Below are 62,427 nucleotides of genomic sequence, written 5' to 3'. Positions count from 1 at the left end.
AAACCCAATGCTATAGTTATAGTTGTATAACTGGTAGGTGTCTGCCTAACCCCAGCTCGCCTTTCAAAAAAAAATTGAGAAGATCTTATTAAACACATATAACGCATGACTTTGGTTACTTCTATGAGAAAATATGAACTCGTCTTGTTAACAGAAATATTGGCTCAAGAGTACTGCATTAGTACATGTTTTATTTCAGAAAGAGTATTTGTGCTAGAAAAAGGTAAAGAAGATTTAGTTGCTTGAACGTTAAAGAAGATTTAGTTGCTTGAGTATTAAGACTTTTTTTACCTTTTGCATGTATGAAACTTACGAAGTTTGTGCGATATATCGCTATGCTCAATGAGTATTGCAAACTCTCACCTAAAAGGAGGTCCACACATTTTTTTTTTGCGGACATCACAAAGTTCGCATAATAATATTTGTGAACATCTATTTGAACTCAAACATCAAAACTTCGCAAATATCTAATTAAGTGGGCATATATATCCTCTTAATACGCGAAGTTTCTCTAAATATGTGAAGTTGCTCCAAATATGTGAAGTTCTTTCCAAATATGCGAAAATTCTTCCCAAATATGTGAATTTTCTCTCAAATATGTAACTTTTTTTTAAGAGATTCGTAAATATATATCTATCTGTACAAATTTTTGGCATGTAAACCTATGTAATTTTGCATGCTTTTCTGAATTATATATAGTCATTTTTTTGTTTCTCTTTTTTGTTTGTTTCGGGAAAGAACTGTAACCATTTTTTCTTTAGAACCCTAAGCATTTTCCCTCTCCTCCTGCAGCGAGTTTCATGAATTTTTTTTGTTGCATTTTGACGAGGTTACAGTATTATTATTCTCATCGACTTTCTTGCTTAGGTCGAAAGCTGAGTTTCATACGAACAATATATATATATATATATATATATATATATATATATATATATATATATATATATATATATATATATATATATATATATATATATATGCACATTGTTATATTTCATTTTGATTTTTTTTATAGATATGATCATTTAATAGCCCCATGCATATTTGTGTTTGGTTGTTGATGTGGATATTTTTTTGTATATTTCTTGTGTTTGATTTAATATTTGGCATCAGATTTACTATGTTTAAGGTTATATATATATATATATATATATATATATATATATATATATATATATATATATATATATATATATATATGCACATTGTTATATTTCATTTTGATTTTTTTTATAGATATGATCATTTAATAGCCCCATGCATATTTGTGTTTGGTTGTTGATGTGGATATTTTTTTGTATATTTCTTGTGTTTGATTTAATATTTGGCATCAGATTTACTATGTTTAAGGTTATATATATATATATATATATATATATATATATATATATATATATATATATATATATATATATATATATATTTGTTTGTGTTGTAGCAGATTTATGTTTTGTTTGATTTATGTTTGTTTGCCTGTAATTTATTTAATATTGTACGTTTAGGGTTGACTATGTTTAGGATTGTTTTTTATAAATATATATATTTGTTGGTCTTATAGTATTTATGTTTGATTGTTGATGATTTATGTTTAGTTTTTTTGTTTTTCCTTTAATATTTAATTGTTTTGTTTTGGGGTAATGGGGTTAGGGTTGACCGTGTACAAGCATTCAATTAGTTTATTGGGGTTGGGGTTAATTGTACACCAACATTCAATATACGTGACTGGTTTTTAGAATGGTTGTTGTAGCCGGTTGTGTTAATTGAGAACGTGAGTGTTATCTCCTTCAAAAATTGCAAACTCATAGCAAAGGTAATTTATCTTTATCAGAATATATCGCCACCTTCAAGAATACTTGTGATGAGCTTGCAGCCATCGGCAGGCCCGTCGATGATAGATCTAAGGTATTCTCTCTTTTGAATGGCCTCGAACAAGGCTATGAGGCTTTTGTTATCTCTATGATGAAGCCACCAGTCCCCCACTTACCGGAAACTTGTCTCCTTGCTGCAATCTCATGAGACTTTTAAGTCTCTTCAGACCTAATCAAGAGAATCTGATCAAGAGAATCGACCTAATCAAAACGTGGCTTTCACAAGCCAACACCAGGACCAAAATCAAAATAATATAAGAGGGGGTTTTCAAGGTTGATTCTCTTCCCGAGGCTGAAGGTTCTCACATATGGGAAACCAATCATCATGTTAGATGTATCAAAATTCAAACCAACAACCTCAAAATAACCAAAATCATCAAAGTAAACAAAGCAACCAACAAAAAGACAAGAACATGGTATGCCAAATTTGTTTGAAACCAAATCACACTGCCATCAATTGTTATCACAGGTTCAACTAGATGTTACAAGCTGAAGATTTTCCTCAAGCCTTAGCCGCCATGACAATTTATGATAACTAGGATCATGCTTGGTTTCCCGATATGGGTGCAAGCTCTCATATCACGGCCGATCAAGGTATGCTTCGTAATCTTAGCCAATATTTTGTCAATAAAAGAATCATGGTGGGTAATGGAGAAAGGCTCCCAATTACTCACATTGGTACGGCCGATCTAAAGATTAGCCCAGAAAAGCCTAGCTTAAAAAATGCTTTGGTCATTCCAAATATGAAGAAAAATCTCTTATCATTTAGTCAATTGACATTAGACCAAGATTTATTCTTTGAGTTTTATTATGATCAGTTTTTGATAAAGGACAAGATGACCAAGAAAATAATAGCTTCGGGGCGTAGGAGCGGTGACCTTTACGTCCTGGAGCCAACACAGAAGGTTGTGCTTTTCTCAAATAGACAACGTATTGTGAGCAGAGATGACTGACATCATCGTCTGGGCCATCCTAGCATGGATATAGTTGATTTTCTGCACAATAAAAACTTCATTTCATTTTATGGTAGCAAAAATAAAAACATTTGTGATAGTTGCCTCATGGCAAAATCCTGTCGCCAACCTTTTCAAAGTTTTGAGAAATCTTGTAGTGAGTTATTTGAGAAAGTTCATTGTGACATTTGGGGACCAGCCCCCAAAACCTCTTTTCACGGATTTAAGTACTATGTCATTATGATCGATGATTTGTCCAGATACATTTGGATATACCCCTTAAAACTTAAGTCCGATTTCTTTAATCGGTTTTATGAATTTCATAAATTGGTGTCCAATAGATTCAAAGGCTCCATTAGAACTTTTCAATCTGATGGTGGAGGCGAGTTTATGAGTAATGATTTTCAAACATATTTAAGAAACCATGGAATCCATCACACTATATCTTGCCTGCACACACCCGAGCAAAATGGGCGAGCTGAGAGGAAATATCACAGTATTGTTGAGCTCGATCTTGTCATGCTTTTTTATGTCGGCTTACCCACACAATTTTGCGTTGAGGCATTTCTTATGGCAGTTTGGCTTTTAAATCGTCTTCCCAGCTCAGCTTTGTATATGATTTCTCCATATAAAAGACTTTTCCATAAGAAACCATCCTATGATTATTTATGAGTCTTTGGCTCAAGGTGTTTTCCTCACTTGCATGACTATGCCAAAAATAAGCTATCTCCCAAGTCTTTGCCATGCATATTTTTGGGTTACAGTGATAACTACAAGGGCTATCGTTGTCTTCATGTTGAAACTGAATGTGTATATATTAGTCGCCATATTTTTTATGAAAGTTGTCTTCCATTCAAAGATCACCAGTTGCATTACGAAGATTCATCTAAATGGCGACACACGATGAGCAAATCTCAAGGTCTCATGATCATCGGAATCTCACAGGCATCCTCAAGGCTCTACCTACTCTTGTGGAACCAACCTCACACCAAGTTGATGTTGACCATGTTGACCGCACACTTGAATCCACCAGCCCCACTTCCTACTTCCTCCCCTCTAACTTCCTCTAATACCTATGTCATGGTCATCCACGCAGGCATCGTTAAACCCAACCCTAAATACTTCCTTGCCACGTTGGACATTCCAAATAAGCCAAAAACTGTCAAGACCGTTCTCGCTCATCCATGTTGGTTTCAAGCCATATAGGATGAGATGCAAGCTCTTTCCCAAACACAAACGTGTACCCTTGTCCCTCGTCTTCCTCATATGAACATTGTTGGTTGTAAGTGGGTTTTCAAAACCAAACTTCATGCCGATGGAACTTTAGACAGACTTAAAGCTCGTCTTGTTGCCAAAGGGTTTACCCATTTACTTGGTATCAATTTTCTTGAAACCTTTTCCTCCATTATTAATCCTACCACTATTTGTATCGTCTTATCTATTGTTCTTGCCTATTCTTGGCCGATCCGCCAACTTGACATAAAAAACGCTTTCCTTCATGGCTTCCTTGACGAACCTATCTACATGGACCAGCCCCCTAGTTTTCGTGACCCATCTAAACCTTATCATGTTTGTAAACTTCAATGGGCTTTATATGGCCTCCAGCAATCTTCTCGATGATGGTTTGATCATCTCAGCAGCTTCCTTTTAGACATGAGATTTTTTTGCAGGGTTGCGGATTCCTTGTTTTTTATTTGTCGGCACTCTTGTGGATGCATCTATTTGTTATTATACGTTAATGACATTATCATCACCGGGAGCAATCCACTCTTCTTGGCTGACATCATTCAACAATTAAGTAACGAGTTCGCCATGATAGATCTTGGTGATCACCATTTCTTGGGTATTCAGGTCAAACGGTTTGAGGGTGGCATTCTATTAGATCAAACTCGTTATGCAATTGATATTCTCGACAAAGCTCAAATGAAAGACTGCACGCCAATCTCCACCCCCATGGTCGGTCGACCACATGTGTCCTCTGATTCTCTTTCATTTAATGACATCCGGTTTTACCAAAGCCTCGTTGGTAGTCTGTAGTATCTCACTGTTACAAGACCAGATTTATCGTACAATGTAAACTTTATTTGCCAGTACATACACACCCCCACAATGTTTCATTTTCAGCAGGTCAAGCACATCTTGATATATCAAAGGTACTCTACACTTTGGCATCCGGTTAGTTGCTCACAACCCTATGGTTCTTTAGGGCTTCTCTAATACGGACTGGGCCGGTTGCCCTATAACATGTCATTGTACATCTATATATTGTCTTTATCTTGGTGAAAATTGCATTTCTTGGAGCACAAAAAAGCAACCAACGGTTGCTTGTTCTAGCACTGAGGCTGAATACCGTTCCTTAGCTTCCACAATACCTGAGTTAACATGGGTTACTTTTATTCTTTGGGTTCTCAGGATCTTCATCTCTCAGCCTTCCACACTCTTTTGTGACAATCTTTTGGCATTATATATGAATGTGAATCCCATTTTTCATAATAGGTCGAAACACATAGAGATCGATTATCATTTCATTCGAGAAAAGGTGGCTCACCAACAACTTGTTACAGCTTTTGTTTCATCTCAGCTCCAAGTCGCTAATATCTTCACCAAACAGTCCTGTGCATTAAGACCCAAACTAGGCTTGTGGACAACCCCATCGCTTAGTTTGCGGGAGGGTATTAACCGATCATCATCAGCAGCCATTGGGCAAGATCAATCTTCAGCAGATGTAGTTAGCAAAGATCACGGCGATCGATCCTTATCAGTAGCCGTGGGGCAAGATCGATACAGCATCTGTTACCAAAAGTAGCTCCACTTTCATAGCTGCGGCTGTTAATAAAGATCACATTGAGGATCAACGTGATCTTCAAGAACTGTTGGATTCTCTTTTCCATCCTCAAATGAAGGAACCATTTGATAAACAAAAATGTCCAACGGGACTCAATTCTTATCGTCACTCCAGCAGCCGTATAAAACCTATAGTAAGGCCAGATTGGCCTAACAAGGAATAAGAGGTTCATTTCCCATGGATCGTAGGCGCATTAGCCGAACCACGTATATATGTGTTATGCCCTTCTTTATTTCTTCTTTTGCCTTTCTTCTAACGAGTTGTGATTTGGTTTAAACTCTTGGGCCTTTTTAGTTAACCATTATATTTTTAAGTGTATTTAAAAAAAAAAAAAACTTAAGTGCCTTTTCTATTAATGCCCAAACTTTATGTGCCTTTTTGAAAAAAAAATCTTTTTTTTTTGGCCAATGAGTGAAAGAGACAGAAAGAGATGGCGAGTCATGGCTAATAGGTGTTACGCACGCGCGCGCACACACACACAGAGAGAGAGAGAGAGAGCCGAACTATAACCATCAACATTACGAAACGAAAACAGGTTCAACCAACATTGAACCTACCGGGAAACCAAACACGGGCCCAAGACATGCCAAGGAGCCCCAAAAAAGGGAAAAAAAGAAAAGGAGAGATGCAAGGAGAAAAGGAAGAAAGAAACAAGAAGCAAATACAGTTAGGCGACGAGCATCACCCAGGATCATGAATGGTCCCTGGAGGCAGATGGTGTTGCAGATCAGGGATGTTGATGCGGAGAATGGCGTATACGTCCGCCAAAATAAGGTTCACCATTTTGTTGAACACTGCCGGAATATGCCGAAAAATAGCGTTGTTGCGAGTCATCCATACGGCCCACCATGACGAGAGAAGCCAAGTTCGCCAAATAATACGCCATTTGTTGCAATGACGAACTGGTTGAGGACCCCACAACAAATCATTGGTGAACGATTCCTGACGCACGCTGACCCCCGGCTTATTCCAAGTCACCTTAAAGATGTTTTGAAAAACAGAACACTCCCAAAAAAGGTGAAAGGCAGATTCTTCAGCCGCCTCACACAACACACATTTACTCGGCAGATGAAAACCGATGGATTTGAGGAAGTTGTCAGTCTGCACCCGATTGTGTAAGATTAGCCACGCCAGGAAACATGATCTCGGAGTGGGACCCTTGCCCCAGATCAGGTTCGTCGGAAACCGGTCCACCCCCGACGGAAGGAGAGCGAGGTAGCCTTCTTTAGAGCAGAAAGATCCGTTCGGAGCAAGGTTACAACCAAAGAACAGAGACTGCGATTCAACATTGCCATTATGAGATAGAACTGCAGACCATGCTTGGATCCATGATCGTCGAAGCTTTGACATAGATCGCTGACGCACGCTTGTGACCCCCACCAATGATTCCACACCACCGTATTTAGCTAGAAGCACGCTTGCACACAGAGACCCAGGTTGGTGTGCAAGCCAGCTCTGCTTCACGACAAGAATCATACTCCTCAGCCGGGGGTCCTTGATTCCCAAACCCCCCCTATTTTGGGGTAGTCGAAGAGTGTCCCACCCTATTAGGTGGCGCTTGTTTTTGTGACCACGCCCAGACCACAGGAAGTGCGTCACTACCTGAGCTATCTTCTTACTAACCCCCATGGGCATCAGGAACATAGACATAAAAAATTCTGGCATAGCAGAAAGAACGTGCTTGATGAGAGTTAGTCTACCTGCGATAGAAAGGTAGGACGCTTGCCAGCCCAAAATTTTTTTCTGAACCCTTTGGATAGTGGTGCTCCAGACTGCCGTTGATACACGAGAGAGAGAGAGAGAGTCCTCATCTTGTACCTATTAAGAAGGGAGAGACGTTTTGGAGAGAAAGAAAACAAGTTTGTTCGTATTATGGTAATTAAAGAAAGGAAGAGAAAGAGGTGGGGAGAGAGAGAGAGAAAACAGTTACAAATGGTAATTGATTTTTTTTTAAATTATAATGTTCCATGTAAATAACACTTCCTTTTTACGAAAACTTTATGCAAATGCCCCTACAAAATTTAAATTACATTCTCAATTCACATAACAAGAATGTCAATTAAAACAAAGGTATAAAGCATCCAATTTTTTTAACCTGATACCCTTGCCTCTGTTTTTATAATACTTAGGATTAAAGATATGATAAGATTTAGGAAAATATCAAAAGGCATTTCCTAATCAATTAAAAAATGAAAAAAAGCTTCATGTCATCGTGTGTCTTATTTTTCCAAAAAATTTGAGAACCTGCATCTTGAACTTGTATGGAGTCACAGTTCATGCCCGTGTCTTTGTGACATCAAATATGTATAGATTGCGAACTTTATTTTTCATGAGACCTGATCCAATGAGTGCCCATTTTTAATAGCTAATTCCATGATGTGCTACCACGTGTTGTAGGAACGTAAATAACCAATCTTTTTGTGGTTATTATCAATTAAATAAACTTGTGGGCATTGTATATTCATGGTCTAGAAATCCTCCCAAATGCCTAACCTCAACTGCAGTCTCATACATCCAAAAAAAGAGGTTACTTTTCCTTCTTGACACATGTTCTAATATCTACCACATTGTTGCCCTTGACAATGCACCATAAGATTCCATGTAATTTTTCCAAAATTGACAACTTTCATGTCCATTTCAAAAGCTGTACAATCTGGTTGTGAACTTTTGTGAAGTGATTATTAGAGTTACAGAATGGCTTCTCCAAAAGGAACACATGAGAATTCTGCTGAAGAACTGAGATTCCCAGCAGTAAATGATGTTGAAAGGGAATTGGATTCCACTAAGGTTGATAATTTTCCCATAGATGCTGTCTCTTTTCATGTATCCACAGTCAAGGATACCAAGGTATGTCAACACTCACTGCTCATTATTATTTTCATTTTTGGTTTTGAAAGCAATGAAAGGGAAACTAAAAGTATTATATATCGTCATTTTCCCAACGAATGTAGAAAACTGTCAAATATTGCATATCGCACCTCTCGTTCTAGGAAAAATGTCTACCAGGAAAATCGCGTGATATTTTTAAAAGCCTAGTTTTTTTGGAAAAATCTGGATATGAAGAATATTACAAGGCTGAAAATGTGTTTTTATTTCATGAAAATCAAGACACAAATATGATCTTTTGAGAATGACATTTGAAAAATTATCGTGTTCTTTTGGCATAATGCCGGCTTTTGAAAATATCGCAGCATGTTTGAAATATCGGTGATATTTTGTGACTATGATATATCGCCCTATAATGAAAATCAAAGATGTGGCCTACCATCTTGAGCTTCATCTTTACTTCATTTTTTTTGGATTTATAACCCGAAAAAACTGCACCCGGCAAGAAGACCTGATTGGGCTGGCTCAGCCTGCCATACCTTACTACTTTTTAAAGATGAAAGAGGAGCATTGGTGCGTCAAAATAGTTTGCTTTAGAACTTTTTAGAAATTACACAATAAATTTATTGGGTTGTATGACATTTTGAAATTGTCAAAAAAATTTATCTTGGTGCCCCCGTCACTAACGAGAGAGAGAGAGAGATTAGAAAAAAAAAAATCTACGATCTTATAAGATCGTTACATACCAAAAAAGGAGAGAGAATAAAGAAAATCCTAACAAAGTTACTGAAGTTAAATTCATCAACTATATTAAAAGTTATTTAAAACTACATTATACATAAATACATAATCTTTAAAGTTACCACGTATGGTGAGAGTAGAAAATTCAAACTATATTAGATAGATTATGGATAGTTTTTAAGTTACCAGATTACAATTTCCAAAAAAATATGGAATACATTCGGCTCCTTCTAAATCCTGATTTACTATTCATGTCTTGAGACATTAAGAGGTTTTTTTAGGTCAGCCATTAAAGAGGAAGGCGATTGTGCTCTTATTGTAGTTAAGTAATCTTCTTCCGGTCTATTAGGATGCTCTCAGCCTTGAATAGGGTGAGAGGTGGCAGATTTGGTTATGATGATTGAATAGTGATTCTTAATTTTTGAAGCAAGAAGGAGCACACAAGTATTATTCTTTTTTTTCTTAAGCTCTATATGTAGCAAATTTGGTTTTGGATTCTATAATTATCTGTCTCGTTTTGAAGTGAAAGTCGTTGATTTAGTTATTTTTTAAGCTCTTAAACTATTGTGTAATGTAAATATGGTAACACCATGTAGGGCTGTCTCTGGGTCCAATCCATTTCAGGTATCTGATCCAACATTAATCCAAATTAATTTCCAGATATGTGTAGAGAAATTAAGATAACAAAAAATATGCGAAAGCAATATAGGATCTAACAAAGGCACAATCAAATCACAACACAAGGGTTTACGTGGTTCGGTCAACACGACCTACATCCACGGGGCACGAAGAGAATAATCCACTATAATGAAAGTAAAGAGTACAACGTCCAATAGCTTGCTCAAAGCTAAAGATAATAACAACAAAGAAATCACAGGAAGAAATGAATACAAGATTACCTCTCGGGTGCACAACCCGAGTCAAAGCCCACACCACAACCAACACCTCTCTCTGAGGATCAATGCGTGATGACAAACCTTCTTCCTTCCTTTTCTTCTTTCTACTCTCTCTCTCTTACTTCTTCTCTCTCTGCGCACTGCACACAGCCACTCTACCCTTCTCCTTCCAGCACACAGCCTCTACACCCCTATTTATAGATGGCATAGAGTCTTCCAGATATGAACCTTCTAGAAGTGAGCCTTCTAGCACTACAAGAAAATACGTTGTTAGCGACGAACGTTAGCGACGGAAAGATTCCGTCGCTAGTTAGCGACGGATTGGCGAGCGACAAATATTCGTCGCTATTATCACTGAATCTTATGAAAGTAGCGACGGAAGATAGTCCGTCGCCTAGTCCGTCGCTAATTAGCGACGGATGTTGCGACGGATTGTTTTGTCGGTACGATCGCACCATTTACCGACGACGTTAGCGACGGAAACTAGTCTGTCGCTAACTAGCGACGGATGTGGCGACAGAATATAATCCGTCGCTATTTTCGCGAATTTGATTTTACGTTGGTTTAGCGACGGAATTAATCCGTCGCTAAGCCGTCGCTAACTTTCGAATAACCCTAATCCCAACCAGGTTTTCCTTTTCTTCTTTCGTTGCTCCTGCGCCGGTCCCGCTCCCGCCGTTCGCCGGTCCCGCTCCCGCCATTCGCCGGTCCCGCTCCCGCCGTTCGCCGGTCTCGCCGTTCGTCGGTCCCGCCGTTCGCCGATCCCGCCGTTCGCCGGTCCCGCCATTCGTCGGTCCCACCGTCCGCCGGTCCCACCGTCCGCCGGTCCCACCGTTCGCCGCCTGGAGAAAGGTAACGCCCTCCCCCTCCCGGTTCACGCAGGGGGTTAACCCCCTGCCGTTTCTGGCAGGGGGTTAACCCCCTCCCGTTTCCGGCAGGGGGTTAACCCCTTGCCGTTTCCGGCAGGGGGTTAACCCCCGTTTTCACTCAGGGGGTTAACCCCCTGCCGTTTCTGGCAGGGGGTTAACCCCCTCCCGGTTCACACAGGGGGTTAACCCCCGTTTCCGACTGGGGGTTAACCCCCGTTTTCACTCAGGGGGTTAACCCCCTGCCGTTTCTGGCAGGGGGTTAACCCCCTCCCGGTTCACACAGGGGGTTAACCCCCGTTTCCGACTGGGGGTTAACCCCCGGTTCACACAGGGGGTTAACCCCCGTTTCTGGCAGGGGGTTAACCCCCTCCCGGTTCACACAGGGGGTTAACCCCCTGCCGTTTCCGGCAGGGGGTTAACCCCCATTTTCACGCAGGGGGTTAACCCCCTCCCGGTTCACACAGGGGGTTAACCCCCTGTCGTTTCCGGCAGAGGGTTAACCCCCGTTTTGACGTAAGGGGTTAACCCCTTGCCGTTTCCGGCAGGGGGTTAACCCCCTTCCGGTTCACGCAGGGGGTTAACCCCCTGCCATTTCCGGCAGGGGGTTAACCCCCGCATTTTCCGGCAGAGGGTTAACCCCCGCATTTTCCGGAAGGGGGTTAACCCCCTGCGTTTCTTGCAGAGGGCTAACCCCCTGCATTTTTCGGCAGAGGACCCTTGCCCCTTGCCTTTCCGGTAGGGGGTCGACCCGGGCAGGGGGTCGACCCCGGGCATGGGGTCGACCCCCTGTCGGAACAGCAGGGGAGTCGACCCCTTGTCAGAACAGTTTTTTTTCCGTGGTGACTTCATTTTAAAAAATTGTTTTTTTGTGCAGATTTCTCAACGGAACTCGCTTGTGCCCCGCCACCCGTGGTAAGTAAGTGACAAAAACAATGCAAATCGGGTAAATACCCGTGGTGAGTAAGTGAGGCAAGCGCATCACATGTTATTTAATTTATTGAATGTAACACTTTATTGTTCACACACTCACTTAGTTGTTGATATCTAGGACTGCTTTGTTGGAGTTCGGAGATCATGCTGAGCATGATTTTAATGTATGAATATGGAAGTGTTCTTATTTTTGGAGTACGGAGTCCATGCTATGCATGGTAGTAGTTAGTGGGATATTGAAGTGTGTTTGCTGCAGGTACATGTTTGACATTTGTTTGATATGAATTATTTCGATGTATTACAATGTTTGATGTGATTGTATCCATGCTTACATGTAGTTACTTTCAATTTGATTATGTCTTCCATGTGAAATTGTATACTGAAAGCATGCTTCAAATGAATGTATCGTGTCATGAATAGTTTGCACATGAAAATATTAAGTTATCAATGCATGCATCATAATTCTTGTGATTGTATGACATCATATATTGCATGATAAATTTGATATTTTCTTCATCATAGCATTCTGATGGTTCTCTTTTAACTGGTTAGGATACTATTCGTAACATCATACGACAGAATGACTGCAAACCGTGAATGGATGTACCGTAGGATAGTGGACAATGAGTTATCGCATGAATATATAGATGGTGTCGATAGTTTTATTGAATTTGCAACGGCGAGTGTCAGTACGGTAGATCCCACAGGTCGGATTAGGTGTCCCTGCAAGATTTGTAAGAATTATCTGAATGTATTATAATTTATGCAATTAACGAATGATTTGAATTAGTGCAATACTTGATGTCAATGATTTGAATTATTTGAATGCATTGCAATGCTTGATGTGAATGACTTGAATGCATTGTAATACTTGATGTGAATTATTTGAATGTATTGTATGACATATGTTATTTGTTAGAATATGGTTCGTGGAGGTTATAGTGGTCGCTCATCCAGTAGTAGCCAGGCTCAACCTTCATCTTCACGGGCTCCTGTGATAGGTATATCATATAACTAATTAGATGCTTGATTAGTTCAAATGCACATTCTGAGAACTTGGTGTGTATTTTTTTACAGATGATGTTGCGCCTGTACACGACCCACCTACACCAGTTGATCGCACAAGTCAACAGCCAACACAGGAAACAGGGTCTTCTCAGGCTGGCACAAGAAGACTCATTCGAATAGTGTATATCGATAATCGACCGTAAGTATTTTGTTTTCAATTATTGCATATCTTTTAAATATTTTATATTGATATTTACTGTGTAACAATTCATGTGCAGCACGAGGTTTGAGCCACAAGAAGTAGTATGGGAGATTAGGAATTCACTTCTTCAACATCTACCAGGACCAGTTGCTCAATGGAAAGAGTACCCAAAGGAGGTATTAGACAGATTGTGGTCCTCATTCATGGTATACAGTTGTTCCTCATAGTTAATGTGTTTCATATTTAATTTATTTAAGCAATGTCTACTAACTTTCTGAAAATATTTGTAGGCTTCGAATCGCTTTGCAACTACGGTGGAAGAAAATGATGCAAGGAAGGTGTGGCAGAAGGTGGCTGCCAATCGATTTGCAGACATGCTGCACACTATGAAGACTGCAGCAAAAAAAGCATCTGGCGTAGTAGATGATCCATTACTGTGGAAGGGCCATGGTCCTATTACTATCAGGAGAGATTACTGGGATGAAATATGCGATATGTGGGCGGGAGATGCATTTAAAAATCGCTCTGCGAAGGCTTCACAAAATCAATCGAAGATGCCCGAAGCCCATCTACACACAGGTGGATCTAAGACATTTGGGAGCCACCTAAAGAAAATGGTAACTCATCAATATATAATATTAATTTTATAAGTATTGTTGCAAATTTGTGTACTAAATCTTTTGTCATTTAACTTCGCAGGAAGCAGAAAAAGGAGGCAGTGTACCATATAAGGATGTGTTTGTAGAAACACATAAACGGAAGACCACGGGAGTCTTCGTATCAGAGAAGGCGAGAACGACAACGGTATGTATTAATTCTATTAATAATCATTGCAATATATATGCAAGTCATCATAATGTTATCATTAATTATTAATGAATACTTTAAACATTATTTTGTAGGAGGCATATGAGCAACAAATGGTAGAGCGATATGGCGAAGACGCTACTCAGCATCCATCATTTGATCCTACAGCATGGGTGACTGCAGCAGGTGAACCCAAAAAAGGTCGCGTGTTCGGGTTTGGGAGTAATATGAACATTTCACCAGTTATTGGTTCTTCCAGTTACGGCTCACCAACTTCTTGCGCCGACATAAGCTCAAAGCAGCCGACTATTCTTTCTGGTGATGATGTACGCGAGATCATTAATGAATCACTGAATAACTACTTCCAATACACCGTCGCCCCCTTTCTCCGAAATGAGATCAAGGCCGCTGTTCAGGATAGGGGATCTTCGATTCCAGGTCCCTCTCAGGTATAATCACATATATAGTTTTTTTGACTGTCTTAAAGCACATCTGAGCATGGTAGAATCACATATAGAGTTTTTCTAGATGCCTTAGAACACATATGAACATGCTATAATCACATATTCAATTTTTTTACTGCCTTAGCACACATATGAGCATGATAGAATCACATATATATATATTTAACTTTTTGTCTGTCTTAGAGCACATATGAGCATGATAGAATCACATATAAAGTTTTTTTGATTGCATTAGAACACATAAGCATGCTATAATCACATATTCAGTTTTTTTACTGCCTAAGAACACATATGAGCATATTATAATCACATATTCTGTTTTTTTACTGCCTTAGCACACATATGAACATGCTATAATAACATATAGAGTTTTTTAACTGCCTTAGAACACATATGAACATGTTATATATCATTTATGATAGAATCACATATAAAATTTTTGGCTTTGCCTGCCTTAGAGCACATATGAGCATGCTATATTCACATATTCAATTTTTTTACTGCCTTAGCACACATACGAGCATGATCGAATCACATATATAGTTTTTTGCCTGCCTTAAAGCACATCTGAGCATGGTAGAATCACATATAGAGTTTTTTTATATGCCTTAGAACACATATGAACATGCTATAATCACATATTCAATTTTTTGACTGCCTTAGCACACATATGAGCATGATAGAATCACATATAGAGTTTTTTTATTGCCTTAGATCACACATGAGCACATGATAGAATCACATATAGTGTGTAATTTATTTCATTATATTTTGTTTATCAATACTGACTGTTCTTTTCTTGTGTAGGCTGCTAGCGATAATCAGGGTAGTGGAGCTGAAGGGACAGATAAAGACAATGAACAAGAAGACGCACAAAATCTTGGCGATGATTAGAGGACTGTGTTGAAGAAGTTCTATTTTTTTTATTTTTCCTAATTGTAATTGTTGAATTGTAAATAATTAAACTTCTTAGTTTTAAGGTGGAACGATTAATTATTATAGATACTTGTTATATGAATTTTTTTGTGTGGTTTGTTTTTTATTTACAGGAAATATAAATTATACAGGAAATATAAATTGTACAGTTCTCGGTAATTAATTTTTAAATAAATTTTTTTTGATTTTTTTTCGTTTTTGCGACGGATTAGCGACGGATGATTCCGTCGCTATTCATATTAATCTAGCGACGGCTTAGCGACAGAATTAAATCCGTCGCCACGCCGTGGTCGCCGTTTAGTACCGGCGGATTGGCGACGGAATATAGCGCTCGTTATTCCGTCGCAATTAGCGACGGACTTGGCGACGGAATTATTCTGTCACCAGTTAGCGTCGAAATATTCGCGACGTAAGCATACTGTCGCCGCGTTGTCGCTAACATGGTTAGCGACGGATTAGCGACGGAATGTGGTCGTCGTTAATCTACTGCTTTGTTGTAGTGTAGACTCATTCCAGAAACCGAAGGGGTTTTAACCCTTCAACTTCCTGCATTAATGGGAGTTAGGTGGCTATTCCACTTCTCCACATCATTAATGAGGGGATAGGGCTGACCCTTCAACTTCTCTTGCATTAATGAGAAGTGGGTGGCTATTCCACTTCCCCACACCATTACTTAGGGATAGGGCTGGACCCAACAATCTCCCCCCTCCAACCCAAGGGGATACTCCAATTCAACTAATCAACTGAAGTTTATGTCGGCCAATTACCGACATGTATTTTGTTTCTCCATCGGTAAGGCATTTGTCAGCATATCTGCACCATTATCATTTGTGAAGATCTTTGCAAGATGAAGCAAATTTTTCTCAAACACATCTCGGATCCAATGGTATCTGATATCTATATGCTTTGACTTTGAGTGAAAACTCGGATTCTTGGCGAGATGAATGGCACTCTGACTGTCGCAGTACATCAAGTACTTGTCTTGCTCAAAACCCAACTCCATCAAGAATCTTTTCATCCACAACATCTCTTTGCAAGCTTCTGTAAGAGCAATGTACTCTGCCTCAATAGTAGACAAAGCAATACACCTTTACAATTTTGACTGCCATGACACAGCTCCCCCTGCAAAAGTGAGTACAAAACCAGATGTGGACTTTCTCGTATCAATATCTCCAGCCATATCTGCATCTGTGTAACCTGTCAAGACAGATGATCTACCACCAAAGCTTAAACAAACTTTGGGGCTCCCTTTGAGATATCTAAAGATCCACTTTACTGTTGCCCAATGCTCTTTTCCTGGATTTGCAAGGAATCTACTAGCAACACCTACTTCATATGCGATGTCTGGTCTCGTACATACCATCGCGTACATCACGCTTCCGACTGCTGAAGCATAAGGAACTTTCTTCATTTTCTTCTTCTCCTCGTCACTTGATGGACTCTGCTCCGAGTTCAGCTTAAAGTGACCTGCAAAAGGAGAACCAACTGGCTTTGCATTGTTCATACTGAACTTGTCCAACACCTTTTCGATGTATTTCTCCTGTGATAACCATATCTTCTTGGTTTTTCTATCACGAGAGATCTGCATGCCCAATACTTCCTTTGTTGGCCCCATGTCCTTCATTGCAAAGGTCTTACTCAGTTCCTTCTTAAGCCTGTCAATTCTAGACATATCTTTTCTAAGGATAAACATATCATCAACATATAACAAGAGAATAATAAAATTCTCACCGAACCATTTTATGTAGACACAATGATCTGCAGCCGATCTATTGTATCCATTTTCAGCCATAAATGAATCAAATTTCTTGTACCACTGTCTTGGAGCTTGCTTCAGCCCATACAAGCTTTTTTTCAACCTGCATACAAGATTTTCTTTACCTTTGACTTTAAAGCCTTCTGGTTGCTCCATGTATATCTCTTCCTCCAAATCACCATGATGGAAAGCCGTCTTCACATCTAGCTGCTCAATCTCCAAGTCCAGGCTAGCAGCAATACCTAGAGCAACACAAATAGAAGACATTTTAACAACATGAGAGAAAATCTCTTCAAAGTCAATACCTTGCTTTTGACCAAAGCCTTTCACTACCAATCTAGCTTTGTACTTTGGTTGAGAACATTGTTCTTGAGTCTTCAACCTGAAAACCCACTTGTTCTTCAAGGCCTTTCTGCCTTCTGGTAGTTCCACCAAATCATAAGTATGGTTCTTCTGCAATGCATCCATCTCATCGTGCATAGCTATTAGCCATTGCTCTTTCTGCTCACACTCTTATGCTTCCTGGTAACTCTTTGGTTCACCTGCATCAGTAAGCATCACATACTCATGTGGAGAATACCTTCTGGAAGGTTGTGACTCTCTGGAAGATCTTCTCAGTTGGGGTTCTGGAAAATGTTGTTCTCTAACTTCTTCCCGCTCAACATGGCCTGCAGGTAAATCAACATTCGCCTCTGCATCATCTTCTTGCATTGTTCTTCCTTCAACTTGTGCCACTGGAGGAGTAACTGGATCTAAGTGGATAGATCCACCTGCAGAAGTCTGAATTGACACCTCTTTCTTGATATCTTCAAGTGTCTGGTCTTCAAAGAATACCATGTCTTTGGATCTGAATACCTTCTGCTTCTCTGGATCTCATAGCCTATAGCCGAATTCGGCATTACCATATCTCAGAAAAATGCATTGCCTCGTCTTATCATCAAACTTGGACCTCTCCTCCTTGAGGATATGTGCAAATGCCCTGCATCCAAATACCCTCAGGTGCTTGTAAGACACATCCTTTCCTGACCATACCCTATCTGCAACATCATTTGCTAAGGCATGAGCAAGAGACAAGTTGAGCACATCAACTGTTGTCCTTAAGGCCTCGCCCTAGAATTTCTTTGGCAGCTTGGACTGTGTAATCATACACCTGATTCTTTCTGCAATTGTACGATTAATCCTTTCTGCAATTGCATTGTGTTGTGGGGTACCTGGAACTGTCAACTCATGGCGAATTCCATGAATTTTACAATATTCATGGAATGTACCTGTGTACTCGCCACCATTATCTGACCTGATGCATTTCAGTTATTTTTCTGTTTCTCTCTCAACCATAGCATGGAATTGCTTGAATACATCAAGAACCTGATCCTTGGTTTTCATAGGGTATGCCCAAATCTTCCTAGAGAAGTCATCTATAAAAGTAACAAAATAAAGTGCACCACTGAAAGTTTTCACATCAGTAAAACCATTAACAGTTTTTTTTCTCAGAGGACCACAAACATCAGTATAAACTCGCTCTAGAATGTGAGATTTTCTATGAAAGGCATTTCTAACAAAGGATACTCTATGTTGCTTACCAGCTAAGCAATGAACACACGAGTTTAGACATGTACCTTTTAACTCTGGGAGTTGCTCCCTCTTAGCAAGAATCTGCAAGCCCTTCTCACTCATGTGGCCTAATCGACTGTGCCACAAATCAATAGAAGAGTCCTTAGTTGTATTCAATTGTCCCTTGCATACCTTGCCTTGCATCTTGTAAATAGTACAACATCTCTTTCCTCTGGCCTGAACCAATGACCCGCTGCTGAGTTTTCACTGTCCTTGGCTAAAAACACTGCTTCTGCCCTCTTCATCAAACTTTCCTATTGAACGCAAATTCAACCTCAAGTCTGGAACATGTCTGACATCCTTGAGCACCAATATGTACCCAAGACTGGTCTGGAGATGAATATCTCCAATACCTACAATTTCTGACGTTCCTGTGTTTCCTATTCGGATAACACCAAAATTACCGGTCCTGTATGTACTGAAATATTCTCTCCGTGGTGTGGCATGGTACGAGGCTTCTGTGTCTATGACTCAATCTGTATCCTGACATACACAGATACATGGATCATTAGTAGTAGACAAAATCACAAGCTCACCTTCAACTGTGGCTGTGGTATCTTCTTTGGTTTCTGATGATTCTGTCTCTTTCCCTTTTTCCTGATTTTTTTTTGGCTCTTTGCACTGATTCTGGAAGTGTCCTTTCTTTCCACAATTATAGCAAGTGATGTTCTTCCTTGACCTGGATTTGCTCCTATATCTGTGGTCATTTTTCCTGTCCTTTGACCGACCCCTGCCTTTGGATGAACTCACCATCAATCCTTCACCAGAATCCTCATTCGGTGATGGTCTTCTCCTAATTTCATTGGAAATTAGTATACCTGTGACATCTTCTATATCCAATGTTTCTTTTCCATAAATTATGGTTGTCACAAGACGCTTATAAGATGGTGACAATGAGGTTAGTAACAACAAAGCTTTATCCTCATCTTCAAGTTTAACATCCAGACTAAATAGACCAGCAATAATCTTATTAAACACACTAAGATGGTCAAGAATGGGAGTACCTTCCTTCATACGAAGACTATAAAGTTGTTTCTTGAGGTGTAACTTGTTGGACAAGTTCTTGGTCATGTAGAGGCTCTCTAGCCGCAACCACAATCCCGTTGTTGTCCTCTCTTCCATCACGTTACACATGACTTCATCTGATAGACACAACTCAATCACACCAGCAGCCCTCAAGTCAAGATCATCTCATTCATCATCGGTCATGCTTTCTGGCTTATTCGCCTTCCCGACAGGAGCCTTGTGCAACCCTTGCTATGCAAGTAGAGCTTTCACCCTTTTTTGCCATAAGAAAAAGTTTCATTTGCCATCAAACCTCTCTACCTCAAACTTAGAGCTAACTGACTTAAAAGACATGATTTTCCACGAACCTGCTCTGATACCACTTGTAGAGAAATTAAGATAACAAAAAATATGCGAAAGCAATATAGGATCTAACAAAAGCACAATCAAATCACAACACAAGGGTTTACGTGGTTCGGTCAACACGACCTACATCTACGGGGCACGAAGAGAATAATCCACTATAATGAAAGTAGAGAGTACAATGTAGAGAGTACAATGTCCAATAGCTTGACCAAAGTTAAAGATAATAACAAAAAAGAAATCACAGGAAGAAATGAATACAAGATTACCTCTCGGGTGCACAACCCGAGTCAAAGCCCACACCACAACCAACACCTCTCTCTGAGGATCAATGCGTGGTGACAAACCTTCTTCCTTCCTTTTCTTCTTTCTACTCTCTCTCTCTCTTACTTCTTCTCTCTCTGCACACTGCACACAACCACTCTACCCTTCTCCTTCCAGCACACAGCCTCTGCACCCCTATTTATAGATGGCATAGAGTCTTCTAGATATGAACCTTCTAGAAGTGAGCCTTCTAGACTCATTCCAGAAACTGAATGGGTTTTAACCCTTCAACTTCCTGCATTAATGGGAGTTAGGCGACTATTCCACTTCCCCACATCATTAATGAGGGGATAGGGCTGACCCTTCAACTTCTCCTGCATTAATGAGAAGTGGGTGGCTATTCTACTTTCCCACACCATTAATTAGGGATAGGGCTGGACCCAACAATATGGGCATAAAACAGCAACCTTTAAATTATTTGGATCAACCTGAACCCAACCGAAATAATATTCAGTTTGGATTGAGCTGTGATGTTTGCCGGATATCCAAACCATATCACCCTAGCCAAGTGTTTTATATGTGTTGGGGTTTGACTTAGTGGGATGGGCCTAGGCCGCTAGGCAGGCGGTCTAGGTTCAAATCTCATGGGCGTCACTCCTTGCGCAAGCTGAAGCGTGACGACTCCCAGGGGGCAAGGGGTAAGCCCATGGAGTTTTACGCTGCCAGGACAGTGATCGTAAGTACGGCAGGCAGTGCCAATGCGGCTAGGTCTCTGATCATGGGGGCAGTTTCTCCGTGTAAATATAAAAAAAAAAGTAAAATTCATATTTTAAATATTATTTGAATCATACAGTTGCATTTGAGTCTCCCATTTTCTGCACTCAGCATAGCCTAAACACAACTACATAATGTGTTTAATATCCTACCCGTTGATGAACCTAACTGCACGATACTTGGTATCTTTATATGTTGGCTCGCAGAAAATTTTCTTTAACAGATTTTATTTTCGAGCATATAAATATGTGTGTATGTGAGTGAACGTTTACGTCCAAAGCCTTTTGTATACCTCAACAAATTGTAATTTATGCCCCTAACAAATAAAACAAAATAACAATATTTTTTATATTTTAACTATCACTGCCAATATTTTTGACAAAGAATGAACACACATAATGTCTATTAAAAAAGTGCATTTTCTTTAGAAATTCACATGAGACTCTCATGGCGGTACGGTTAATGCATGAAAATCACCATTTTAAGTTTTTTATTTATTTTAAGCATAAACTTGCCCTGAGCTCTTTAACATCCACATGCTTCAAACCACCATATTATTTTTCTCATTTATTTTGAGCATAATTTTCCTTGAGCCTATTAACATCCATAAAAGATGGGCATCCAACTCTTTGAATGCTACTTAGCTTGCATAATGTTGCTTGGGTCTGTACCAACAGGAGGCAGAGGAAGCTAAGAAGAAAGATGCAGGTCACAAGAAAATGTCAGCACTCATACTTTCTGGTGTTGCTGTGGCCTTGATTGGAGTGGCTGCTTTTGCTATAACAAGGAAGTTGAGGGAGAAATAAGCCCATACTCATCTAAGTGTCATCTGCCAAGCCCTTTTCCATTGATCTTCTTTTCTTGGATTTTTTTAATGTAGAAAGAAATGTTTTCAGTTTTGTTTAGTATTATTATTTGTTTTTACATGCGTCAATCTCATAATGAATCAGAAAAGGGAACCATAGTAAGGTTCTTTATTTATTAGAAGCAAACAAAAAGTATACATAGCACAAATGAATAGATTCATGTCCGTAGCTTTAAGAGCTGGGCCACATAAGGCATGGTGGTCGTGGGGCCCCACCCAGGGTTTTCCTCGCTTCAGTGAGGGTTTCTCTGTCATAAAAAAAAAAAAAAAGATACCAACGGGGCCTCCGTTTGTCTGGTAGGAGCAGCTAGTGCACGCCACCTTGTGTTGGGACTTTACAGGTTCAAAACTCAATGGTATAGTTGTATAACTGGTAGAGATCTGACTAACCCCAGCTTGGTTTAAAAAAAAAAAAGAGACAATGAAGAGATTCAATGTGCATGGAAAGAACAAAATCTGTTCATTCTTTATGGGCAGTTTGGACGAAGATTAGAATAGGAATCACCAGCAGGGTTTACCAGAAATAGAGGTTAAGAAACCCCAACAGAACCTGAAGGATGTGTTTGGGCTAATCGAATTGGGTGGAACTGGGTTCATCAAAATGCTTTTCCCAAAAACAGGGGAAAAGAGGATTCTGGTGGGATTGGGTGCCAACTTCACCCAATTGCACAAATTCAAAGACACCCAAAAGGTACAAAACATCTCATGAAATTCTTTTCAAGAATTGCTAAGCAAACCAATCAGGATGTGTCTGAATGCAATTAGTCATCTAGAGAATCGGGACATGCTGGGGATGTTGCATTAAAATTCAACAGCAATACCATAGGGGCTCTCCGCGTGGTTGGTAGGAGCTGTCAGTGAACGTCGCCTTGTGGTGGGACATTGCAGGTTCAAAACCCAGTGGTACTTCGAACAATAACTGGTGGAAAAAAATCAATAACAATAGCCATCTCCTCCCTGCGTGCATTCAGACGCCCCTCGAAGGAATTAGAAGGTAACCCAACAACTTTTACAGCCTCTAATATCTCCATATGATGCATACAGAGAAAACATTCATCTTCTTATCATTTTCACCTTTTAGGCAAGTTGGGGGATAACTCCTTGGGGGAATTGAACTAGAGACCCCTCGGTTATAATAGCGTGACCTAACCGTCCAGCTCTCTCACTCAAAAAGATTCCGACTCTACTAATCCATTTTAATACCATATTCCAGTATTCCACTTAATTGATCTAGAGACAAGGCCAGCAGGAAAAAGAGTCACTAAATGCCCTTCATGATTTGCTTTCACAAAGCCATGTGGATGTTTCTTCTCCTGCATTACCCACAACAGAGTTGGAACCCTGAGTTAAAAAAATCTCTTCATGTGCTCCATGCCAACTCAATGCCTGGCTACAATTGGCCTGCTTATCAAATTTTATTAACTCAAATTACAAAGCAAATGTCGCACGTCTTTTGAAAAAAATGACTCAAAAATAAACATAAAAACGTGACTTTTTTATAATTTGGTGCAACATAGATTGTTGGCTTTCAAGTCCCCCCCTAAAAGACCATCTAAACATAAAAAATACCTAATTCAACACATATTTTGTGCTAAATAAGCTATTGAACATACATTTGCAAGTTCAGATTAAGTAAAAAAAAAAACCTACAACTACATTTCTCTAATGCTATTAAGACAGCTACGAGAAAATGATGCTATATATATATATATATATATATATATATATATATATATATATATATATATATATATATATGGCTGTCCCAATTATCAGGTAGAAGCCAACATCAAGTTTTCATCACTTCATGCTACTTTGTACCTGGGAATCATTTAAAAAGAAAAACAGTTGCTGGCAGCCATTTGAAGAATAACTTTATTATATTTTGTGCGGCAGCCATCAGCCGTCAAGCAATATTTTTCAAACCTACATCTGGGACAAGAAACACACACACACTACAAAAGAAATCATATGTAAACAGAAATTTGCGAGGCACGTTCAAGCACCTTATCATAATTAAAAAGAAATTTTGAATTTGTGAGACTAGCTCAAGCACCTTATGCCCGTAAACACAGTTCATTCTGGAAAAAAAGTGAAAAACAAATGAAAGTGTGCAGTTTGCATGCACAGAGAGACCATGGTGATCAATGTTCAGGTGAAGCTCAGTCTTGAACATCTTCTGGCTTTTTGGCAGTAGACTTTAGGTACCATCCTACAGAAGCTGTTAATGCTATCACACCTGAGAGCACAGCGTAGTTCCTATATTTGTCAGTTGATGTGCCAGAACCTGAGGAAGCCGAGGAACTACTTGATTTGGCATCAGTGGCTGTTGTCTTGACTTCTGTGGAGTGTTCTTCTGGCTTATATCCCTGACAAAATCAAAAGAGGAAACATGTGCAATTTGTATCTTCAGTAGAAAAGAAGAAAACAAAGGTCATGTCACTACATCCATCTCAAATACAAAGAGCTGATAGCATATCAAAGCAAAATGAGAAATAAAAAGACAAAAACAGAGTTGAAATTGGCCAGTATCAAAGTTACCCTTGAGGATTGGGATTAGACGCAAAACCTTAAATGGAAAAAGAAGATAAAACAAAGTTCTTGAGACCTAGTTTATTTAAAGAAATCTTGTTAAAACATTCAAAGGCATAGATAAGGGAACCATAACAAAGCACGAGTCCAACATATATACCATAACAAAGCACGAGTCCAGCATATATAAACAAAAGATACCATAATCTCCAACTTTTTCGGTAACAGGTTTAAAGAATGCCAGTTTGCTTCCAGTGTTTGAAATAAGACTGATACGATACCTTTGAACCTTTGCAGAAGTTTAATTTCTAAAACGGGGCCTGCTGAGATGGTAAAGCAGGTTAAAATCAGGTTAACTTTGTGTTTCAAACAAAATTGTGTTGGCACGAAGTTTGGGAGACAAACCAACCCATTTTTTCGAAGATCCAACTCTATTCAAATCCAAAATGAAAAATTTTAAGGGGATATTTTTTCAACAAGTTAACCTCATTTCTTGAGGCCTTCCTTCTGCCCTTTTCTCCCTCTATTGCCCTCCCTCATGAACCAACAGTTCTCTTTCTATATCCTACCATGATCCAGCCATGGACAAGCCAGAAATAGTTGGAATGATGTCACTATAGTTGGATGGCAACATCGTGAACAGCCAACAGCATGCTAGAAATGGCCAAAAATATAGCCAGAAATCACACTGTAATAAGCACGTGGCATTCTAAAGCAACACTTCTAGCTGCTGCTTCTCGTTTGTGCCTATTATTAATCAGAGGCAAACATACCTTGTGAGCCAGCTTCTCCAACTTCTCTTGTTCAATTTTCTGCAAAATAATAGCAATATTTAGTTTCACAACCATACAAGCAATTAGGATGAACAAAAACTAACAAAATTCAGATCCTGGTTGAAAAATGAAGAACATTCACTTATAAGAACTTAAAAGGGATTTGGGAAATGGCTTCCCTACAACTCTGGCTTTGGTATTAAAAGGTGTTAATAAAAGGAAGCATCCAATTAATCAGAACATAAGAATAGCTACTTGAAGGCCTACAAAATGCTGTGTAGGATTTCAGGCCAGCTTTTGTGTACACGTCTCGGTTCTTTCCTCTGTTGAATGCATCTATGCCATTGACAAATAGTACTTGAATTATGCCTTTATTCATTTATTCACAAATAAAACCATGGGTTTTAAAAGGCTATATTGAGGCTTTAGAAGTCCATGCCTTTAATCCCTCCTAGGTATGCCTGCCTTAGAGGCTTAAGCCTCTTTGGTAGGCAAAGAAGCATATTCTTCTTACTTAAAGAGGTTTAAGCCCCTATGGAAAGGCTTGAGTGTCCCAAATTTGAACACCCATATCTACAAATTGGGATACAGGTAAGGCCAAATCTCTCACACAGATCCAGCCCATTGACAGCCCCATCTCCACAACACATCACCGATTCCATGTATAGTGCATAGCTTTGGTACATGTATTATTCTAAGAAGCTATTAGCACTGGTCATTTAATAAAAGGATGCCACCACAATCTGTAATGCACGACCATAGAGGTCAAGTTTGCTAATCATAACCAATATACCAATATTTTTTGTAGTAATAACTGGTCAATAGTCTTAGAAAACAACAATTTTTCCCTTTGAGGTCATGAGCCCAATTATAAGAATATCATAAGATATAAAAGTGGATTCTTGAGCCAATCATGCTATACAGAGCAACTTAAGCTCTGATGAGCGTGTTGTCAAAGCTAGCAGAGTGTGTTCTTGACTTGCATCCTAACTGGCAATAAAGCACTTTGGTGTTTGGATGATCACATCATGTAAAAGCACCTTAACGTGTGGCAAACATGGACTCATGCACACTTATATGTATATACACACAAATTCATCACGAGGCACCTCATTCACACAAGCGATCTCATTAGGTTTCGCAATTGCAGGAAATTTTCTTATAGACATTCACATTATCCATTACAAAGCATAGTAACAAATGTTGCTGAGATTTTGAAAATCTTGTGATATTTTTGCCATATTAAAAGCACAAAATATTCACGAGAATATTGGAGATTTTGAAAATCTTGCATGGATTCAATATATCGCGAGATTATCACAATAATATCGCAGGATTACCGCAGTTACAACAGCCCTTGGCCCCACCTTTTAAAAGAGTATTTACTATTTCATAAAGTGATGCCCAGGTAGCTTAGAAAATTCCTGTTATCCATGTGAATGGGCAGGCCAGTAAGCACGTGAATGGGCTTTGAAATTCAGAGTGCCTAAACCGAAGAGGCACAGACTCTTAAATAGAGGTGGAAGGGGGGCTCCTCCCTCAACCTCATTGATATGGGACTATTTTAAAGAGTTTGTGCAATATCCTATTATACAAGACCATTAGCTTTAGGGTATGCCTGTATTTATATTAAAGTAAAGCCTTTATTCATCCATATCATGCACCCATATTAACATGTTCAAGTAATTTGTTTTCATCCATATCATGCACCCATATTAACATGTTCAAGTAATTTGTTTTCACCCATATCATTTGCTGTATATTTATGATAACTTTTTACTAGTATTTTTGCTCTTATAATAATTTTTACATGCCGATAGAGAGCTGCCTGGCATAGGTACATGATACAGTAAACTTGCAACCTCCAGCAAATGAAGAAGGCTTTACCACTAACCAAGTACAACCACAGTCCTAGATTGAAACTAGTCATAAAATGCCTCCCAAATTTGAGTCTTAGACAAATAGCTGACAGGCCCAAACAAATCATGCGGCAACAAGATATAATCTCAACAGCTCAAGTTCTATTCAGAACGCCTTCAGATATTAATCAAAAGATGGTGGTACCATTGTTTCCACACAACAGAGAGTATTTTTCCTTAATGAAACCCTGAAAAACATGGACACATATCTCCTCGCGAAATCCAAACAACAAATCTTTGGAATCCACACAACATACATCCCCAGCGTCCAACACATGAGTGAAGCTCTAACGGAAAAGCATCAAGGTTAGAAGCAAATATCCCGAGGCAGACCATGACGGAAAATCATCTTAATCAATGCAATGAAAATACAAGCAACTCTCAAGAACCCGAGAATAATCATCCTCCTTCAAGAAAAGAAGAAACACCACTCCCGATCTCAGATTACGGGTTATACAGGCAAAACCCACGATCGGTGTCTTACAAAGAGGATTCCAAGGCAAACTATACAAATGTAGAAAGATGGTGTCGTCGAAACATGCAGAAATTTTCACAGTGGACAATCATCTTCAGAACCTCAGGTACCAATCCATCTTGGAACCCTAATTATTTCAATAATTTCTCAACCCTGAAGCATCAAGCAGTCACAATTAAGACAACACCAGCAAGCTCAAGGGAGTTTTAATGTACCCACTTTTCTTAATAAATGGGATAAAATGTCGGGATATTTGAACCACATAGCACAACATAGAATTCCAATTTATCAGGATAAATGAGAGCATGCAAGCCCCCCCCCCCCCTTCATATGCTCCAAAACGCATTATCACTCTCCGTTCACCCAGGAAAGTAGGATAATCCGGGATATCTCATTGTACTCCACAATGAAGCATCACGAATTATCTCAAATTTCTGGATAAGTCCGTGCATCCAAACACCCACTAAGAAAATCCATATTACGGAATTCCAAACAAAAAGCGGATTGAATGCCCAAATAAACCGCTCGGAAACTACAATCAACGTTTTGAAAGAGATCGGTGGCATTCACCTTGATGTAGACGTTCTCGGCGGCCTTCTCTTCCTCGCTGAGGATCTTCCCGCTCCCGCCGCTCGAGAACATTCGGAAGATCGCCCTCGATCCGGTTCTGCTGGCCATCGCCATCCGTACACCCTTCCTCTTCTTCTTCTTCTTCTTCTTCTTCTCTCTAGGGTTTCTCTCGAATCGGATCCCTCGTTCTCGGAGGGGTTTTAAATTTTCTTTTATCTCCTTTAATTTACAAAAGCCCGCCAACTTAACTTCTATTTACAAGAAGCTGACTAACATTTGATTATTGTTATTGTTTTAGCTCCTGCTTTAATAATTTTTATTTCAGAATACACGCTGCTCCCAAAACCTATGTCGCAAAGATACGTCTTGGGCTGGACAACAGCCGGGCAGCCCGCGGCCAAGCTCGAATGGGTAGGACTTGGGCCTCCAAACGTTTTGACCTAATTCATGCGTACACCAAACTTTTCAAAGTTTGCAAATGCTCACCAAAGTTTTTACTTAGGTTAATCAAATAACTGTAATTTAATTACCTCTAATTAATTTAGTTATATTTTATTTAAATAACCACTATACCCATATGTCTTGCCACAAGGTGAGTTTCTCTAATAATTTTTTTTTCATGTATACCTATCTAGTCAATCTTTTCAGTTAGGACACCAGGGCAACCAGTAGGTGGTGAAAGAGCCATCTTGTTGACAGGAATCCTCGTGTATCCCTACATCCAAGAAGTGCATAAAAAACCAAGCATAGCTACGAATCTACATAAGAAATGTGAAGGAGTAGAAAAAGGAAAGTTTAAGAAAGAAAAGCAATTTTAAACCTGAAGAAGGAGGGTGAAGCCCATCAAAGCATCATCATCCTCATAATGAATGGGTTGAGGCTAAGGGGTGGCAAAATCTGACACGACCCGCCAACCCCCGCTTCTTAGCTGGGTTCGGGTTTGGCTTAAACGGGTTCATGTCGTAAACGGGTCGACCCGCCTAACCCGTTTATTAAACGGGTTGGGTTCGTGTTAGGAGTATGCCAACCCGGCAACCCGGCTGACCCATTTAATAAACAGGTTAGGCGGACGGGTCAACCCGTTTACCCAAACCCGACCCACCAAACCACCCCGCCAACCCGTTTACACGTTTACCCGAACCCGCCCGCCAACCTGTTTACCCGAACCCGACCCGCCAACCCGTTTACACGTTTACCCGAACCCGCCCGCCAACCTGTTTACCCGAACCCGACCCGCCAACCCGTTTACACGTTTACCCGAACCCACCCGCCAACCCGTTTACTTGACCCAACCCGTTTATTAAACGGGTTAACTGTGTCGGGTTACCAGTTTAATAAACCGGTCAGGTTCGTGTTGAGGTATGCGACCCGCCAACCCGACAAGATTGCCACCCCTAATTGAGGCAGTGGTAAGAGTAAGCCAGTACCCTGCAATACCAATTATATCGGCTCGACTCTACTACAAATTTAGCATACCAGCAAAGCATGTGGGTTCTGTCACCTAAAGAAAAGAGGATCACACCCATCAAGTACAAAAGGAATCTAACCCGATGATTGTATACATGATCGCGAACAACGCCACTCTGCTCTGCCGCGTACTCACTATGCAGCTAGTGTGTTTGAAGCTTGCCGTCTTAATGTGATAGTTGCCAAAATATCTGATAAAATAACCTAACTCAATCCTTGACTGAAGTCACCATCGGGTGAGGATTCATCGGAAGACCCAAATGATGTTGCACCTCATAAAAAATAATGGTCATCTCAAGTCAAGTAAAGTGAAAGGTGTTGTCTCCAGCATAATTTTTAGTAAACTACTTTTTTTTTTTGAAAATTTTATTTTTTTCACTTATCACAAGTCTCTCTCTTGAGGAACCAAATGGATCCAGTTGCGCTTAGAGCTCACATAGTCATTGGCAATAGCTAATTGATTTTGATTATTGATATAGTAAAACTTTTGTCAAGTATAGTCATATTGGCTATTGGGATAAATGAAAATGCATTTAGTTTTAATTTAGATATTTATGAGGTCAACTATTGAGGAACCAACATACCTAATTGTGCTTAGAGCACGCATGGTCACCACCATCATGACAATAACTAATTGATATTGATTCTTCCAATAGCAGAACTTGACAACTATAACCAGATTTACTTTTAGGTTAAATGAAAATGCATTTAGTTTAGGTTCAGATATTTATGAGGTTAGCTATTGAGGAACCAAACTGATCAGTCATGCTATTTGTGGGTTAAGTGATTGTTGGATTGATTAGCTTATTATAATTCAAGTTATATATTTTTTTTAAATAATTAATAATAAGTTTTATATCATATTGTTTTTTATTGGGGGCATAAAGAGTTCAAGTAGTTATTAACTTTTTACTCAAAATATTTGGTTGAGAGCCGTACAAACGGTCAAACAAGTACTTTTATTTTGCCAATTACAAAGGTAAAACAATAACTTTAAAACATGAGTTAGGTTGACCCAAGATCAATCCTACATTAGTTTGTGTTTGGGGGTGATTAACCCAAAGTAAAAACTTTGGTAAGTATTTGCAAACTCTGAAAAGTTTAGTGTGGACTTGAATTAAACAAAAATATTTGGGGGTATTTTAAAATTTCTCATTTTTCTTATTGGAATAACCACGTCATGCAACATTTCATTAAATGGGAAGGTGAATGTTCAGTAGAGATGGAAATTAGAAAAGCTATTTACGTAGGATTTTGAGAGAGATAGCAAGAGAGAGAGAACTTTTTAAGTAGAATTTTATGCGAGAGAGAAATTAAGAAAATAATTAAACAAAAATCTTATGAGAGATTATGACCATTTTTTATGACAAAGTCAACCATTTAGTAGAATTTGGTAAGCCAAAGCTATATCCAATTACAATAGGATGTATATATGGTCTTGGTGGTTTTTTTTGGGGGGGATCCAATGAATATTGGAATCTAATGAAAATCTGAATATGTTTACTTGTAAAAAACTAGATTTGATATGAGCTTTTTCATCGTCTTAATCCAAATTTGAATTTGAATTTGAATTGATTTGACCCACATCTGATTAGTCAGATATAGTATTAGATACATCAAACTGGAATATGAGCCATTCACATCCCTATCACCAGATTGAATTTTACTCATCATGTTTTGATCTCTATCACTCCGTGTACTGTAGACCTCATTTGGGTCGTGATTGACAGTTTTGAGTGGCACTCTTTTTATGCAGACGACATATTATTTTTTGTTAGAGATCACAATCAATCCGTCGAGACTTTTTCACATGAGTTGTCAGTCTTGGAGACTTCATCAGGCTTACAGAGATAAGCAAGGACAAGTTCATATTTATATCTTTTAACATGTCTCACAGCAGGATGCATTATGTATCTCGAATAAGTAGACGGAAGGGGCAAAATATGCCTCTTTCTTATCTTGATTTACCCCATTTCAAGGACAGACTACGTAACTACATGCGAGAGACACTATTGAAAAAGTTCAGGGCAAAGTTAGAATTGTGGAATAGAAAAAATATTGCGATGGCAGCACGTTTAGCGCTCATTCGCTCTGTATTGTAGTCCTTGGATGGGCTCTTTTATGTTGCATGCGACAGTGATGAAGAGTAAACAAAAAACAGTTGTCAGTTCCTATGGGAGGGCTGCACAGATAGAAAGAAAGTTCACCTGCTGAAGTGGGATGAGGTGTGCAAGCCACAATATGAAGTGGGTTATCTTTGGTGATGTCAGGTAAAACTTACTCCATGGTTCTCATGTTAGATAAATCATGTGGGCCTACATATGTTTAATCATATATTATATGTTGTCTAAGGCTCATATAAAGTGATCGATTGCGCTATATGCTATCTTGATTATATTATGTTTAGAGACTTTATGTGCCCTCATTTGTTAATTTTTTATTTTATGATAGGCTAAATTAGAAAAAAAAAGCTCTAAGGTGATTATAATTAAGTTATAGTCATCAAAATCGTACATAGTGGTTGTTCTCTTTTGCCTCCCCATAAAAAAAGAAAATTATCCCTCTTTTATTAGATTTAGATAAGAAAGCAAGGTCACGTATAGAGGTTCTGGAAGATCATACATGTAAAAGATCTACTGGAGCACCAATGGATTCAAGTACACTTTCACATCAAGTTTAGTTTTTATTCTTTTCAATGATTTAGCACGAACAAGGTTAACGATCAAATAAAAAAATTATGAATTTAAAATTTCAACAATTGGTGTGAGAGCCTCTTGTTCTTGTTAAATCATTGAAAGATATGATTTTATTATTGTATGTTCTTTATTGGGTTGTCGGAATCCCATTGGATTCAGTCTTTTTCCTTTTCGACTGTCAGCATTAGGAGCTAATAATAAATAAATAAAAAATTTATTTGTCTCGACCAACGACATCGTTGGAGGATGATGAGACCGGTGGCTCACTCTATTCGATGGCCGCAGGCCACTGAACGGTGTTTGACGGCTTGTTGAACGTCATTCGACCTTTGGCGCAGGCACAATTATTGAGGAGGAGGAAGGATTGGATGGTCCTCCCCAGCCTCTTGCTGGTTCGGTGAGCGTTGGATACACCCCCTCCCTCCAGGTTTTCCGGTCTACCGTTAGGGCGTAGGCGGATGAGGGTCGATCGACACTCCTTGCACCATTCGACTATGTTCGGACGCAAAAGGGCAAATCATGATTTGTGTTCCCTCCTCATCTTTTGTGGTTGTCATTGATGGGGACGTCAGCCACCAATTATGGGCTATCCCTCCTTGTTACGGAGAGGTTGTCCAGACATCAACCACCAACTAAAACTACATCCCATCATTTGGGTCTTGATTGATAGTTTTGAGTGGCATTCTTTTTATGCAGAGGACACACTATTTTTTGTTAGAGATCACAAACAATCCATTGAGACCTTTTCACATGAGTTGTCAGTCTTCGAGACTTCATCAGACTTACAGATAAGCAAGGACAAGTCCATATTTATATCTTTTAACATGTCTTACAACAAGATGCATTATGTATCTCGAATAAGTGGACGAAAGGGGGCAAAATATACCTCTTTCTTATCTTGATTTACCCCATTTCAAGGGCAGACTACGTAACTACATGCAAGAGCCACTGTTGAAAAAGTTCTGAGCAAAGTTAGATTTGTGGAATAGAAAAAATATTGTGATGGGAGCACGTTTAGTGCTCATTCGCTCTGTATTGCAGTCGTTGGATGAGCTCTTTTATGTTGCATGCGACAGTGATAAAGAGTAAAAAAAAAATAGTTGTCAGTTCCTATAGGAGGGCTACACAGATAGAAAGAAAGTTCACCTGCTGAAATGGGATGAGGTGTGCAAGACACAATATGAAGTGGGTTTCCTTTGGTGATGTCAGGTAAAACTTACTCTCATGGTTCTCATGTTAGATAAATCGTGTGGGTCTACATATATTTAATCACATATTATATATTTTCTAAGGTTAAGGCTCATATAAGGTGATCGATTGCACTATATGATATCTCATATGGTATGATTATATTATGTGTAGAGACTTTATGTGCCCTCATTTGTCAATTTTTGATTTTATGATAAGTTAAATTAGAAAAAGGCTCTAAAGTGATTATAATTAGGTTATGGTCATCAAAATCGTATATAGTGGTTGTTCTCTTTTGCCTCCCCATCAAGAAAGAAAATTGTCCCTCTCTTATTAGGTTTAGAGAAGAAAGCAAGGCCACGTATAGAGGTTCTGAAAGATAATACCCGTAAAAGATCTACTGGAGCACCAATGGATTCATGTACGCTTTCACATCAAGTTTAGCTTCTATTCTTTTCAATGATTTAGCATGAACAAGGTTAACGATCAAATAAAGTTTTTTTTGTAAATTTAAAATTTCAACAATTGGTATGAGAGCCTCTTGTTCTTGTTAAATCTTTGAAATATATAATTTTGTCATTGTATGTTCTTTATTGGGTTGTCAGAATCCCATTGGATTCAGTCTTTTCCCTTTTTGATTGTTGGCATTAGGAGCTAATAATAAATAAATAAAAAATTTATTTGTCTTGAGTGACGACATCGTTGGAGGATGACCGGACTGGTGGCTCACCCTATTCAGTGGCCGCAGACCACTAGACAGTGTTCGACGGCTTGTTAGACATCATTCGGCCTTTGGCGTAGGCACAATTATTGAGGAGGAAGGATTGGATGGTCCTCCCTGACCTCTTACTGGTCCGGTGAGGGCCGGACACCCCCCCCCGTTCCCCCATGTTTTTTGGTCTTCCATTAGGGAATAGGCGGAGGGGGGCCGATCGACCCTCCTCGCACCATTCGACTGTGCCCGGACGCAAAAGGGCCAATCCGACCCTCCCACTTTTGGTCTGGACATTGAAGGGGTTGATCGGCCCCTCCTCATTTCGGTTTCGGTTAGAGGAAGGGCCGATCAACCCTTCCACTTTTCTGGCGACTAGGGCGGGGGTGCCGACCCTGCCCCCCCCCCCCAGACTATTCACCCATGCTAAACGTTGAATGGTGCCCATCGACGGTGGTTGGGGCTTTCGGTTTGCCCAAGCCACTGCTCGGTGACCAAGGGCCAGCTACGTCTAGCGACGCTGTATGGGGCATTCGGTTCACCCCAACCACTGTCGTCGGGTTGTTCGGGGCCGACAATAGCCGAGGGCCGATTCAGCCATCACTCAAGCCGGGCTCAGCCTCCACCTGCAACTCGAGCCAGTTTCAGCCTCCAGTTGGGGTCAGGCCAGCTTTGGTTTCCTTCAGGGGGTGGTTGACCTAGTTCAGTCTCCATTGAGTTGCGATGACTAAACTAGGTTAGGTGGTGTCTGTCAGCATTGGGTTGAGTGTAACCTGACCCGTGGGTCGGGCCTGGTCAAACCCGACCCGATGGCTCATTCCTTCTTTTTCAGCTATGATTTGTTGGGCTTGGTCCGACCCTCTGGGTCGGACAGACCCCTTCGCATGTGCTTTGAAACTCACAAAAAAAAGGGGGGGACATAATTTTTTTATGAGGTAGAGGCCATTAAGTATGCATTTTGGGTCTCTTTAGAGGGTTATCTTTAGTTACTTTTAGATCCTATATGGATTATGGTTATTTTTTTTTTGTTCATATGCATGTATTCACATATTTGAACCATGGTATTCTTTTCAGAATAAGGATCTGATATTCTAAAATGAGTTGATTGAAACATGTTAGTAAAGTAATCTCTCTTGTGTAGATTGACTTGTTTGGGATATTGAGATGTTTATATATTTGAGTTTCATGTGAATAGTGATTGGCACAAAGAATATTACTATTTGGCTATATATATACATATATATATAGTAATAAATATGGAACGATTATCAAGTTTTTCATGTGAATAACAAGTCAGTCCAAAGAAAGGCTTGTTGTTTGACATGATTAATTATCCATCTTTGATTAGTGTGATAAAGAATACCACTTACAAGTTGACATTTCTATATAAAGACTAAATGTCAATGTAGTGTCAGGTATCTTGTGATGGGGTTCACCGGAGTTTAAATATGTCAGTTTATGTTAATGAATGTGAATATGTATGTTAATTATAAGCTTGCTTTGTTTTTTATTCAGTTAATACTTTTGCTTCTACAATATCTGCAAGTATCAATTCGATGATTTTTTTGAATGACTCTAACTTTAAAAACTGAAAAGAGAATGTTATGATTGTTCTTGGGTGTATGGATTCAGACTTTGCATTTCGAGAGGATCAACTACATGCTCTTATAGATAGAAGTTTCACTAAGAATAAAAAAAAATGAACGGTGGGATCAATCCAATCATATGAGTCTTATGATCATAAAACATGCAATTTCGGAAACCTTCAGAGGCACTATGTCTGAAGAGGTTAATGCCAAGAAGTTCCTTGAGGAAATCGAAAAATGTTTTGTTAAAAAGGAAAAGGCTGAGACAAGCACTCTCCTTTCGAGTCTTGTTTCAATAAAGTATAAAGGTAAATGAAACATTAAGGAGTACATTATGTAAATGTTCTATTTTGCTTAAAACTAAAGGCATTAAAGTTAGAGTTGTTTGAGGACTTACTCGTGCACTTAGTTTTGATATATTTTTCTTTACAATAGAGTCAGTTTAAGGTCAGTTATAACTGTCATATGGACAAATGAACTCTTAATGAGCTCATTTTCCACTGTATGTAAGAAGAGAAAATGATGAAGCAAGAAAAGACAAAAAGTGCTCACTTGGCAATAGCCTTTAAGGACAAATTTAAGAAAAAGAAAATAAATAAGTAAGCTACAGTGGACTCTCAATCGCAGAAGAAACAAAAGAGACATCAGGATCTAAAGTCTAGTTGTTTCTTTTGCAAATGGGATGGTTACATAAAGAAAGACTCTACCAAATATCATGTTTGGTGTAAAAAGAAATGTATGCTCTTTACTTTAGTTTGTTCTGAGATTAATTTAACTTTTGTACCCAAACATACTTGGTGGATGGATTTTGGTGCTATCACTCACATAAGTGTCTATATAGGGTTGCTTCAGTTTTTGAATGACAATTGATATTGAAAGATTCATCTATGTGGGCGATGGCAAATCAGTTCAAGTTGAGACAATAAAGACATTTATATTATTATTAAAGAATGATAGTTATTTAGATTTGAAAGAAACATACATTGTACTGTCATTTAGACGAAATTTAATTTTTTTTTTTCGCATTAGACAAATCTGATTATTCTTTTTTATTTGGAAATAGTCAATTTAAATCGTTTCTTGATTCAAATCTTATTGGGACCTATTTTTTATCTATTGTTGATAATCTATATTTACTTAATAATGTTGTCTTATATAATGAAACCTTGCATTCAAGTTCTCATGGTATAAAATAAAAATTAGCTAGTGAGAATTCTTCTTTATTATGGCACAAGCACTTAAATCACATTTCTAAACAAAGAATTGAAAGGCTCATGACAAGTGAAATTCTTGATTTCTTTTATTTCACCGAATTTCAGGTTTGTATTGAGTGCATAAAAGAGAAACAAAAAAACATAAGGAAAATAGGTGCCGAAAGAATAACAAACGTCTTAGAACTAATTTATATAGATATTTGTAGGTCATTTTTTATGGCGTTTTAGAATGGCCAATAATATTTTATTATATTTATAGGTGACTATTTATATTATGGGTACCTATATTTGATTCATTAAAAGTCTCAGTCCCTAGATGTGTTCAAATCATTTAAGGCTGAAGTTGGAACCCAAGTTGGCAAAAAGATTAAGGTCGTCAGATCTGACCATGGTGGTGAATACTATGGTAGATATAATGGATCAGGTGAATAACGTCCAGGGTCCTTTGCTAAATTTCTAAAGAAATGTGGTATCGTCGCTCAGTACACCATGCCAGACACTTCTATTATGAATGGTGTTGCTGAGAGACGAAACATGACCTTAAAGGATATTGTAAGGAGTATGATTTCTCATTCTACTTTACCAGAGTCCCTCTGGAGTGAGACACTAAAGACTGCAACTTATGTACTGAATAGAGTACCTACTAAAGCAGTAACCAAGACTTCATATGAAATATGGACAGGAAAAATGCCTAGTATGAAATATTTTCATATTTTGGGATGTTCAGTTGAGGCTAAGCCATATATGTTACATAAAAAGAAACTGGATTCAAGATCAATTAGCTGCTATTTTGTTGGGTATTCTAAAAGATCTAAGGGTTTTAAATTTTATAACTTTGTGAATAAGTTCTTTTTTTATACGAAAAACGTTTATTTCTTTGATGATGTTGAGTTTGGAGGGAGTGATAAAGTAAAAGACATTGCTTTTGAAGAAGAGTTTATTTCTCTTCCTATAGTTGTTGTTGACAATGATCAGATTTTTATTTCTGACATTATCCCAACAAATCCAAAACAAGGCAATGTTCTATATATCCCTATCCAAAATCAAGTTTTTTCTTCTAGAATACAAACTCAACAACCTCAAAAAACACCTCAAATAATACTTCAAGTAACTCAAGAACAAGTGCCAATAAGAAAATCCACTAGAGAGGAGAAGAGCAATTTCAGTTGATTATATTATTTTTATCCAAGAACATGAGGGTGACACTGGCTTAAGGGAAGATGATTCAATCAACTTTCATCAAGCTATACAGAGTTCTAACTCTCAAAAGTGGATAGATGCCATGCATGAGAAAATTAAATCCATGAAAGACAATAACGTATGAGATATTGTCCAATTACCTGAACGTGTGAAGCCCATTGGTTGCAAATGGATATTTAAAACTAAAAGGGAATCAATGGGTATTGTAGAAAGATATAAGACCCGTCTTGTTGTAAAAGTATTACTCAAAGGGTAGGCATTGACTATACAGAGGATTTATCTCTAATTTCAACGAAAGACTCTTTCAGAATTATGATGACATTTGTGCCTCATTATAATTTAGAGTTGTATCAGATGGATGTAAAGACTGCATTCCTTAATGGTGATATTGATGAGACAATATATATATGGTACAACTGAAATATTTTGTTTCATGCAATGCAAAAAAAATGGTTTGCAAATTAAAGAAATTCATATATGGACTTAAGTAGGCTTTTCGTCAATGGTATCATAAATTTCATCGAGTTGTCCTCTCATTTAGTTTTGAGATGAATGTGGTTGATGAATACATATATCATAAGTTCAGTGCAGGTAAATATATTTTTCTAGTTTTATATGTCAATGATATTTTACTTGCAAGTAATGATATAGGCATATTACACAAAAACATGAGATTTCTGACAAAGAAATTTGAAATGAAAAATCTTGGTGACACCGCTTTTGTATTAGGGATCCAGATACATCGAGATCATTCTCCTACTATTCTTGAATTATCATAAAAGAGTTATATCGAAAGGATTCTGGATAGATTTGGCATGAAGGATTGTAAACCAGATGACACCCCTGTTGCTAAGGGAAACAAGTTTAGTCTCGTTCAGTGCCCTAAACACCAATTTGAAGTTAAAGATGTGGAAAAAATTCTCTATGCATCTGTTGTAGGGAGTTTTATGTATGCTCAAGTGTGTACACGTCCGAATATAGCATACATTGTTGGGATGTTAGGCGGATATCTAAGTAACTCAATGATGGATCATTGGAAAACAACCAAATGGGTTATGTGGTACTTGCAAAGAACAAGAAGGTTACATGCTCACATACAATAAGTTAGATCAGTTGGAGATCATTGGGTATTCTGATTTTGACTTTGCTGGATGTCAAGACAGTCACAGATCCATGTCAGGTTATATTTTTCTGTTGGCCGGGAGAGCTATTTCTTGGAGGAGTGTCAATCAGATACTCATTGCATCTTTCACTATGCCAGCAAAGTTTGTAGTCTGTTATAAGACATTCAATCATAGAATATGGTTACACAATTTTGTCATTGGGCCGAGAATTTTGAATAATGTTGAAAGACCACTAAAGTTGTTTTGTGACAATAATTCAGCAGTGCCATATTCCAATAACAACAAAAGTTCGTCAAAGTCAAAACATATTGACATCAAGTTCCTTGTTATTAAAAAAAGAGTGCATAATAATTAGATATCTATAGAACATACTGACACAAACTCCATGATTGCAGATCTACTTACCAAAGGTTTGCCACCTAAAGTCTTTCATGAGCATATTGCTCAAATGAGTATTTTATCATTTAATGATATGCTGATTTAGTGGGAGTTTGTATTTGAACATTCTATGATATAATAAAGTTTTATTTTACTACTTCAGTGTAAAGTTCAAATTTCAGTTTCATTCTGTTCTCATTTGTTGTGATCTCACTAAAGAATAAGGCACGACCAGTTGGAAATAAGCATGTTTGGATAACATTACATATAATTTCCATGTTTCACATCCATACTTAATCTATGTCATTTGGTTATGTCAATATACGTAATCATTGATGGGCCCAATTATGATATTTGTAATGAAGACTACTTTGGTTCTATGTTGACATGATCAATGAACCAGATTATTAGATATGTCATCTAATAAGACAATGTTTTTGAGCTCATAAAGTTATAATGTGTGATTGTCAGGTGACATATATGGCTCAAGTGAGAGATTGTTAGATAAAGCGTGTGAGCCTACATATGTTTAATCACACATTATAATGGTGTCTAAGGTTACGGCCCATATAAAGTGATCACATACGGTTGGGCCATATGATATCTCATATGGTATAGTTATATTATACGTAGAGACCTCGTGTGCCATCATTTATCAATTTTTTATTTTATGATGGGTTAAATTGAAAAAAGACTCTAAGGTGATTACAATTAGGTTATGGACCCCAAAACCATATATAGTGATTGATCTCTTTTGCCTCTCTATCAAGAAAGAAAATTGTCCCTCTCTCATTAGGTTTAGAAAAGAAGGCAAGGTCAAATATAGAGGTTTTGAAAGATCATACTCGTGAAAGATCTACCGAAGCACCAATGGATTCAGGTACGCTTCCACATCAAGTTTAGTTTTTGTTCTTTTTAATGATTTAACACAAACAAGTTTAATGATTAAATAAAGTTTTTTTTGTGTGGATTTAAAATTCCAACATCTCAATCTGTCATCAAGATAAAAAAGGTTAGACAAGAGGTAAGCCTCCAAACAATCATTTGGTTTACATAGATGATTATAAATCAACTATTTTTTAAAGCAAAAACCATGTCTCCTCAACAAATCTATACGGAAGGACTGTTTAGAATTAGAGAGCAGGTGATGGGAGTTCTGCAGAATTTTGAAAGAGTTACAACAGTTAGATGGTGTCGTCTAGCATATTGTTTTCCTCTCGTTGAACATTGGATTCTAGTTAACATAAGCAGTATGTTTCATTCATGTTGGAAAGCTTTTGTGGGCATGATGTTTTTTTTTTGTTATACTGGGAGAAAGTGTAGCTACATAACATAAAATCTTAATTTTAGATCTTAGAATTAGACAATGCCGCAAAAGGGATAGACATATGATAGATCCTAAAATTAAGTGGCGGGCACTGAAAGAAGCTAAACAAAAAATGTTTGTAGAGCAGGTAGTTAAGGAAGTTGATTGTGTCTCGAGGAGGATTCAGAATCAATGTAGAATAAGATAGCGGGTGGCATGAGAAAGGTGGCTGTGAACACCCCAAATTTTTCAAAATCTTTTAAATATCCCCTTTTTGCCCCTGATTACATTTTCTGAGCAATTGAGTCACTTTCAAACCTAAATTCCAGTACATTTCCCAAAGTTTTACTGAAATTAAATTCATTTTATATATCTGACTCGATTTCAGATCCAGATCCGATATCATAATCCAAATCTGAGCATTGTCATCCAATTGATTCTCAAAATTACCAAAATAACTTTTGAAAGGCTCAGACACTTCGTCCGGTATCCGCTTGGACCCATCGTGTTATATTCCTCGATTCGAGGTTTAAAACTCGAATATTTTCTCAAAACTTGGGTTCAAACCCATTTTCTGGAGAAATTTTCTCCGAGTAGCCTTGAAAACCTTCTTTTGTAAATATTTCTCGAGAAAAACACAAAAAATTAGTTTTCCTGTAAAACTTTAGGATTTTATTTCAAAAAATACAAAAAATGGAAAATATCGAGAAAAGAACAAAAAAATCAAATGAAGGAAATTGCAAAAAAAAAAATGGTTTTTGGAAACCCATTTTAGAAAAACTTTTTAAAGAGGCCCTTTTATGGAAAACCTTATTTTCGATGTTTAAGAGTCGAGTTAGGGTTTTGAAAACCCTAACTCTCGCCTTCTCCCCTTCGCTTCCCCTCCAGAAGCTTCTCCCTTCTCCTCCATCGCCCTCCCAAAAGTTTCTTTCACCTCTCATCTCCCGTCCATCGTTAACAAACTCGCTCTCCTCCACCCATCTTCAACCGAACCCTCCTCCTTTTCTTTAAAAGAACCAATTGCATCCCCTCTCAATCTCATCCGTTCTCACCCCAGCACCTTCCTTCCTTCTTCACGACCGCGTTCCACCCCACCATACACATCTTCTTCTTCTCCCCTTTCTTTTTTCTCTGGATTCCGGTGGTTTCCTCCTTCAATCAGCTGAAGGAAGCCCATCAACCTTCACGCCAAGGCTAAGGTAAGTGACACTCCCCTTTCTTTTCCAATTTTGTTTTCTTCTTCCATCTTATTTTCTGATTTTTTTTTAATTAAAACACACATGTAGAATCGATCTGTTTGCAACAAGATCGACCTACATACGTGCAACAGCAACGGAACACTTGCGTTCCAACACTTTCTTTCCTATTTATTTATAATTTTCTTTTTATTTATTTTATTCTGATCCGTGTCTTCTTTTTTTTTCTTTCTTCTTTCCACCTTGATTGTAGTTGGCATTCGGATTTCTTTTCTGATTCTGATTTCTTGTTTTTCATTTTGATTATCTTTTTACCTTGATGATTCATTTCTACTGTTTTCATCCCCATTTTCAGATGGCGTCGGATTCCCAATTTACATTCAATTTCCTGTTCTAGTTACAGTTGATTTTTCCCTTTTGATTTCGTTTTGTTCCTTTCCTTTCAATTTCGTTTTGTTAGTCATAATTAGTGGTTCTTCCACTTTTTGATTTTCGGTTTAGGTTTTCTTTCTGGCTTCGCTCTTTTTGTTTTACTTTGATTCCCTCTTTCTTATTTCAGTTACCGTATCACATTTGATTCTCAATCCCTTTCTGCTAACCAGTTTATGATCGGATCAATTTTTTTTTATTGTTGAATCTTTGCTTTGATTTTCCATCAAACTGAATTTCTTGTTCTGTATGGATAACCTATTATATTACATAAAGGTGTTTAGTTATCGCACTATTCATTGGCATTTCCCTTCTGCGTGTTGTGGCATTTGTGTATCACATTCCATCTTCGATTTATGATCCATCATATCGATCTTTGCTCCTCTATATTTTGCCTTAGGTCAGTATCCTATTCTTTTGTGTTTCAATACAAGTTTGTTTATTCATGTTTCCATTTACCAATAGGATTTACATAGAGGGTCAACACCTCCATGTGTTTTTGATCTGGTTAGATAACCAGTTGATAAAACCTGTATAGGCGTTCATGGGTTCACCATAAGAAGGCTATTCATCCCAATCGATCTTGACAATAGCTGCAATCAAACCATGACAAAATCCGACCTCTTACCCTCACATTCAGACCTATTACATTTCATACATATCAATATGAACGTCTTTTGCAATGATGTGGGTTCCCTCAATAACGGATACTTGGCTCTTTCACTAAAGATGCCCTATCAGAAATACTTGGGAGAGAAGTAGAATTTCTTTGGCGTTTTGTTAAAATTGCAGGTAGAAGAAAAGAGGATATATGGCAGAAATATGAAATACAGAAATGCCCCTCTTTGTATTTCAGTCCAGGTACGTCAGGACTGGTTTGAAGAAGTTAGGTTTGCTTCAAGGTAAGGCAACACAAACATCTGTTATTGTGAATTCCATTTATGTTTGGGTTGCAAGGAGAAAGCTCAGACTACTATCCCCTTTGCCATCAACAAATTTGCGTAGAACTCTCAGAAATTCTTATTATTAACCATGTTTTGCAGGTTGCTCTGTATTCCTACAGGATTCATCTTATTAAGGCATACTATCAGCAGTTTATTCAAGCCTTCTGACAGCGGAAAGAGAGGATCAGGAAGGTCACACCCTCTGTTATGGGTATCAGGTTTATCCAGAAACACCAATAAAGGTTCAGGGCATCAACAGGGAATATCAATACATAACAGTTGGCTTCTTCATCAGCATGCAATGGGTTCTGTAAACTTTTGCCCAGACGATTTATGAGGGAGTAACCCAGAGATTATAAATCTTCCTCAGAGTAATGATTTACTTGAGTGTGCAAGAATTATTAGAATGCCCTGTTCGCCGAAATGCTACGTCCCATCAGCAGTTGGGTGGGCATACGTTACGTTCGGGATGTAAATCAAGGATGCACAACAAACATTTACTATACAGGTCCGAATTTGAAGAAGGTGGCAGTTCTGCTTGAATGGCCTTGCAGACACCACCCCTTTTTTTTTGAGAGGTATGGGAAAATCTTCAAGCCCCATATGTTTGGTCTTCCCACCATAGTTTCCCGTGATCAGGAGCTTAATTTCTTCATACTGCAAAATAAAGAGGGGTTGTTTGAGTATAGCTATCCCAAGCCCATTCATGGTATCCTTGGAAAAATTTTCCATGCTTGTAGTTGTTGGGGACATACGCAAGAGATAGGCTTAGCCTTCAATTTAGTTACCACTTCCAAATCAAAGCTAGATTATTTGTATTATATTGAAGGGTATACCAGTGCTCAAATGGAAATATAGAAGATGAATGAGAAGATTGTTTTTTTGTGTGATAAGGCCAGAAAGGTATGATACTCCCGATCAATCTTTTTTTTACTTGCTATGCTTGTGTCTTAATTTTTCTTTAGCTATTCTGCTGCTAAAAATTTCATGTTATGATTTGTCAAAAGTCATTCAGTTTACAAATTCAAGGTTATAATGAGCCAAAAATTTTAGTTTGAAACCAGATAAGGCACTGAAGGTAATGATCTTGGAAGATTTCCTCACATTCATGAAAAGGGGAAAGAAGAAACAGAGCTTGCAGATTTCGGGTTGTCAAGAAGCTGAATCAAAACATGACAAGACCCATATCAATACAACTGCAAAAGGGGAGTTTCAGTTATCCTTGATTCTGAATCCTTTAGGAATGTTTGATGTATAAAGTCCCAGCTATACTGCACCTCTCTTAAATTAATAATGCTTAAGGATATCAGGTGGTTTAGACTCTTTAGCATGTTAGCTAGACCAGAAATTATTTCTGGTTTTGGTGACTGCTGTCATGATAGATTTCTCATAAATATCTGGCAATTATCTTTTGTTTTTAGACAACAAAGTATCTAATTCATTTTGTGCTATCATTATATTCTCATAAACATATGGTAATTTCTTATCTTTAAGATGACAAAGCCTCCAGATTAGAAGATGGTGTATCTTTCTACCAGATTATCAGTGAGGATGTTGCTAAGCTCTTTCACGTTGAATCAAAAGTTACAGCCGCTAAACGTCCTCCACTGATCTTGTTGAAGGAGGATGCCTAAAATAAAAACCTGTGATCTACTTTATTTGGCTCTGAACTACAAGAAAGGAACTAGCTGCTTTGTCAACGCCTGTATCTCCAGTTGAAAAGGAAGTCACTAATCCAGACAAGTCGCCAGGTTCTTCTTGGCTTTTGAATTTTTGACTTTGCTTTTTGATGGATTTGCAAATATCTTTTAGGTCGTATATGTCCATACAGATGGTTTGCAGTGATAAAGTCTTAATCCCAAGTTTTCTTTTAATCTAATTTAGATGGTTACCATGATGAAGCATATATGAATCTGTTGTTCTCTCGTGAAATTGGAATTAAAGCTTTTGTTTAGCATGCTCAGTAAACCTCTCCATTAGTTAAGCTTGATGTAAGCAGATGTAAACTTTGGCAGTGATGATATAAAGAGCATGAAGGCAACTTTGAGGTCTGCCTTACTGTTGAAAAGTAGCATTTACAATGGTCACTGGTACCAGATGTATTATTATGTTTACTCTGGCATTTGTTGATATCTGAAAGTTTCTTGTAAATTGGAAATGAAGCACTTATCAGGCATAGGCACACATGTGCACGATTTCATGCAGCATGCGTAATCAAATTACATGCTTGCGTAGAGAAAATTTGGCGGTGGATGTCCATCAATCACATCTGCCTCATCATTCTTGACCTTACTGTTATCAGAAGATGCAGCCATACCAGATATACATGTGATTTTAATATGCCTTGGACAGGTTTCACAGGCTATCGCAGTTGTGTTGTTTTATACTATCACACCATTTCTCCTTCACATTGCTTTTGCTAGGGGCATGCACATTATGTAAAACAGGTGTACATGTACACTAGGTCCACAGTCATCAAGCACTTTCTACAATGTACACAGCCAACGCATCCACCAAGTTCCATCATAGTCAAATATACATTTCATTATCCTGTGAACTTCCATACACCAGCATATAACACCCTCGCATCTTCTGTCCAGCACACACATAATTCCCAGCAGCTGTGTGCTTCCATTTACTTATACAACATCAAACCATCATTGGCTGCCAGTCACTCTTTCATATATTACACCTTGCTTTCTGCCCCTTCATCAGCACCACTCTCATCCACCTACATTTTTGCTCCTGTTATACCCCCACAGCATTCACCCTCTTCATGGCAATCCAAATGCAGTTGTAGATTCTTTGTGTCTACACCCCTTTTCTCACTAAATTTGGTGTATATAGGCACATTTCACTTGGTTTAAATCATTATAGGAATATATATATATATATATATATATATATATATGTATATATATATATATGTACATATATGTATGTATATATATATATGTATATATATAAATATATATATATATATATATGCATATATACATGTGCATAGGTACATATTGTTTTCATCTTTCTACATTTTAGATCTTCAAAGTCTTGGTACATGAGCATTTTTTTTTTAACCTCCGTATGATATATGCAATGCTCTTCCATTTTTCATACTAATCGAGTGTTTTGCAGGGAATATGCAGAAAAGGTCATTACTTGGGATTGTAAATTTTATGAGTTGTAATAGTTAAGTCTTAATGAGAAGATTACATTTTCGGTATTAGATAAAATGAATGAGCATTGTAAATATCCTAAATTGCTTATTTTTATGCTTTTTACCTTTATTTTCCAAAATCTCGCAATGGTGAAACACGAATGGCACGTGCACCATTTCGTAAGAGGTAATTAATCCTAAGTTGTTGATTTACATCAATGGCCATAGTCAGGATGTAAACAAAACTTAGTATTTTTATCTTTTATAAAATAACACTGGATCCACACTGGATCCTTTTCAAAAATTCATCATGTTTTCTTTAAATATTTTCCTCTTTTATCAGAGTTTAGTTTAAAATTAATTCAATACGTATACCAATGGCCATAGTCAGGGTATACTGAGAGTTAATTTCTTTCTAAACTCTATAAAAGCACCAAAATATGTTTCATTCTTCACCTGAATTTAAATATAGATTATTATATAATACATTCAATGACCATAGTCAAGGATGTATTATATTTTCAATCTTATTTCAAATTCATGTAAAGAATGAAATATGCTTTTTTAAAATCCAATTTCAAATTCTTTAAATTCATTCATCATTTAGGATAGAACTGCATCATATTTTCAAAATTCCTTTTTCAAAACTCCAAGTGATGTAAATATCTTCCTCAATCAATCTTCAATTCTTGTAAAGTCCAATTCATCTTTTCATTTTCAATTCTATTTCATTTTCAATCTCGAAGTTCAAATTAACTTTGAGATTTCAAATTCATTTTATATTCAAAAACTCCAATTCAAATCAGATTTCAAAGTTCAATTTGACTTTGAAATTCCAAATTCATTTTTATATTCAATTCAAAGCAAATTTCAAAGTTCAATTTTGACTTTGAAACTCCAAATTCATTTTTATATTCAATTCAAATCAAATTTCAAAGTTCAATTTTGACTTTGAAATTCCAAATTCATTTTTATATTCAATTCAAATCAGATTTCAAAGTTTAATTTGACTTTGAAATTTCAAATTTGTTTTATATTCGAAAATCAAAATTCAAAGTTCAATTTAACTTCGAAATTCTTGATTCATTTTCTAAATTCCAAATTCAAGCTCCAAATTCAGATCCACTCCATTCTAGGATCCATAATCCAAATCTACTTTAGATCTCAGGCTTTAGATCCAAAATCCATCTTAGGGTCCAGAGTCCAATTCTACATTGGATCACAGACTTCAGATCCAATTCCATTTTAGGATCCAGAATCCAATTCCACTTTTGGATCTTAGACTTCATATCCAAATCTATTTTAGGATCCAGAACTCAACTTCCATCTTGGATTACAGACTTCAGATCCAAATCCATTTTAGGGTCCAGAATCCAATTCCACTTTGGATCTTAGACTTCAGATCCAAAACCATTTTAGGATCCAGAACCCAATTCTACATTGGATCTCGGATTTCAGATCTTAAATCCATTTTAAGATCCAATTCCATTCCCAATTCTAGATTTCGAATCCAAATCCATTTTTAGATCTCATCTGAACTTCCTAAATCCCTTTCTATTTTTAAATATCATTTGATTTTCTCAAATCCATTGTAAGATTTGAATTCAATATCACTTCAAAATTTCATCTTCTTCTTCTAAATTCATGATTAAAATTCAAAGTCCATTTCTGACTTTGAAACTTCATTTCTTTTCATTTCAAAGCTTCAAATCATTCTTTCTCAAAATCAAGATTTATTCTTCCAACTCTGATTTACTTCAAAGACTTAGAACTTCTCTGATCTATCTCAAGTTCTAAGTTTGATTCAATCATTTCTTCACTCCCTTATCAAGTTCATCTCAAAATACTTGGAAATTTTCAAAACATCTTTCAAAAAGAGCATACATCCTTGCATTGCACAAGCATGATTCTTTGTGCATTTATATCTTTAAGATAAATTCTTAGATGATATTTAGGCAAAACAAAAGGCATAAATTCGATCCTTGGTTCGATTACCCCTGGTAAAGGCGCCAGGAACGGTCGAACCTCGTACCGATGAGCGAATCCCGTCTCTCTATTTTCCCGCAAATTTTGAAAATAGAGGCGAGTTAAATTGGCTAAATATTTTCAAATCAAGGTCAAGTGAAACCCCGCAAAAGAGTTCATCTTCTCTCTTCTTTTCTTTTTTCTTCTCTCTTTTTTTTCTGTCTTTTATTTTTCTCCCTTCAGAAAGGAGGAAAATAGAGGCTGGAAAAGGAAAAGAGAAGGAAGAGAGGGAAAACCACAAAAAAGGAAAATTTTTGCGATGATCATAGTTTTGGCGACCGTGATGGGACTTGTCTCCGTCTGGTCGAATTTGATGCCTTTGCTTTGCTTTGACATTATCTGGGTTTTTATTCTATAAATGTCAGCTTCATTTTTCATGCAAACCTTAGGAGTCTAGACTCTGTCCTAAAGCTGACATCATTGCATATAGGATCTAAGTATAGTTTGGTAGGACCATATTGAGGAGATTATTCTATGTTCACATTAGACTTAGGTTTTAAATACAACTCTCCTCAATTCTAGGGATTGAATGCAAACAATATATGCAAGTGTATGCTTCTTTTCATTTAAATTCTATCTCTTTAGGTTGCATTAGAGCTTTCTGGTTTTATTGCATGTTGGACATGTTTTTGAAAAACATCCCTACCTATATTGTCCCGGTCTTCACGTTGCTAGGTTGTCTCACTAAACCATAGTTCGGGAGAGAGCCTCACAACTGGGCCACTTATTTGGGTTTGCGCCCCCCTACCACGTACCTAAGGGCCATAGTCCGAGGTATATCAGTAGGTGCTCAAGGATGTTGGGAAACCATTACCTTAGAACCGGAGAGATATTTTATGCCACGTACTTCGAGCTTCGGCTTGAGTATATCGGCATACCTTGATGAGAATCAGATGATATAAATCTTAGAGTTAGGATTAAGGTCCTATAAGCCATTTCAAATATTGCATATAGAGTCAGCTTTAGGGAGTGCTATTTGTGCATCCTTGCTTGTATGTCTATGATTGAATTTTATATATATATATATATATATATATATATATATATATATATATATATATATATATATATATACTCCTTATATTTTCCAAAAAAACTGGATATATATTATTCAAAATTTCCTCTTTTAAAAACCCAGGTGTATTGACTTTTCTTTCTGATTTCTTTAAAATCTTTTTTATCCTGCCTGCTATTTTTCAAAAAATTTAAATCCTTATCATCTATTTTCAAAATTTGTTTTCCTCCATCATGAGAGAAATGATATTGCCTATGAGGATTTTCAAAATCATAAAATTTCTGCAAAAGTCTTCAAAAGATTCAAATATTTTGATCTAAATCCCTTTTAAATAAACTAACATGTTGATTTTTCCTTTTCCAAATTAGGTTTTGAAAACCATTTGTTTTCAAAATCATCACCTCATTTTTGTTTTCTCTTTCAAAATTGGTTTTTAAACCACTATTCTCGAAATCAAACCTCATGATGATCTCTCATGATGATTCCCTTTTTAAAGGATCAGATCTTGCGCTGATCATTCTTCTTGCGGTGGATTTTCTTTCCCAAAATAATTTCTCACTTATCTTTTAAATAAACATTTTTTTCCTTTCAAGATCCCGTATGCAGACAGGATCAGAAAAACTCCCTTTTCTCTTAAATCTTATAAATTTTCAGTTAATTTGGATATCTTTATCAGTTTCATTCATTTTATTCATATTTTTATCAAGTTTACATCAATTTTATCAAAGTTTTATCAAGTTTATCAATATTTCCTCAATTCTATTTTATCAAATTCACATTTCCCTTTCAGGTTAAGGGATAAACCTGATGCCTCTTTCCCATGAGGTATTTTCTTATTCCTTTTTTTGCCCTTTCAGGTTAAGGGATAAACCTGACCCTCGTTGTCCGAGGTGTTCGCCCTTTCAGGTTAAGGGATAAACCTGACCCTCGTTGTCCGAGGTGTTCCCCCTCAGGTTAAGGGATAAACCTGACCCTCATTGTCCGAGGTGTTCCCATTCAGGATAAGGGACAATCCTGAGACCCCTCGTAGGAGCAATAACGCTACCTATGAGGATTCTTTTATAAATACAAGTTTCATCAACCTTTATTGATTTTTCTAAATTTATATTAATTTCTCTTTATTTTTCTTAAATTCTATTCTTTTTTCCATTTAGGATAAGGGAAAATCTTGAAACCCCTCGTAGGAGCAATAATGCCTATGAGAATTCTTTTGCAAAATACAAGTTTTATCAATCTTTATTGATTTTCTAGATTTATATCAATTTCCCTTCATTAAATTTCCTTAAATTCTATTCTTTTTCCCCTTCAGGATAAGGGATAATCCTGAAAACACCGACAATCATTCTTGCTCAATTCTTAAGTATTTTAGAATGTCGTTGTCCCTTTTTCTTCAAATCTCCGCAAGAAAACCCACTACTCATACTGGGGCATTTTTGAAAAATCCAGTACTCATATAGGTAAGTCTAACACTCGTGCTAGTGTCTGGCTGACCGATCAGTTAGCCCTCAGGTCACAATCTTTCCTCAATTTTCCTCAATTTATGTCAATCTTCCATCAATTTCTATCCCTTCTCATCAATTCTCCTTTGAGATTCGAGTTTTGATTCGAACTTCCAACTTTTTCCTCGAGGTTCGAGCCTTGACTCGAACTCTCCAACTCTCCTTCAAAGATTTGGGTTTTAACTCGAGTCTTCTTTTCCTTCGAGATCTAAACTTTCAAGTTTCCCTTTGAGATTCGAGCCCTAACTCGAACTTTCCAGCTTTCCTTTGAAAAATTGAGTTTTATCTTGAGTTTTCTTGCCTTCAATAAATAAAACTTTCAAGTTTTCCTTTCAGATTTGAGCCTTGACTCGAATTTTCCAACTTTCCTTTGAAGATTTGGGTCTTAACTCGAGTCTTCTTTCCTTCAAAAATATGAACTTCCAAGTTTTTCTTCAAGATTCGAGCCCTGACTCGAACTTTTCTGTTTTCCTTCGAAAATTTGGGTTTTATCTCGAGTTTTCTTGCCTTCAATAAATGAACCTTCAAGTTTTGATTCGAGCCCTGACTCGAACTTTCCTGCTTTCCTTCGAAAATTTGGGTTTTATCTCAAGTTTTCTTGCCTTCAATAAATGAACCTTTAAGTTTTGATTCGAGCCCTGACTCGAATTTTCCTGCTGTCCTTCAAAAATTTGAGTTTTATCTCAAGTTTTCTTGCCTTCAATATATGAATTTTCAAGGTTTTCCTTTGAGATTCGAGCCCCAACTCGAACCTTCCAGTTTTCCTTTGGAGACTCGAGTTTCGACTCGAATTTTCCTGTTTTCCTTGTAGAATTCGAGTCCTGATTCAGATGTTCTTTCAAGAGTTTACCTTCAAAATCTAGTTTTTGCCAAGCTTGCCTTCAGAACTCTAAATTTATATTCACCTTCAGAATTCAGCCTCATGTTGGATTCCTCCCCAGAATCCCACTGATATATCAAAGTTCGATGTTAAGCAAAGGTTTCGTCATCAAGGATTTCAGGAATATCTTGCCAAATTGCCATAAAATAGTTGTTAATCTCAAAATTATATAAAGAATTTCCTCAAATCTCCTTAGTATTCCTTCCAAAAGGGTGAAGCTTCTATGAAGAAAGGCTCAAACTCCAAATTTTTTGTTGGTCAACCAAGAGGATGAAGAAAAAAATCTTTGATATGACCGGCAAAGGAAAATTCAATGATGTTGAAAAGCCATAAGTGAATTGATATTGATCGTAACTATGGCACATCCTTAAAGATTATTCTTTTGCAGTAAGACAGTGGAAATATCCTGGCAGTCAAAAAGGGACCTACCCAATCCATATATATCCTCAGTCCTTCAAAGCTGCAATCAAATATCCGCAAAAGGGATCTCTCAATTGTCGTCAAGATGAAGACGAATTATGCGAGCTAGATCCCCGAGGCCAAAGAAGATTTGAATCATCTACCGAGATGAAGGAGTTTGTGAAGGATCCTTCCATGGAAAGTTCAAATCACCGTCGAGATGAAGGCGAGTGCGATGAACCTACCGACAAACCCTAAATGATATTTGATTTCTGCTATCATCTAAAGACCTTTTGAGCCTGTATCATCAATATAATCCCTGAGAAAGAAAAGAAGGATCGAAACATCTCCGAGATGAAGGAGTTTGTGACGTACCCTCCCCCCTGAAAAAGAGAGAAAAGTCAGGACATCTCCAAAATGAAGGATGATGTAAAAGCCCAAGAAAGCCCTATGACTCAAAAGAGTGCAAAAAGATCATCATGGGAAAATACCCAGGATATCAAACTGCCCAAACTGCAAAGAATCTTCTTTATCTATGTGAAATTCTTCTATCAATATATTCTCATTTAATTACTTTTATGAAGCTAAGAATATTTCCTCTCCTTTCATATCAAGAAAATTGATAGCATTCTTGAAGAAAACCAACAACAAAATTTGACTTTGATTCTGGATTCTATAAGAGTTAACCTAGTTGGGGGAAATACTCTAGGTGGAAGAGGGAACACCTTCCGAAAGTGCTTACCTTAAAATTACCTTGAATCAACTATAAATTTTATCATTTTTGGCAAAATTTTCCAGCTTTCCTGATAAAGAAATAAGAACTTGACATATGTTTTGATACATCTTGGTGTTGCCTTCTCGGTCTTTCGCTTTGTCGAGAGACTCGCCTTCTCCTTGATAAAAGGATTACCTTCCTCGTCTTTCGCATTGTTAAGAGACTCGCCTTCTCCTTGATAAAAGGATTGCCTTCCCCGTCTTTCGCTTTGTCGAGAGACTCGCCTTCTCCTTGATAAAAGGATTGCCTTCTCCGTCTTTCGCTTTGTCGAGAGACTCGCATTCTCCTCGATAAAAGGATTGCCTTTTTCGTCTTTCGCTTTGTTGAGAGACTCGCCTTCTCCTTGATGAAAGGATTGCCTTCTCTGTCTTTCGCTTTGTCAAGAGACTCGCCTTCTTCTTGATAAAAGGATTGCCTTCTCCGTCTTTCGCTTTGTCGAGAGACTCGCTTTCTCCTTGATAAAAGGATTGTCTTCTCTGTCTTTCACTTTGTCGAGAGACTCGCCTTCTCCTTGATAAAAGGATTGCCTTCCTTGTCTTTCGTTTTGATCGAAAGACTCGCCTTCTCCTTGATAAAAGGATTGCCTTATTCATCTTTTGCCTTGATCAAAAGGTTTGCCTTCTCCTTGTTAAAAGGATTGCTTTCTTCATATTTCACATTTTTGCCTTCTCCTTGTTAAAAGGATTGCCTTCTTCATATTTTACATTTTTGCCTTCTCCTTGCTAAAAGGATTGCCATCTTCATATTTCACATTTTTCCTTCTTCTTGCTAAAAGGATTGCCATCTTCATATTTCACATCTTGCCTTCTCCTTGCTAAAAGGATTGCCATCTTCATATTTCACATTTTTCCTTCTCCTTACTAAAAGGATTACCATCTTCATATTTCATTTTCGCCTTCTCCTTTCTAAAAAAATTGCCCTCCTCATCTTTCGCGTTGATCAAAAAATTTTCCTTCTCCTGTCAAAAGAATCGCCTTGTTCCATCTTTCGCCTCGTCAAGAGATTCTTCTTCTCCTTACTACAAGGATCACCCTATTCATCTTTTCACACCCTCGAAGGGTTTGCCTCCTATTACCTTATTCATCGTTTATTGCCTCACATCTCCTTATTTTCCATCTCTCACATTCCCAGAAGAGTTACCCCATTCAGCTGAAATATCTCTCCTGTCCCATCATGGTCTCTTCACTCGAAGATTCCGTATGGTCGTCCCCTTCAGGTTAAGGGTTAAGCCTGAACCTCGTGCATCGAGGTATCTTCCTTTTTCAGGTTTGGGTTAAACCTGAGTCTCGTTTTGACAAGGTGTTTTCTTCCAAAGTCCCATCATGGTTCTTCCCATCAAGAAATCCATGCTTTGTATATCCATCCAGAATAAAATCCTACTTGAGCTTCATCTCATGAGGCATTTTCTAAAAAATGTCCCATCAAGGTCAGCATATATTCCCTTCCCCATTCAAGTTATTTTGAGATATATTTGTCCCATCCAGGTTAAGGGCTAAACCTGAGTCATTCTGAAAAGGTGATCTTGTCTCACCCATGAGACGTGATCAAAATTCTTAGCTTTCATCATTTCGGGGTCTTCACCCAAAATCCCATCACGATTTCCTCATTTTTATCATTTATTCATATCATTGTCGAGGCTTTCGTCCCCCCAAGCCATTCAGGACAAGGCTTTAAGCCTGAAGAGCCATAATTCTTCCACACCCAGTTCAGGTTGGCTAACTGGGGCATTTTTTTCAAAATTTGGAGTGTTATCTTTACCACTAAGCTCGGCTTTTTGCCGGCTTAGTAGCAAAGAGGGGCATCTGTGAACACCCCAAATTTTTCAAAATCTTTTAAATATCCCCTTTTTGCCCCTGATTACATTTTCTGAGCAATTGAGTCACTTTCAAACCTAAATTCCAGTACATTTCCCAAAGTTTTACTGAAATTAAATTCATTTTATATATCTGACTCGATTTCAGATCCAGATCCGATATCATAATCCAAATCTGAGCATTGTCATCCAATTGATTCTCAAAATTACCAAAATAACTTTTGAAAGGCTCAGACACTTCGTCCGGTATCCGCTTGGACAAATCGTGTTATATTCCTCGATTCGAGGTTTAAAACTCGAATATTTTCTCAAAACTTGGGTCCAAACCCATTTTCTGGAGAAATTTCCTCCGAGTAGCCTTGAAAACCTTCTTTTGTAAATATTTCTCGAGAAAAACACAAAAAATTAGTTTTCCTGTAAAACTTTAGGATTTTATTTCAAAAAATACAAAAAATGGAAAATACCGAGAAAAGAACAAAAAAATCAAATAAAGGAAATTGCAAAAAAAAAAAGGTTTTTGGAAACCAGTTTTAGAAAAACTTTTTAAAGAGGCCCTTTTGTGGAAAACCTTATTTTCGATGTTTAAGAGTCGAGTTAGGGTTTTGAAAACCCTAACTCTCGTCTTCTCCCCTCCGCTTCCCCTCCAGAAGCTTCTCCTTTCTCCTCCATCGCCCTCCCAAAAGTTTCTTTCACCTCTCATCTCCCGTCCATCGTTAACAAACTCGCTCTCCTCCACCCATCTTCAACCAAACCCTCCTCCTTTTCTTTAAAAGAACCATTTGCATCCCCTCTCAATCTCATCCGTTCTCACCCCAGCACCTTCCTTCCTTCCTTCTTCACGACCGCGTTCCACCCCACCATACACATCTTCTTCTTCTCCCCTTTCTTTCTTCTCTGGATTCCGGTGGTTTCCTCCTTCGATCAACTGAAGGAAGCCCATCAACCTTCACGCCAAGGCTAAGGTAAGCGACACACCCCTTTCTTTTCCAATTTTGTTTTCTTCTTCCATCTTATTTTCTGATTTTCCTTTAATTAAAACACACATGTAGAATCGATCTGTTTGCAACAAGATCGACCTACATACGTGCAACAGCAATGAAACACTTGCGTTCCAACACTTTCTTTCCTATTTATTTATAATTTTCTTTTTATTTATTTTATTCTGATCTGTGTCTTTTTTTTTTCTTCTTTCCACCTTGATTGTAGTTGGCATTTGGATTTCTTTTCTGATTCTGATTTCTTGTTTTTCATTTTGATTATCTTTTAACCTTGACGATTCATTTCTACTGTTTTTATCCCCATTTTCAGATGGCGTCGGATTCCCAATTTACATTCAATTTCCTGTTCTAGTTACAGTTGATTTTACCCTTTTGATTTCGTTTTGTTCCTTTCCTTTCAATTTCGTTTTGTTACTCATAATTAGTGGTTCTTCCACTTTTTGATTTTCGGTTTAGGTTTTCTTTCTGGCTTCGCTCTTTTTGTTTTACTTTGATTCCCTCTTTCTTATTTCAGTTACCGTATCACATTTGATTCTCAATCCCTTTCAGTTACCGTATCACATTTTTTTTATTGTTGAATCTTTGCTTTGATTTTCCATCAAACTGAATTTCTTGTTCTGTATGGAGAACATGTTATATTACATAAATGTGTTTAGTTATCGCACTATTCATTGGCATTTCCCTTCTGCGTGTTGTGGCATTTGTGTATCACATTTCATCTTCGATTTATGATCCATCATATCGATCTTTGCTCCTCTATATTCTGCCTTAGGTCAGTATCCTATTCTTTTGTGTTTCAATACAAGTTTGTTTATTCATGTTTCCATTTACCAATAGGATTTACATAGAGGGTCAACACCTCCATGTGTTTTTGATCTGGTTAGATAACCAGTTGATAAAACCTGTATAGGCATTCATGGGTTCACCATAAGAAGGCTATTCATCCCAATCGATCTTGACAATAGCTGCAATCAAACCACGACAAAATCCGACCTCTTACCCTCACATTCAGACCTATTACATTTCATACATATTAATATGAACATCTTTTGCAATGATGTGGGTTCCCTCAATAACGGATACTTGGCTCTTTCACTAAAGATGCCCTATCAGAAACACTTGGGAGAGAAGTAGATTTTCTTTGGCGTTTTGTTAAAATTGCAGGTAGAAGAAAAGAGGATATATGGCAGAAATATGAAATACAGAAATGCCTCTCTTTGTATTTCAGTCCAGGTACGTCAGGACTGGTTTGAAGAAGTTAGGTTTGCTTCAAGGTAAGGCAACACAAACATCTGTTATTGAGAATTCCATTTATGTTTGGGTTGCAAGGAGAAAGCTCAGACTACTATCCCCTTTGCCATCAACAAATTTACGTAGAACTCTCAGAAATTCTTATTATTAACCATGTTTTGCAGGTTGCCCTGTATTCCTACAGGATTCATCTTATTAAGGCATACTATCAGCAGTTTATTCAAGCCTTCTGACAGCGGAAAGAGAGGATCAGGAAGGCCACACCCTCTGTTGTGGGTATCAGGTTTATCCAGAAACACCAATAAAGGTTCAGGGCATCAACAGGGAATATCAATACATAACAGGTGGCTTCTTCATCAGCATGCAATGGGTTCTGTAAACTTTTGCCCAGACGATTTATGAGGGAGTAACCCAGAGATTATAAATCTTCCTCAGAGTAATGATTTACTTGAGTGTGCAGGAATTATTAGAATGCCCTGTTCGCCGGAATGCTATGTACCCTCCGTCCCATCAGCAGTTGGGTGGGCATACGTTACGTTCGGGATGTAAATCAAGGATGCACAACAAACATTTACTATATAGGTCTGAATTTGAAAAAGGTGGCAGTTCTGCTTGAATGGCCTTGCAGACACCACCCCTTTTTTTTGAGAGGTATGGGAAAATCTTCAAGCCCCATATGTTTGGTCTTCCCACCATAGTTTCCCGTGATCAGGAGCTTAATTTCTTCATACTGCAAAATAAAGAGGGGTTGTTTGAGTATAGCTATCCCAAGCCCATTCATGGTATCCTTGGAAAAATTTTCCATGCTTGTAGTTGTTGGGGACATACACAAGAGAGAGGCTTAGCCCTCAATTTAGTTACCACTTCCAAATCAAAGCTAGATTATTTGTATTATATTGAAGGGTATACCACTGCTCTAATGGAAATATAGAAGATGAATGAGAAGATTGTTTTTTTGTGATAAGGCCAGAAAGGTATGATACTCCCGATCAATCTTTTTTTTTTTACTTGCTATGCTTGTGTCTTAATTTTTCTTTAGCTATTCTGCTGCTAAAAATTTCCTGTTATGATTTGTCAAAAGTCATTCAGTTTACAAATTCAAGGTTATAATGAGCCAAAAATTTTAGTTTGAAACCAGATAAGGCACTGAAGGTAATGATCTTGGAAGATTTCCTCACATTCATGAAAAGGGGAAAGAAGAAACAGAGCTTGCAGATTTCGGGTTGTCAAGAAGCTGAATCAAAACATGACAAGACCCATATCAATACAGCTGCAAAAGGGGAGTTTTGGTTATCCTTGATTCTGAATCCTTTAGGAATGTTTGATGTATAAAGTCCCAGCTATACTGCACCTCTCTTAAATTAATAATGCTTAAGGATATCAGGTGGTTTAGACTCTTTATCATGTTAGCTAGACCAGGAATTATTTCTGGTTTTGGTGACTGCTGTCATGATAGATTTCCGATAAATATCTGGCAATTATCTTTTGTTTTTAGACAACAAAGTATCTAATTCATTTTGTGCTATCATTATATTCTCATTAACATATGGTAATTTCTTATCTTTAAGATGACAAAGCCTCCAGATTAGAAGATGGTGTATCTTTCTACCAGATTATCAGTGAGGATGTTGCTAAGCTCTTTCACGTTGAATCAAAAGTTACAGCCGCTAAACGTCCTCCACTGATCTTGTTGAAGGAGGATGCCTAAAATAAAAACCTGTGATCTACTTTATTTGGCTCTGAACTACAATAAAGGAACTAGCTGCTTTATCAACGCCTGTATCTTCAGTTGAAAAGGAAGTCACTAATCCAGACAAGTCACCAGGTTCTTCTTGGCTTTTGAATTTTTGACTTTGCTTTTTGATGGATTTGCAAATATCTTTTAGGTCGTATATGTCCATACAGATGGTTTGCAGTGATAAAGTCTTAATCCCAAGTTTTCTTTTAATTTAATTTAGATGGTTACCATGATGAAGCATATATGAATCTGTTGTTCTCTCGTGAAATTGGAATTAAAGCTTTTGTTTAGCATGCTCAGTAAACCTCTCCATTAGTTAAGCTTGATGTAAGCAGATGTAAACTTTGGCAGTGATGATATAAAGAGCATGAAGGCAACTTTGAGGTCTGCCTTACTGTTGAAAAGCAGCATTTACAATGGTCACTGGTACCAGATGTATTATTATGTTTACTCTGGCATTTGTTGATATCTGAAAGTTTCTTGTAAATTGGAAATGAAGCACTTATCAGGCATAGGCACACATGTGCACGATTTCATGCAGCATGCGTAATCAAATTACATGCTTGCGTAGAGAAAATTTGGCTGTGGATGTCTATCAATCTCATCTGCCTCATCATTCTTGACCTTACTATTATCAGAAGATGCAACCATACCAGATATACATGTGATTTTAATATGCCTTGGACAGGTTTCACAGGCTATCACAGCTGTGTTGTTTTATACTATCACACCATTTCTCCTTCACATTGCTTTTGCTAGGGGCATGCACATTATGTAAATCAGGTGTACCTATACACTAGGTCCACAGTCATCAAGCACTTTCTACTATGTACACAGCCAATGCATCCACCAAGTTCCATCATAGTCAAATATACATTTCATTATCCTGTGAACTTCCATACACCAGCATATAACACCCTCGCATCTTCTGTCCAGCACACACATAATTCCCAGCTGCTGTGTGCTTCCATTTAATTATACAACATCAAACCATCATTGGCTGCATGTCACTCTTTCATATATTACACCTTGCTTTTTGTCCCTTCATCAGCACCACTCTCATCCACCTACGTTTCTGCTCCTGTTATACCCCCTCAACATTCACCCTCTTCATGGCAATCCAAATGCAGTTGTAGATTCCTTGTGTCTACACCCATTTTCTCACTAAATTTGGTGTATATAGGCACGTTTCACTTGGTTTAAATCATTATAGGAATATATATATGTATATATATATATATATATGTATATACATATATGTACATATATGTATGTATATATATAAATAAATAAATAAATAAATATATATATATATATATGCATATATACATGTGCATAGGTACATATTGTTTTCATCTTTCTACATTTTAGATCTTCAAAGTCTTGGCACATGAGCATTTTTTTTAACCTCCATATGATATATGCAATGCGCTTCCATTTTCCATACTAATCGAGTGTTTTGCAGGAAATATGCAGAAAAGGTCATTACTTGGGATTGTAAATTTTATGAGTTGTAATAGTTAAGTCTTAATGAGAAGATTACATTTTCGGTATTAGATAAAATGAATGAGCATTGTAAATATCCTAAATTGCTTATTTTTATGCTTTTTACCTTTATTTTCCAAAATCTCGCAATGGTGAAACACGAATGGCACGTGCACCATTTCGTAAGAGGTAATTAATCCTAAGTTGATGATTTACATCAATGGCCATAGTCAGGATGTAAACAAAACTTAGTATTTTTATCTTTTATAAAATAACACTGGATCCACACTGGATCCTTTTCAAAAATTCATCATGTTTTCTTTAAATATTTTCCTCTTTTATCAGAGTTTAGTTTAAAATTAATTCAATACGTATACCAATGGCCATAGTCAGGGTATACTGAGAGTTAATTTCTTTCTAAACTCTATAAAAGCACCAAAATATGTTTCATTCTTCACCTGAATTTAAATATAGATTATTATATAATACATTCAATGACCATAGTCAAGGATGTATTATATTTTCAATCTTATTTCAAATTCATGTAAAGAATGAAATATGCTTTTTTAAAATCCAATTTCAAATTCTTTAAATTCATTCATCATTTAGGATAGAACTGCATCATATTTTCAAAATTCCTTTTTCAAAACTCCAAGTGATGTAAATATCTTCCCCAATCAATCTTCAATTCTTGTAAAGTCCAATTCATCTTTTCATTTTCAATTCTATTTCATTTTCAATCTCGAAGTTCAAATTAACTTTGAGATTTCAAATTCATTTTATATTCAAAAACTCCAATTCAAATCAGATTTCAAAGTTCAATTTGACTTTGAAATTCCAAATTCATTTTTATATTCAATTCAAATCAAATTTCAAAGTTCAATTTTGACTTTGAAATTCCAAATTCATTTTTATATTCAATTCAAATCAAATTTCAAAGTTCAATTTTGACTTTGAAATTCCAAATTCATTTTTATATTCAATTCAAATCAGATTTCAAAGTTCAATTTGACTTTGAAATTTCAAATTTGTTTTATATTCGAAAATCAATATTCAAAGCTCAATTTAACTTTGAAATTCTTGATTCATTTTCTAAATTCCAAATTCAAACTCCAAATTCAGATCCACTCCATTCTAGGATCCAGAATCCAATTCTACTTTGGATCTCAGGCTTCAGATCCAAAATCCATCTTAGGGTCCAGAGTCCAATTCTACATTGGATCACAGACTTTAGATCCAATTCCATTTTAGGATCCAGAATCCAATTCCACTTTTGGATCTTAGACTTCAGATCCAAATCCATTTTAGGATCCAGAACTCAACTTTCATCTTGGATCTCAGACTTCAGATCCAAATCCATTTTAGGGTCCAGAATCCAATTCTACTTTGGATCTCAGACTTCAGATCCAAATCCATTTTAGGATCCAGAACTCAATTCTACATTGGATCTCATATTTCAGATCTTAAATCCATTTAAAGATCCAATTTCATTCCCAAGTCTAGATTTCGAATCCAATTCCATTTTCAGATCTCATCTAAACTTCCTAAATCCCATTCTATTTTTAAATATCATTTGATTATCTCAGATCCATTCTAAGATTCGAATTCAATATCACTTCAAAATTTCATCTTCTTCTCCTAAATTCATGATTAAAATTCAAAGTCCATTTCTGACTTTGAAACTTCATTTCTTTTCATTT

General features: G+C 37.4%; 1 protein-coding gene and 1 long non-coding RNA gene across 2 annotated transcripts; one reads left to right on the top strand and one right to left on the bottom strand.

Moving 5' to 3' along the window:
• Positions 1 to 14,249: 14,249 nt before the first annotated feature.
• Positions 14,250 to 15,408, top strand: LOC149837838 (uncharacterized). Its single transcript, XR_016432131.1, has 2 exons — positions 14,250 to 14,394; positions 15,217 to 15,408. It is a non-coding gene; the product is annotated as an uncharacterized LOC149837838 (long non-coding RNA).
• Positions 15,409 to 23,967: 8,559 nt separating this feature from the next.
• LOC149837837 (uncharacterized protein At2g27730, mitochondrial-like) lies at positions 23,968 to 28,418 on the bottom strand. Its single transcript, XM_090007512.1, has 3 exons — positions 28,253 to 28,418; positions 25,289 to 25,327; positions 23,968 to 24,352 (listed from the first exon to the last, which is right to left on the bottom strand). Exons 1-3 carry the CDS (start codon positions 28,364 to 28,366, stop codon positions 24,146 to 24,148), a joined length of 360 nt encoding a protein of 119 aa, XP_089863638.1. The 5' UTR covers positions 28,367 to 28,418; the 3' UTR covers positions 23,968 to 24,145.
• Positions 28,419 to 62,427: the final 34,009 nt, after the last annotated feature.

This window comes from Nuphar pumila, chromosome 5, assembly GCF_984573655.1.
Source record: "Nuphar pumila chromosome 5, dmNupPumi1.hap1.1, whole genome shotgun sequence".
Taxonomy (NCBI): domain Eukaryota; kingdom Viridiplantae; phylum Streptophyta; class Magnoliopsida; order Nymphaeales; family Nymphaeaceae; genus Nuphar; species Nuphar pumila.
The sequence above is the reverse complement of the archived record's forward strand: the minus strand, read 5'-3'. Positions and strand labels throughout refer to the sequence as shown.

Coding starts and splice junctions, on each gene's coding strand:
- LOC149837837 (XM_090007512.1), bottom strand. CDS start 28,366: ATGGCGATGGCCAGCAGAACCGGATCGAGGGCGATCTTCCGAATGTTC. Junction 25,328..28,252: donor CCGAGAACGTCTACATCAAG/GTGAATGCCACC, acceptor ATTATTTTGCAG/AAAATTGAACAAGAGAAGTT. Junction 24,353..25,288: donor TGGAGAAGCTGGCTCACAAG/GTATGTTTGCCT, acceptor TGATTTTGTCAG/GGATATAAGCCAGAAGAACA.